At 41.5% G+C, this 72,089-nt stretch overlaps 5 protein-coding genes across 13 annotated transcripts in view; 1 reads left to right on the top strand and 4 right to left on the bottom strand.

The window, feature by feature from the left end:
• LOC133660679 (negative elongation factor D) overlaps positions 1-5,490 on the top strand; it is a 47,887-nt gene extending 42,397 nt beyond the window's left edge. For all 4 annotated transcript variants that reach the window (XM_062064273.1, XM_062064279.1, XM_062064259.1 and 1 more), the window contains 2 exons: positions 4,893-5,022; positions 5,092-5,490. In XM_062064273.1, the coding sequence (XP_061920257.1) occupies positions 4,893-5,022; positions 5,092-5,126 (165 nt within the window). In that variant the 3' untranslated portion in view covers positions 5,127-5,490. The remainder of the gene's footprint in view (positions 1-4,892; positions 5,023-5,091) is intronic.
• On the bottom strand, positions 5,289-16,408 carry LOC133660705 (cathepsin Z-like). 2 transcript variants are annotated; one of them, XM_062064289.1, is made up of 6 exons: positions 16,188-16,408; positions 15,912-16,075; positions 6,337-6,516; positions 6,120-6,270; positions 5,883-6,045; positions 5,289-5,838 (listed from the first exon to the last, which is right to left on the bottom strand). In XM_062064289.1, exons 1-6 carry the CDS (start codon positions 16,313-16,315, stop codon positions 5,716-5,718), a joined length of 909 nt encoding a protein of 302 aa, XP_061920273.1. In that variant the 5' UTR covers positions 16,316-16,408; the 3' UTR covers positions 5,289-5,715. The 2 variants fall into 2 exon arrangements, with proteins under 2 accessions (XP_061920273.1, XP_061920270.1); XM_062064286.1 differs by having other exon boundaries at positions 5,289-5,821.
• A 2,473-nt stretch (positions 16,409-18,881) lies between these two features.
• LOC133645864 (probable aminopeptidase NPEPL1) lies at positions 18,882-51,813 on the bottom strand. Its single transcript, XM_062040785.1, has 12 exons — positions 51,603-51,813; positions 46,298-46,483; positions 46,038-46,208; positions 40,979-41,068; positions 40,816-40,897; positions 39,529-39,671; positions 39,380-39,457; positions 39,222-39,322; positions 23,883-24,006; positions 23,613-23,789; positions 23,436-23,546; positions 18,882-19,106 (listed from the first exon to the last, which is right to left on the bottom strand). The coding sequence occupies exons 1-12, from the start codon at positions 51,750-51,752 to the stop codon at positions 18,948-18,950; spliced, it is 1,572 nt and encodes a 523-aa protein (XP_061896769.1). The 5' UTR covers positions 51,753-51,813; the 3' UTR covers positions 18,882-18,947.
• Positions 51,814-58,028: 6,215 nt separating this feature from the next.
• Positions 58,029-61,059, bottom strand: LOC133645835 (uncharacterized). Of its 5 annotated transcripts, none has more exons than XM_062040747.1 (12): positions 60,580-61,059; positions 60,360-60,480; positions 60,129-60,286; positions 59,725-60,042; positions 59,425-59,619; positions 59,167-59,326; positions 58,935-59,041; positions 58,771-58,842; positions 58,539-58,601; positions 58,375-58,449; positions 58,220-58,297; positions 58,029-58,114 (listed from the first exon to the last, which is right to left on the bottom strand). In XM_062040747.1, the coding sequence occupies exons 1-8, from the start codon at positions 60,922-60,924 to the stop codon at positions 58,825-58,827; spliced, it is 1,422 nt and encodes a 473-aa protein (XP_061896731.1). In that variant the 5' UTR covers positions 60,925-61,059; the 3' UTR covers positions 58,029-58,114; positions 58,220-58,297; positions 58,375-58,449; positions 58,539-58,601; positions 58,771-58,824. The 5 variants fall into 5 exon arrangements, with proteins under 5 accessions (XP_061896731.1, XP_061896723.1, XP_061896739.1 ...); XM_062040739.1 differs by having other exon boundaries at positions 58,387-58,449; XM_062040755.1 differs by having other exon boundaries at positions 58,387-58,449; positions 59,425-59,627; positions 60,129-60,266.
• Positions 61,060-64,497: 3,438 nt separating this feature from the next.
• Positions 64,498-72,089, bottom strand: part of LOC133660670 (serine/threonine-protein phosphatase 6 regulatory ankyrin repeat subunit C-like) — a 51,305-nt gene continuing 43,713 nt past the window's right edge. The window contains exon 28 of the mRNA XM_062064250.1: positions 64,498-68,194. Coding sequence (XP_061920234.1) covers positions 67,968-68,194 — 227 coding nt within the window. The 3' untranslated portion in view covers positions 64,498-67,967. The remainder of the gene's footprint in view (positions 68,195-72,089) is intronic.

Here is a 72,089-nt window from a genome sequence, read left to right as displayed (position 1 = left end):
TTTAGCTTTTTTCTCATCACATACCAATTTTTTTAGTCTTATTCCTTACATTTATATTGTTGTTTTTTCCCATGTAAGAATGAAATACAAATAATAATCATCATATGATTGTGTAACTGCATAACCTTGGGTGTCAAAAAAATCTGCCTGTAAGAAAATATTAATGTTATATTAATTTGTCCAATTAATTAATTCTTAAGTTGGTATTATTTTATTTGTAATTAATTAACAAACTAACTTTGTTTATATTTTAGGTATATTTAATTTTTATTTTGAGAACTTCCAATGTTTTAGATCAGGGGTGTCTAAACGTTTTCCACCAAGTCAAGTATGGGGGGCCATTTTGATAGCTTTGTGTTATAGGTGAATAAGTAGTAAGTAGAGATGTCGATAAATGCGTTAAAATGTAATATCAGAAATTATCGGTATCGTTTTTTTTATTATCGGTATGTTTTTTTTAATTAAATCAACATAAAAACACAAGATACAATTACAATTAGTGCACCAACCCAAAAAACCTCCCTCCCCCATTTACACTCATTCACACAAAAGGGTTGTTTCTTTCTGTTATTACCCGTATTTTCCGCACCATAAGCCGCACCTAAAAATCACAATTTTTCTCAAAAGCTGACAGTGCGGCTAATAACCCGGTGCGCCTTATATATGGATTAATATTAATATTTATTTTCATAAAGTTTAGGTCTCGCAACTACGGTAAACAGCCGCGATCTTTTTTCCCCGTAGAAGAGGAAGCGCTTCTTCTTCTACGGTAAGCAACCGCCCCCATAGAAGAGGAAGCGCTTCTTCTTCTACTGTCAATACAGTCTGCAGGGATACAGTCCGTAAGCACACATGATTGTGCGTGCTGCTGGTCCACTAATTGTACTAACCTTTAACAGTTAATTTTACAAATTTTCATTAATTACTAGTTTCTATGTAACTGTTTTTATATTGTTTTACTTTCTTTTTTATTCAAGAAAATGTTTTTAATTTATTTCTTATTTTATTTTATTATTATTTTTTAAAAGTACCTTATCTTCACCATACCTGGTTGTCCAAATTAGGCATAATAATGTGTTAATTCCACGACTGTATATATCCGTTGATATCGGTATCGGTAATTGAAGAGTTGGACAATATCGGAATATCGGATATCGGCAAAAAGCCATTATCGGACATCCCTAGTAGTAAGTATATTATAGTTAATTATTAGTTTAAAAAGTTCAGATAGTTTTTTAACCAGATATGTTATTATTTGAAAACACACAATTGTTTAAGTTTTAGCAGACACATTAGGTATATTTGCACAAAGTATCAGTTCGGTATTGCCGATACCAGCCTGAATTTGACTCTTTATCGGATCGGAAAGAAAATCAGTGTTGGGTGTGTAATCGACAAGTGTCTGTGTTCAAGGAAATTTAATATAATATTTGGCGTCACTCGTCAAGACATCCTCCAAGCACAACTAAAACTCTTCCTGTATTTCCTCTATAGTTCCAAATACCTTTGACTTAAAGTTGTATTAGTATTTGTGAAAACACCTGTTTTAAGAAATCTGAGGTTGTTCATGATAATTTTTGTAAATGGATATTTAGATAAATATGACAATTTTTTTATGTACTTGTGTTTCTGTGCATGAAAGCAAGGAACATGGATGTATTGTTATTTATAGTTCATTTATGTTATGATTGTAGAAGTCTGGCCCACTTGACATTTATTTAGGGATTATGTGGTCCCTCAACCAAAATAAGTTTGACACCCCTGCATTATATCTATTAATGTGACTGGTAGGTTTTTAAGCTTTTAGGTTAGAAAATAAAATGCGCAGTAAAACATAACTGTAACCCAGCTCCATAACTTTAAATTTAAATAATTTCTTACATAAAATACAGCATTTTGTTAAACTGTTTAGTAACACTTATAATACAACACAACACAAACTAGTAATAACTTCTGTAATTGTTTTTTTAAAACATTTGTTAAGTGAAGTTTTTGACACACAGTTAACAGAAATACAATACAATAGGAATTAAATCTTTTTTTCTAACTTCAGTAATTGTTAAAAGAAATGGTCACTACAGTATATCCAGGTAAAATGGCTTGAACATAATTCTAGAGTAGAATAACTGAATGGGATTATTGCACTGACATATTAATATAAGACTAATGCACTGAGAGTACGGCAATAGGACACAGGAAACAAGGAGTGAACAAACTACAATACCGAGGATCTGTACCAGACAACTTTATGAGCTGTTGTCAATCAGCAGACGGATTGTGGCGCTCTATGTACAAGTCCTGGTCATATATGTCAAGGCATGTAAAACATGTAACTACTGTAGTTACATAGAACATCATGATATCATGCACTGGAGTCATAACAATGTCAACATTTCAAATCTTGCTCAGTATCATGATTATCACAGAATTGTTGAAATGTGCTCAAAAAGTACTTATTTGGTATACGTACACTGAAATCGTTTAACCATTCCACAAATAGATGAATACAACAGACACAATGCCTTTCGTTGGCAGAAAAACATGAAATATTGTTCTGGCTTCTTAAGAGACATATTTTGATTTGAGTGTTTAAAAATTTTGATTTTATTTTGTTTTGGTTGTGCTTCACTTCCTGTTTATAACATCACGTGGGTTCACTTCCCGTTGTAGACACATTTGAGCTATTAGCTTCTTTGGCAAATGAGCAGTATCACCTTATTTAAACTTGGTAATCAATCTCAGTTTTACGATAATTATAATTTAAAATGTAAATAGTAACTGAATTGTATCATAGGTATTTGTTACATACTTAGATGCTGTGTGTGTAATTGTATAAATACAGTTGTGCTCATAGTTTACATACCCTGGGAGAATTTATCATTTATTGGCCATTCTTCAGAGAATATGAATGATAACACAAAAGCCTTTCTTCCACTCATGGTTAATGGTTGGGTGAAGCTATTTATTTATTGGCAAACAACTGTGTTTACTCTTTTTCAATCAAAATGACAAAATAAAGTACTCAAATGACCCTGATCAAAAGTTTACATAACCCAGTGACTTTGTGTCAACTTTTGTACATGTTATCGGGTCAAACAGGTTTGAATGGTTAATTAAGGTTCTCATCCTCACCTGTAACCTGTTTGTTAGTAGCTAGTGTGTGTATGAAAGGTCAGTGAGTTTCTGGGCTTCTGACAGACCGTTGCATCTTTCATCCAGTGCTGCACACACCTTTCTGGATTCTGAGTCATGGCGAAAGCAAAATAATTGTCATGGAATACAAGAAATGGGTACAAAAAAAATATCCAAGGAATTAAGAAGTGGAAAATGAAGGATTGTGTTGAAACCAAAACCACGGTCAGGTAGACCAGCAAAGATTTCAGCAACAACTGCCAGGAAAAATTTTTGAGATGCAAACAAAAATACACAAATAACTTCAGCTAAAATACAGGAATCTATGAAAAAGTGTGTTGTAGCTGTTTTAAGATGCACAATAAGGAGGCACCTGAAGAAAATGGGCTGCGTGGTCCAGTTGCTGGAAGAAGGCCATTTCTGGCTTGGCACTTGGTGGAGGCGGCCGTATTTTCCTCCCTCTCTGTCTCACCATGCTTGCTCTCTTTGTCTTGTCTTGCCTATACTTTTTAAGAGCCTCATTCTCTGCGCTGTCCTCTGAAATCTAAACACCTAACATGGAATTGATAAGCTGGACTCTCGACTCAATTAACAATTGACTCCTGGGAGAAAAATGGAGAATCATGTGCCTCTCAGTGCTTTGGAACCATGATCGCAGGGCATCTGCTGATTGGGCTGGGCATGGCTTTGGTGTATCCTCAAATTCGGAAGACGATGGCAGCCGTTCAAGCAGCCCAAAGGCTACCCGTCGCAATGGATGGCATGGGTCGAGCCTTGCAGCACTTTAGATAGCAGCAGCCTTCCACCGTAGCCCCCGCTCCCTCCCCTCTGTTGCAAGTTTTGTGGATTCTATGTAACATGTTTATTTGTGCTCATGGCTGAGTTTTTTTTTGTTGGCCTCAGTCTGGACCCCCTTTCCAGGAGCCCAGTCTGGGACAGAACCTTTTTTTTTTTTTTTACTCATCCCCCCCAAGCCTCAAAACGTCTGGAACAAAGTAATTTGGAGACCAAAATTTTACTTTTTGGCCCCAGCCATAAACGCTACATTTGGAGAGGTGGATCACTGATGTTTTGGGGATGTGTGAGCTAGAACAGCACAGGAAATTTGGCCAAAATTGTTGGCAAGACAATTGCAGCATGTTGTCAGAAAATACTGGAGAAAAATTAGCACTGATCAGCCCAGAAGCTATGCATGGGACGTTTTTGGACGTTCCAATATGACAATGATCTAAAACACGAGGCCAAGTCGACCTGTTATTGGCTACATCAGAACAAAGTGAAGGTTCTGGAGTGGCCATCTCAATCTCCTGACCTCAATATCATTGGGCCACTGGGGAGATCTCATACGTGCACTTCGTGCCAAGACAGCCCAAGAACTTGCAGGAACTGGAGGCTTTTTGCCAAGAAGAATGGGGCATCTTTGCCATCTGAGAAAATAAAGAACCTCACCTACGACAACCACAAAAGACTTCAAGCTGTCATTGACGTTAAAGGGGGGCAATACATGGTATTAAAAACTAGGGTATGTCAACTTTTGATCAGGGCCATTTGGGTACTTTTGATTTAAAAAGAGTAAACGCAGTTGTTTGCCAATAAATAGCTTCACCCAAACATTTACCATGGTTTGTGTTATTCATATTCTCTGCAAAAGGGCCACGATATCATAAATTCTCCCAGGTTATGTGAACTTATGAGCACATCTGTCATCTGTACGGGGCTCTTTTGAAAATGAAAATAACCAAAATTATGTTTTTGTGAAGGTGCTGGACGTGATCGCACCTCCCTACACATCAGACTTTGTTCAGCTCTTCCTGCCCATCTTGGAGAACGACAGCATTGCAGGAACAATCCGCACAGAAGGAGAACACGACCCTGTGGCCGAGTTCATCTGTAAGACCTTTTGTTGAATATGACTTGAATACATTTGTGCAACTTAACTCGTTTCTGTATTTTTTCTAGCTCATTGCAAGTCAAATTTCATCATGATTAATTAATTGCACCATGAAGAAGTGACCTCGGACTGGACTGACCAGTGTGATGACACAATGCGGGATTTTAGTGCTACGGACTGCAACTTGAAGGATCTGGTAGGACAGTGGACTACTTTTCCATTTTCTATCAAGTGAGTGATCAGAAGAAAAAAAGCCCCGACGGCATCACTTTAAAGACTTTATTGACACGTTATTGTCTGAATGTGTACATTACATTTGTGAAAAGACCAAAAAAGATCATGTTTTAGCATAAGGCACACTTTAATCAGCTGTGTAGCAGCCGTGGATATTTTAACACAGATCCAGCATGCGTGTCTAAATATGTTGTTGATTTCTGTTTGTGATTGAAGTTGGTTAATATTTTCAATTGAGTGTGTGATCATCTGTCCTATCTCCTGATTGGTTATCATTCAACACGTGTGACTGTTCAACAGCCTCTCAGAAACAAAACAAAACCTTATATCCAAGCGTCCACATTGGCACTGAAATTTAAAAACTTAAAACAAAATCTCACGTATTCCCTTTGCAATGAGGATTAAAAAAGACAGCAATGGACCCTGAGATTAAGACTAGACTCGGTAGTCTTTTGGGACTATAGGGTCTCCATATGCGCAGTCCTGCTCCAGTGCCAGGTTGTACGAACTTCCACTTCCTCCCTTGTAGGCGCTGGTAACGATCCTGAGCCAGCCCTTCTCCCCCTGACAACAACACAACCCTTTCACATGCTGCTGCTGCTTTGTAGTGTCACTGTGTACTTACCCAAGGCTCCCCCCAGGAGTTGCGTACAATCCAGTACTCCACACCATCCTCCACTCCCCACCCCGCGACCGACACGATGTGGTTGACGAAGGGTTCTTCTTTGTACTCGGAGTAGACGCCGCCTGCGTAGGCGTCTAGCTTGTCTGTGGCCATGATCCCGCAGCTACAACAAACAGCACTGATTGTTTACTAACTCTCCTTTGTAGACTTCTCCGTATTTGTCCTGCTGTCACAGACCTGATCGGTCCTCTGGCATAGATCTCTGCCATCATCTTCTCCCTCCCGCTGACCGGGCCGTAATCCTCCACCTTCCACAGAGTGTAGTTCTGGACAATGTTGCACACGCCGAAGGTGGTGCAGGTGCCACACTGGTTGAAGGGCTTGCATTCTTCAGAGGAGGACAGCAAACGTGAGCGCGACGAGCAGCGATTAGTGACTTTGCCGGGAGACTCACTCTGGTCCTTAGCCTGGTAGTTGTTGCAGGTCTCATCCGGGATGCCGTGTTGGTTTGCGTACTCCCAAACACTACCGTGATCCCCGCCGTGGCAACTACCTGCTTGGCCGCAGTCGATCACGTGCTGCACTGAGAGGTATGCAGACGGCCATGCCCCTTTGCGCTTTATATTGATGCGATCTAGAACGGAGCAGAAAAGTTAGCCAAAACCTTGTCTTGATACTGGGACCGTTTCAAAGTGCTTTTACTAAGTACACTCAGTTTTGTGTGTACTTACTTAGCTTTAATGCTAATGAGCTGTGTTTACCCTTTTTTCCACCATTGCCTGGCTTTATTTAAGATGTGCAGCAGAGCCTTTTTTTTATTTTTTTAAAACAAATTTGTCCTTCGTGACGTGGCTGGTGTGTACAAGGAGCAGACTAATCTAGCATAAAGAACAAGGATTTTCCTCAATGTCATTTGCAGGCATGTGAAATTTCAGTGAAAACGCAGAAATCCGCGTTTTTAAACATTAATTTTGGCGTCAAAATATCACTTGTCAGTACCTCAGTCGCAGGTACTCGCTGTTCGTCTTGCCTAACCGCTGCACTAAATTGCAGGATGGGGAGACAATCAAGAGCACAGAAACCAGCTAGCTAGTTAGCTAACCATCTAGCTAGCTTACTTGTTGTGGCCTGCGTTCGCTCTTCGAGCCACAACGTTGTCCACTTTGCTGCTAATCATATTTGGATGAATACAATCCCAACACTGTTAGTTCTCAACCAGTTGGTATTGTAGAGTATTTATTAGTAGCCAGACAGAAAATATAGTTTAGACGTAAACAGAGGTCACAATACAGGAAGTATATTACCAGAGGGGGCCTGGCTACAGAATAGAGTTGCCAAATGCGAAACGTTTTCTGAGTTCTTTGCATGCATGTTACAGGATTTGACATGACATTTTTAATGATGATAATCTTCTAATGAAACTAAACTTTGTGTAGTACACTAGATGGACATGTAAGTGTCCAAAAGAGGTTGGTAGATGAGAATGAATGTAAAGGTCAAATATAGTGTAGAAATGCACCCCATTGCAGGAAATGCAGTCTTGATTTTCAACATTTGTGTGGCAGCACTTTGTGCAGATTGAAAGATTTTCCCTTTTTTTCCCTAAAATTTCTAAAAATCTTTTTTTCTTTAAGGGTGCTCACATCCCGGCATTTACACCTGAAACTTCCACTTAACCAGGCATGTGATTTGAACTTAATAAAAAAGACTGAAAATGCCGCCCCCAGCCAGGTCTCTGGTCCCTGGTGGGCACAAATCCTAAAGAGTACAAACACTGTTAACTAACTTCCTTTATCTGAATAGCCATTTGTGATTTATAGCATGAAATAACAAATATATTGCAGTCATGTTGTTTATGTTTCAAAATGATTCAACTATTCAATGTCAAAATATAAAGAGTAGAAATAATGAACAAAATGTCAGCTACTGTCTTGTTGTAAAACACCAATGAAAATGAAAAGTAGCATTAAGACAGGCTATACTGTAGCAAACATGTCTGCCACAATCATGTGTTCTTAAATATGTATTCCACCTCTTCCATGTGGAGAGCAGTTTGGATTTGGACTTACGTGGTAAACAACTCACATGAATGTGTTTTATCCAGATGCATACATTTGTCCAAATGTGGCCAAGTAGACACATTGTGGGTTTCCTGGACATCGTCTACATCGTTAAAAGAAAAATCTAAGAAAGAGAATCCGTCTGCCATCTTCCACTAGTTTTTTTAAAATATATAAATCGCCCGCTTGAATATTCCCTCTTCTCTTCTCCGACGTGGGTTTGTTGTGATTTCACTTCCTGGTTCGATGACCCGCCCTATCTTGCCTCTGATTGGCCTGTCCCTAATGGTTTGCCCTAATCTTAAGCAATCGTGACTCATCATAGTAAACAACCAACCAATCATGGATGTTCTTATACGTAAACCAACCAATCATCATTGGGGCGGTATAGCTCGGTTGGTAGCGTGGCCGTGCAAGCAACTTGAGGGTTCCAGGTTCGATCCCCACTTCTGCCATCCTCGTCACTGCCGCTGTGTCCTTGGGCAAGACACTTTACCCACCTGCTCCCAGTGCCACCCACACTGGTTTAAAAATGTAACTTAGATATTGGGTTTTCACAATGTAAAGCACTTTGAGTCACTAGAAAAAAGCGCTATATAAATATAATTCACATCATTGATGTTTCCCGTATATGTTGTCCCCGTCCTGTGGAGTTGCTTCGCCACGTAGCTTCCATTTTTAAGTTAATAATTTTTAATGGAAAACTGTAGTTTATAACCACTGGATTATCAAAAACCGTAGTTGTTGGCGGGTATGGCAAAGAGACGGATCAAGATTTTAACACACATTGTAGGTCGGAAAAAAAGGAGGAAAAACTAAATATTTTTTTATAGTTTTACAGAGATAAGACGGATTTCCGACTGTAGCCGGAAAAATCACATGCCTGCTTAACTCTTTTCCACGTCTGGTAGTCAAACATGTTTTATGGACGTACTATAATAATAATAATAATATTAGGGATGTGAATCTTACGACAACTCAGGATGTGATTCAGTCTCTTAGCGTATATACGCAGCAAGTAAATGCGGAGATGGGCACAAAAAATGGCTTTTTAAAAATGTATCCTTAAAATTCTTAAATGATCAATTCTTGAACATTTTTAATCGATTTATAATCGAGATAAGTAATGAATCGTAATTAAGCTTTTTAGCACCCCTACAAAATACCGCTAACATAAAATAATAATTGCATAAAAGGGTACAGTTTAATTACGTGGTCCACTTACACAAATAGGATCTCTTGACGTCATTACCAAATAAGTGACAGCCATTACCAAGTGTATCATGATAGTTGTTGCTCTTTTATTGCTGTTCATTGGTTACAGACATGACCGCCATGTAATTGCCGCAAAGTAAAAATAGTTGATTATAGATAAACTGATTATAGGTGGTAGTTAAAGGCCTACTGAAACCCACTACTACTGACCACGCAGTCTGATAGTTTATATATCAATGATGAAATCTTAACATTGCAACACATGCCAATACGGCCGGGTTAACTTATAAAGTGACATTTAAAATTTCCCGGGAAATATCCGGCTGAAACGTCGCGGTATGATGACGTATGCGCGTGACGAAGTCAGTTTAACGGAAGTTATGGTACCCCGTAGAATCCTTAAGCTCTGTTTTCATTTCATAATTCCACAGTATTCTGGACATCTTTTGCAATTTGTTTAATGAACAATGAAGGCTGCAAAGAAGACAGTTGTAGGTGGGATCGGTGTATTAGCAGCGGACTACAGCAACACAACCAGGAGGACTTTGTTGGAGAGCAGACGCGCTAGCCGCCGACCTCACCTTGACTTCCTACGTCTCCGGGCCGCCAAACACATCGGGTGAAGTCCTTCGTCCTTCTGCCGATCGCTGGAACGCAGGTGAGCACGGGTGTTGATGAGCAGATGAGGGCTGGCTGGCGTAGGTGGAGAGCTAATGTTTTTAGCATAGCTCTGTGCGGTCCGGTTGCTAAGTTAGCTTCAATGGCGTCGTTAGCACAGCATTGTTAACCTTTGCCAGCCTGGAAAGCATTAACCGTGTATTTACATGTCCACGGTTTAATAGTATTGTTGATTTTCTATCTATCCTTCCAGTCAGGGGTTTATTTTTTTTGTTTCTGTATGCAGTTAAAGCACAATGCTATCACGTTAGCTCGTAGCTAATGCATTTCGCCGATGTATTGTCGTGGAGATAAAAGGCACTGAATGTCCATTTCGCGTTCTCGACTCTCATTTTCAAGAGGATATAGTATCCGAGGTGGTTTAAAATACAAATCCGTGATCCACAATAGAAAAAGGAGAGTGTGGAATCCAATGAGCCAGCTTGTACCTAAGTTACGGTCAGAGCGAAAAAAGATACGTCCATCACTGCCTCTCAAGTCCTTCACTGTAACGTTCCTCATCTACGAATCTTTCATCCTCGCTCAAATTAATGGGGTAATCGTCACTTTCTCGGTCCGAATCTCTCTCGCTCCATTGTAAACAATGGGGAATTGTGAGGAATACTAGCTCCTGTGACGTCACGCTACTTCCGGTACAGGCAAGGCTTTTTTTTATCAGCGAGCAAAAGTTGCGAACTTTATCGTCGATTTTCTCTACTAAATCCTTTCAGCAAAAATATGGCAATATCGCGAAATGATCAAGTATGACACATAGAATGGATCTGCTATTCCCGTTTAAATAAATAAAAAATCATTTCAGTAGGCCTTTAATAGAAAGAGACATACATTTAAAACATACCGCCATACCGGTATCTTTTGATCTGCCTTTGTTACAGTCGTTTGCTCTTTTCTGCACCTGACAGGCGAAACACAGGGCATCCTCTTGCGTGTTAGAGCATAAAACGTGTTTACAACCTTCTAAATACGTTTTTCAACATTACAAGAGCCCACTAGATATGTCTCTTTTACACTCTTAACCACGTTCTCTCTGGCTCTCATCGAAGGCGGACGCTTTCCCTTCCCTCTCCCGTTTGCTTCTTTGTCTTGTCTTAACTTTTTTGTTGCCTCTGTTTGCACCGCTCTCCAAAATCTAAACAATGGAATTGATCAACTGGGTTCCCTACCAAATTGACAAGATCTTTTCGACGAGAAGCTCGGGTTCGGGGGAACCTGCCTGTCCTGTCGGAACGGTTGTTGCTAGACACACGACGGACTCTTGGGAGGGGCGGAGTGCCGCATGCCTGGCGACCCTTTCAGTCGAGGACGTGGAAGACATCTACCTTTTCCGAATCATGATAGCAGGACATCTGCTGATTGGAGCAAGCGTTGCCTGGTGTATCGACAAATTGGAAGATGCTGGCAGCCGTTCAAGGTACCTTAGAGCTGTGGGCACTTAAGGTGAAATACTGTATGATGAATTTGAGGACCAGAAATAGACAATTAGAGTGAAAAGTTTAAGTGTTTTTGCTCGCACACAAACATTCTAATCTGGATTGCTTTCCCTGGCAGGGTCTTTGCTTTAAGATTGAGGTTTTTTCCTGGTCTCAAACTGAGCCCCTCTACCTTTCATCTGAGTTAAGTTTGTTTACCATTTTTCCTTCATTTTTTCAGTCTTCTCGTTCTGTCCGAGTGTTTTGAATGGATCTGTACTGAAAATGTAATTGTGTTGTACTTTTAAGTGCAATGACCATGAAGTTCCAGCTGTATCCATCCAATCCAATAGCCTAACGCTGCCTGAGCTAATCAGTGGCCACGATACTGAACACAGTTTTGTTGGCCAATACTAATGTAATATTTGATATTTTATATTACTTATCCATTTGTATGCTTAAAAATGCTTAATTTAGGATAAACAAATTGTAGAATATGCTTAAAAATATATTTTGAGCGCGATTACCATAACGTTCCAGTTGTATCCATCCAATCCAATAGCCTAACGCTGCCTGAGGCAGAGCCAATCAGTGGCCACGATACTGAACACTGTTTTGTTGGTCAATACTACTGTAATATTTGATATTACAAACCCCGTTTCCATATGAGTTGGGAAATTGTGTTAGATGTAAATATAAACGGAATACAATGATTTGCAAATCATTTTCAACCCATATTCAGTTGAATATGCTACAAAGACAACATATTTGATGTTCAAACTGATAAACATTTTTTTGGGGCAAATAATCATTAACTTTAGAATTTGATGCCAGCAACACGTGACAAAGAAGTTGGGAAAGGTGGCAATAAATACTGATAAAGTTGAGGAATGCTCATCAAACACTTATTTGGAACATCCCACAGGTGAACAGGCAAATTGGGAACAGGTGGGTGCCATGATTGGGTATAAAAGTAGATTCCATGAAATGCTCAGTCATTCACAAACAAGGATGGGGCGAGGGTCACCACTTTGTCAACAAATGCGTGAGCAAATTGTTGAACAGTTTAAGAAAAACCTTTCCCAACAAGCTATTGCAAGGAATTTAGGGATTTCACCATCTACGGTCCGTAATATCATCAAAGGGTTCAGAGAATCTGGAGAAATCACTGCACGTAAGCAGCTAAGCCCGTGACCTTCGATCCCTCAGGCTGTACTGCATCAACAAGCGACATCAGTGTGTAAAGGATATCACCACATGGGCTCAGGAACACTTCAGAAACCCACTGTCAGTAACTACAGTTGGTCGCTACATCTGTAAGTTCAACTTAAAACTCTCCTATGCAAGGCGAAAACCGTTTATCAAAAACACCCACAAACGCCGTCGGCTTCGCTGGGCCTGAGCTCATCTAAGATGGACTGATACAAAGTGCAAAAGTGTTCTGTGGTCGGACGAGTCCACATTTCAAATTGTTTTTGGAAACTGTGGACGTCGTGTCCTCCGGACCAAAGAGGAAAAGAACCATCCGGATTGTTATAGGCGCAAAGTTGAAAAGCCAGAATCTGTGATGGTATGGGGGTGTATTAGTGCCCAAGGCATGGGTAACTTACACATCTGTGAAGGCCCCATTAATGCTGAAAGGTACATACAGGTTTTGGAGCAACATATGTTGCCATTCAAGCAACGTTACCATGGACGCCCCTGCTTATTTCAGCAACACAATGCCAAGCCACGTGTTACATCAACGTGGCTTCATAGTAAAAGAGTGCGGGTACTAGACTGGCCTGCCTGTAGTCCAGACCTGTCTCCCATTGAAAATGTGTGACTGAAGCTCTACATAAAACAAGAATGGGAAAGAATTCCACTTTCAAAGCTTCAACAATTAGTTTCCTCCCAATCGTTTACTGAGTGTTGTTAAAAGGAAAGGCCATGTATCACAGTGGTGAACATGCCCTTTCCCAACTACTTTGGCACGTGTTGCAGCCATGAAATTCTAAGTTAATTATTATTTGCAAAAAATAAATAAAGTTTATGAGTTTGAACATCAAATATCTTGTCTTTGTAGTGCATTCAACTGAATTTGGGTTGAAAAGGATTTGCAAATCATTGTATTCCGTTTATATTTACATCTAACACAATTTCCCAACTCATATGGAAACGGGGTTTGTTCTTATCAATTGTTATGCTTAATTTAGGACTAAAACATTGTAGAATATGCTTTAAAAAATATTTTGAGCGCAATGACCATAAAGTTCCAGTTGTATCCATCCAATCCAATAGCCTAACGCTGCGTGAGGCTGAGCCAATCAGTGGCCACGACACTGAACACAGTTTCGTTGGCCAATACTAATGTAATATTTGATATTACTTGTCCATTTGTATGCTTAAAAATGCTTAATGTAGGAAAAAAAACATTGTAGAATATGCTTGAATAAATATTTTGAGCGCAATGACAATAAAGTTCATAGGTCCCTAAGATATATACCGGTAGATATCTAATGTTTATACATTGTTTATGTAGGATATACGCATGTATATATAACCTAATCATATTGTTTCTTGAATTGGCCACAGTTTTTTTGGCCAATACTAATGTAATATTTGATATTACTTATCCATTTGTATGTTTAAAAATGCTTAATTTAGGAAAAAAAACATTGTAGAATATGCTTAAATAAATATTTTGAGCGCAATGACAATAAAGTTCCAGTTGTATCCATCCAATCCAATAGCCTAACGCTGTCTGAGGCTGAGCCAATCAGTGGCCACGATACTGAACACCGTTTTGTTGGTAAATACTACTGCAATATTTGATATTACTTATCAATTGTTACGCTTACAAATGCTTAATTTAGGACTAAAACATTGTAGAATATGCTTTAAAAAAATATTTTGAGCGCAATATGGTGAGGGACTACTGTAATGGATCATGTTTATGATCATAGACATCTTATAAGTAGACGCAGCATTGGCTGCTGTGGCGCGAGAAATTGGGCCGCTTTTTTGAAGTGATGAGGAGCCGGCGAGCAGCCTAAACTGACAGTTGACAGGTAGAAAACAAAGATGCCAGGCTAGTGTTTAGCGTTTTCCTGCTCAAATGAGCGGACTGTTGAAAATAGGAATCGGGGGATTACTTTTCACAAGTAAGATTTAACATTAGCGTACTATTGGTTGTATTTTGTGAAAAGAATATTACCACAGAGTTGAGAAGGAGCAAAGATCTTCAATAGTACTGAAATCGTATCCGCTAGCAAACAAGAGTATTACCATAACAGAATTGCTTATTAATTAAATTTAAAAATGTCATACTTGAATAACAAAGTTGAAATAAATGATTGTGACACCTAAAACAAAATTCACCAGCCGCCACTGATTATGATGCATTCTCATTTTAGGCAAAGTATAAGACAATACTTTCTTAACAGTATAATTGTAACCAGGAATAAGTCTTCAAGTAACAATATTCAAATACTAACATTGTTGGGTAAGACAGAATTTGGTTTTATTCTGAATCCAGTGAAACAGATTGGTGGTTTTAGCTGATATAAAGACTTTCAGGTGTTTATATATGTTTATGTTTAAGTATTTGGCAGACGCTTTTATCCAAAGCGACATACATAAAAAATACATATAAAACTATCACTGTAAACATGATCATTTAAGGGAAGAATGCAATACAAAATATCAATACAAAGTGTCAAGACAGAATAAACTCTCAGCTGCTGCAGCAACAGAGATACAGTCAATAGGTCCATAAGATATATAGATATCTAATGTTTATACATTGTTTATGTAGGATATACGCATGTATATATAACGTAATCATATTGTTTCTTGAATTTAAAAATAGCTGACCGTTTTTTTCCCCTCCTTCTCTGGGATTATATTCCCAGTTTTGATCTCGGACGTCTGGTCACTTATAGCATATGATAAATGATAAATGGGTTATACTTGTATAGCGCTTTTCTACCTTCGAGGTACTCAAAGCGCTTTGACAATATTTCCACATTTACCCATTCACACACACATTCACACACTGATGGCGGGAGCTGCCATGCAAGGCGCTAACCAGCAGCCATCAGAGGCAAAGGGTGAAGTGTCTTGCCCAAGGACACAACGGACGTGACTAGGAAGGTAGAAGGTGGGAATTGAACCCCAGTAACCAGCAACACTCCGATTGCTGGCACAGCCACTCTACCAACTTCGCCACGCCATAATATTCTATTACTGCTAAGCAAACTATGAATAATAAAACACGCCAAAACATGTTTCCTTTATCGTAGCTACACGTATGACAAAAAAACGTGTGAAAATCAGTGGTATTCAGTGAGGTAAAATGAATTAAATGCGCTGACAGTTCATTGCTCCTGCCAAATGAATTGCACTGAGTGGAGCGGATCACCACTCCAAGATGGCGGCCCCGCGTCTCGTCAGCGCCAGTAGGCAGTAGCGCTCGATGCTGCGTCTACCTATAAGATGTCTATGTTTATGACGCCATGGGTACTGTAGTGCACCACTACAACCAGCAGAGGGGCTGATGAGTCTCAACTAGTTTGTGGTCGGAAGAAGGAACGTGACGTCACCTGTTGGTTGAAGTTGGAGCTTGAACTTGTCACATGTTTAAAGCGCAGAATGAAAGTTAGAATCCATGACGTGGGTGCAAGTACCTGCCATGGCGCTGGTGCTGCCGTGAGCCCAACACGAGCCACAATACTGAGGAATGTGCTGGTTGCGAGTTGTGCTGACAAAGTTGGTCCCGTTCACATTCCTCCAGTCCCACGACTTGGGCAGGTCGACAATACTCAAGTACTCGTGAGGACGAGGTGACGTCCTGAAAACAAACAATACATTTATATTTAATAACAACTGCACGTCACGTGGCAGTGATTTCATGAGGCGTTCAGGTTCCTCCTCGTCGTCAGTAAAGCGCACGACTCACTCACCGCAGTCCGAAGCCGTTTTTCCTCGGCGTCGCTCGGACATAACAAGGCTGCTGCTTGTTGAAATACAGTCCGGCGGACACAGCCGACAACAAGACCGAGAGTAGAACAACAACATTCGTTCGCGCCATCGGTTACCGGTCGACGTCTTTACCGACTCGTTTGTCTACCGCCTGACCTACTTCTTCACCTGTCAGCTGATTCATTTCCCCGCGCTGCACTCCGACACCATCGACCACAGCGCCACCTAGCGACCTGGACCACCTGTGTTGATGACGTCACACTGGTTTTTATTGAGGGCCACATGGCAGTTATCAGAGGGAATAATGTAGGAATTTGCCTCTGGATTTCATTATTAATTATATCAATTGTTTTAAGTAGACTGTCCATTTTACAGTAAAAACTTTACGTTTACAAAATGTTACAGTAAAATAATGTTTTTCATTGCCCAGGGTGTACCCCGCCTTCCGCCCGAATGCAGCTGAGATAGGCTCCAGCACCCCCCGCGACCCCGAACGGGACAAGTGGTAGAAAATAGATGGATGGAATATTTCTTACAACATTTTACGGTAAATATAAAAACAGTTCCACTTAGTGTTGTCCCGATACCAATATTTTGGTACCGGTACCAAAATGTATTTAGATACTTTTCTAAATAAAGGGGATCACAAAAAATGTCATTATTCTCTTTTATTTTAACAAAAAATCTTAGGGTACATTAAACATATGTTTATTATTGCAATTTAAATAAAATAGTGAACATACTAGACAACTTGTCTAAAGACTCCTAATAAGTCTGCTGACGTATGCAGTAACATATTGTGTCATTTATATTCTATTATTTTGTCAATATTATAAAGTACAAACTGTAAAAATTTATTATTAATCCACTTGTTCATTTACCGTTAATATCTGCTTATTTTCTGTTTCAAAATGTTCTTTCTACACTTCTGTTAAAATGTAATAATCACTTATTATTCTCCTGTTTGATACTTTACATTAGTTTTGGACGATACCACAAATTTAAGTATCAATGCGATACCAAGTAGTTACAGGGTCATACATTGGTCATATTCAAATATTCAATATATTACTTCATCTTTTCTTCCTATTTATATGAATTATTTTCCATTTTGACAGAACAATTGTACTGCATGAAATAGCGTATTTTCTAAACTTTATTAGTATACAATAATGCAACAAAATAGAAATACTTAAATATATAATTTACTTATGTTTTCAAGGCAAGTTATCCATGAAATTGTACACTATAACTAGGGTAACATCGTGTTAACTGAGCTGCCAGTTTTTGTTCCAAAAAAACAACAGTGCCTCATTTTTTTTACTGTAAAAAAAAACTGGCAGCTTAGTTACCAAAATATAAAAAAATGTCTACTTTTTACATTTCCTGAACATTAATTTTACAGTAACACTCTAGTGAGTTATCTTTTTTTTTTTACTGTAAAATCTAGATTTTGACATTGCACATACAAATATAATCAAATACTTATTAGTGTTCATTTATGACTAAAGATCTACAGTAGATTTATGATTAGTCATAATGTTTTACAGTAGATTTATTACTAAAGATCTACAGTAAATTGATTAGTCATAATGTTCTACAGTAGATTTATGACTAAAGATCTACAGTAGATTTATGACTGACCTACAGTAGATGTATGATTAGTCATATTTTACAGTGGATTTATTACTAAAGATCTACAGTAGATGTATGATTAGTCATAATATTTTACAGTAGATTTATTACTAAAGATCTACAGTAGATTGATTAGTCATGTTTTACAGTAGATTTATTACTAAAGATCTACAGTAGATGTATGATTAGTCATAATGTTTTACAGTAGATTTATGACTAAAGATCTACAGTAGATTTATGACTGACCTACAGTAGATGTATGATTAGTCATGTTTTACAGTAGATTTATGACTAAAGATGTACAGTAGATTTATGACTGACCTACAGTAGATGTATGATTAGTCATGTTTTACAGTAGATTTATTACTAAAGATCTACAGTAGATGTATGATTAGTCATGTTTTACAGTAGATTTATGACTAAAGATCTACAGTAGATTTATTACTGACCTACAGTAGATGTATGATTAGTCATGTTTTACAGTAGATTTATTACTAAAGATCTACAGTAGATGTATGATTAGTCATGGTTTACAGTAGATGTATTATTAAAGATCTACAGTAGATGTATGATTAGTCATAATGTTCTACAGTAGATTCATTACTAAAGATCTACAGGTAGTCATGTTTCTACAGTAGATTTATTACTAAAGATCTACAGTACATTGATTAGTCATGTTTTACAGTAGATTTATGACTAAAGATCTATAGTAGATTTATAATTAGTCATAATGATCTACAGTAGATTTGACTAAAGCTCTACAGTAGTTATAATTAGTCATAATGATCTACAGTAGATTTAGAACTAAAGATCTACAGTAGATTTATGATTAATGACCTACAGTAGATTTATGACTAAAGCTCTACAGTAGATTTATAATTAGTCATAATTATCTACAGTAGATTTAGAACTAAAGATCTACAGAAGATGTATAACTAATGATCTAGAGTAGATTTAGAACTAAAGATCTACAGTAGATTACGGTATGACTGAGTGGAATAGTTCTACTGTAATAATGACCAATTCACAAACATGCATTTGTATTTATTTTATTCCAGAAGGTTGATGCACTTTCTAATTGCTTCATGTGGTCCACAACTTGACTTCTACACCAATCTTCTCCTTTTGCAGTCCCTCTCCATTTGCTCTTCTGACGCACCGCTGGCAGCACCCAGAGGAGACACACCATTCAACATGGAGTCATCAGAGGCCTGACCAAACAAGGCCAGCAGCAAAGCCACACCGAAGCCTGTGGCTCGCTCGCCCTGCCAGGGAAAGAAGAGTCAGGCGACCACACGCCCATATCATATCCCACACGCCCATATTCTATCCCGCACGCCCATATTCTATCCCACACACCCATATCATATCCAACACGCTCATATCATATCCCACACGCCCATATTCATGAAGTTTGGTTCTTTTATGAATTTATTATGGGTCTACTGAAAATGTGAGCAAATCTGCAGACATCACATAGACCAGGGGTGTCAAAGTCAAATGGACGGAGGGCCAAATAAAAAATTTAGCTACAAGCCGAGGGCCGGACTGTTCGAATGTTCATTGAAAAATTTTTAAATGACGCATATAGTCTAGTGAACCTAATTGAACCTACTGAAAACCTAACAAATATATTCCAATATGATCAGATAAATAAAGCAATATTTTCTTATGGCTCTGTCAGTAATCTTTAATTTTCAACAGACACAAAAGACAAATTTCCTTTATATAAAAATCCCCATAACATGAACATTAAATGAAAGAAACCGGTATTCAAGGCACCATCAGTAGCCTATATTTTCTATTTTAGCAAAAGTGGGCTAAATTTACTTCAAAGAAAAAAACAATAGCAATTTTCTATCATCCACTCAACTGAAATATTTTTAAAATATAATTAAATTGAAATACAATAAAATAAAGTGCAAAAATCTATAAATCAAAAACAACACTTTGTTTAAGGAGAAGTAACATGCAGTGAAAACAAATATTAAACTTTAACTTTTAAACTTGAATTGAGTAAAAACTCTAAATATGTGATTGCACAGTAATGTTCACATTAAACCCCCCTCCTCCCTCCGTGGGAGGGAGGCGAGTTGGGTGCCCGAAACCCCCCGCTGGTTTCGGCCCGCCCCTTGGTGCGCGTGGCACGGCGGGCTCCGCGACCCGACGGCTGGCCCTCGTGGCTTGACGGCGGGCGCGTCCCGACGGGCCGCGCGTAGGGGTCAAACGCAGAAGTCTCAGGGCCTCGTGGTGAGGGGGTGGCCTGCGGGTTTCGGCCCGCTTGACCCCCCCGCTCCGCTTGGCGCGCGCGGGCACATGACGGGTTCCGCCACCGACGCTCGGGCTGCAGCCCGACGGTGGTGCGGGCCCGGCGGTGACGCGCGGTTTGGGGAAACAAAGCAGAAGTCTCAGGGCCTCGGGGCCGGGTTTCGGCCCGCCCCCTTGGCGCGCGTGGCACGGCGGGCTCCGCGACTGACGGCCGGGCTGCAGCCCTTCGGCCGGCAGGCGCGTCCCGGCGGGCCGCTCGCCCCCTTTCGGAACCTTGGACCGGCATCCGCTTGGTGCGTGTAAAAGATCTGCGGTCTGCGGGCCGGTTCTAATAATAAATCAAGATCATCCCAAGGGCCGTAAAAAACCTTCTCGCGGGCCGGATATGGCCCGCGGGCCTTGACTCTGACATATGTGACATAGACCTTCTGGAGGAAAGTTCTGTGGTCAGATGAAATAAAAATTGAGCTGTTTGGCCACAATACCCAGCAATATGTTTGGAGGAGAAAAGGTGAGGCCTTTAATCCCAGGAACACCAAACCTACCGTCAAGCATGGTGGTGGTAGTATTATGCTCTGGGCCTGTTTTGCTGCCAATGGAACTGGTGCTTTATAGAGAGTAAACGGGACAGTGAAAAAGGAGGATTACCTCCAAATTCTTCAGGACAACCTAAATTCATCAGCCCGGAGGTTGGGTCTTGGGCGCAGTTGGGTGTTCCAACAGGACAATGACCCCAAACACACGTCAAAAGTGGTAAATGAATGGCTAAATCAGGCTAGAATTAAGGTTTTAGAATGGCCTTCCCAAAGTCCTGACTTAAATGTGTGGACAATGCTGAAGAAACAAGTCCATGTCAGAAAACCAACAAATTTAGCGGAACTGCACCAATATTGTCAAGAGGAGTGGTCAAAAATTCAAGCAGAAGCTTGCCAGAAGCTTGTGGATGGCTACCAAAAGCGCCTTATTGCAGTGAAACTTGCCAAAGGACATGTAAGCAAATATTAACATTGCTGTATGTATACTTTTGACCCAGCAGATTTGCTCACATTTTCAGTAGACCCATAATAAATTCATAAAAGAACCAAACTTCATGAATGTTTTTTTGTGACCAACAAGTATGTGCTCCAATCACTATCACATAAAAAAAGAGTTGTAGAAAGTATTGGAAACTCAAGACAGCCATGACATTATGTTCTTTACAAGTGTATGTACACTTTTGGCCACAAATGTATCTGCGACCATCCATCCATCCATTTCTACCGCTTATTCCCTTCGGGGTCGCGGGGTGTGCTGGAGCCTATCTCAGTTACAATCGGGCGGAAGGCGGGGTACACCCTGGACAAGTCGCCACCTCATCGCAGGGCCAACACAGATAGACAGACAACATTCACACTCACATTCACACACTAGGGCCAATTTAGTGTTGCCAATCAACCTATCTCCAGGTGCATGTCTTTGGAGGTGGGAGGAAGCCGGAGTACCCGGAGGGAACCCACGCAGTCACGGGGAGGACATACAAACTCCACACAGAAAGATCCAGAGCCCGGGATTGAACTCACGACTACTCAGGACCTTCGTATTGTGAGGCAGACGCACTAACCCCTCTGCCACCGTGCTGCCCCGTATCTGCGACTAATATATGTAAAATTTTCTTCCAAATGTAGTGGGTGTGGCTTAAATACCGGTGTGCTCTGTAGGTTAGAATGTTAAAATATAGGAGAAATGTAATATGTGAAAGGGTATACTTGTACAAACCCCGTTTCCATATGAGTTGGGAAATTGTGTTAGATGTAAATATAAACGGAATACAATGAAAAACTTTATTTTTTTTTTGCAAATAATAATTAACTTAGAATTTCATGGCTGCAACACGTGCCAAAGTAGTTGGGAAAGGGCATGTTCACCACTGTGTTACATGGCCTTTCCTTTTAACAACACTCAGTAAACGTTTAGGAACTGAGGAGACACATTTTTTAAGCTTCTCAGGTGGAATTCTTTCCCATTCTTGCTTGATGTACAGCTTAAGTTGTTCAACAGTCCGGGGGTCTCCGTTGTGGTATTTTAGGCTTCATAATGCGCCACACATTTTCAATGGGAGACAGGTCTGGACTACAGGCAGGCCAGTCTAGTACCCGCACTCTTTTACTATGAAGGCACGTTGATGTAACACGTGGCTTGGCATTGTCTTGCTGAAATAAGCAGGGGCGTCCATGATAACGTTGCTTGGATGGCAACATATGTTGCTCCAAAACCTGTATGTACCTTTCAGCATTAATGGCGCCTTCACAGTTGTGTAAGTTACCCATGTCTTGGGCACTAATACACCCCCATACCATCACAGATGCTGGCTTTTCAACTTTGCGCCTATAACAATTCTTTTCCTCTTTGGTCCGGAGGACACAACGTCCACAGTTTCCAAAAACAATTTGAAATGTGGACTCGTCAGACCACAGAACACTTTTGCACTTTGTATCAGTCCATCTTAGATGAGCTCAGGCCCAGCGGAGCCGACGGCATTTCTGGGTGTTGTTGATAAACGGTTTTCGCCTTGCATAGGAGAGTTTTAACTTGCACTTACAGATGTAGCGACCAACTGTAGTTACTGACAGTGGGTTTCTGAAGTGTTCCTGAGCCCATGTGGTGATATCCTTTACACACTGATGTCGCTTGTTGATGCAGTACAGCCTGAGGGATGGAAGGTCACGGGCTTAGCTGCTTACGTGCAGTGATTTCTCCAGATTCTCTGAATCCTTTGATGATATTACGGAGCATAGATGGTGAAATCCCTAAATTCCTTGCAATAGCTGGTTGAGAAAGGTTTTTCTTAAACTGTTCAACAATTTGCTCACCCATTTGTTGACAAAGTGGTGACCCTCGCCCCATCCTTGTTTGTGAATGACTGAGCATTTTATGGAATCTACTTTTATACCCAATCATGGCACCCACCTGTTCCCAATTTGCCTGGTCACCTGTGGGATGTTCCAAATAAGTGTTTGATGAGCATTCCTCAACTTTATCAGTATTTATTGCCACCTTTCCCAACTTCTTTGTCACGTGTTGCTGGCATCAAATTCTAAAGTTAATGAATATTTGCAAAAAAATATATAGTTTATCAGTTTGAACATCAAATATGTTGTCTTTGTAGCATATTCAACTGAATATGGGTTGAAAATGATTTGCAAATCATTGTATTCCGTTTATATTTACATCTTACACAATTTCCCAACTCATATGGAAACGGGGTTTGTATGGAAACGGGGTTTGTATTATTATGACATCAGTGGTTAATTCAGGCCAGTACACAGGTGAGTGCTGCAGGTACTGACCACGTGGACTGGAGAGGCGATGTCAACATGGACCCAAACACCGGGCCAGTCGAAGCCCAAGTGGGAGACGATGAAAAGACCGGCGCAGGAACTTTGAGCGTTCTCTCGGTCCTGACCAGGAAACAGAAGCAGAATTCAGTCCAACATGGTGGAACCACCAAGTCAAACCTTCCTTACCGCCACGGAGTTCTTCATGTCGGCGATCGCGGAGGCGAACTCGCTGAAGTGCAGCTCGGGACAGTAGACCAGAGGGTGGGCCAGGTCGCCGCTGCTGCGCCCGGCACGCACACACGCCATCTCCCAGGGCTCGCTGTTGGTCATGACGGCTGCGTGGTGCTTTCCGGTGGAGATGCCCTGACCGACACAGCAGGTGGCACATCAACACATTTGGCTGAAGAAGAAGAAGAAGAAGAAGAAGAAGAAGAAGAAGAAGAAGAAGAAGGTTACCTGAGCACCAGTGAGAGTGGCCATGTCCACGATGATGTCAGCTGACAGGTCTTTGCTGGCGTACACCACACCATCAGCCAGCACGAGCCTTCCCTCCGCGTCCGTGTTGTTGATCTCCACCGTCCTGGTCGCACACGTCACAGCGTTTAACACACACACACTCGTCACTGTTCAACACACACACACACACGTGTCACCGTTCAACACACACACACACGTCACTGTTCAACACACGCACACACGTGTCACCGTTCAACACACACACACACCACTGTTCAACACACACACACACACGTGTCACCGTTCAACACACACACACACGTCACTGTTCAACACACGCACACACGTGTCACCGTTCAACACACACACACACCACTGTTCAACACACACACACGTGTCACCGTTCAACACACACACACACACACACACACACGTGTCACCGTTCAACACACACACACACACACACACACACACACACACCACTGTTTAACACACACACACGTGTCACCGTTCAACACACACACACACACACACACACACACACACACACACACGTGTCATCGTTCAACACACACACACACGTCACTGTTCAACACACGCACACACGTGTCACCGTTCAACACACACACACACACGTCACTGTTCAACACACGCACACACGTGTCACCGTTCAACACACACACACACCACTGTTCAACACACACACACACACGTGTCACCGTTCAACACACACGTCACTGTTCAACACACGCACACACGTGTCACCGTTCAACACACACACACACCACTGTTCAACACACACACACGTGTCACCGTTCAACACACACACACACGTCACTGTTCAACACACGCACACACGTGTCACCGTTCAACACACACACACACCACTGTTCAACACACACACACGTGTCATCGTTCAACACACACACACACGTCACTGTTCAACACACGCACACACGTGTCACCGTTCAACACACACACACACACGTCACTGTTCAACACACGCACACACGTGTCACCGTTCAACACACACACACACCACTGTTCAACACACACACACACACGTGTCACCATTCAACACACACACACACGTCACTGTTCAACACACGCACACACGTGTCACCGTTCAACACACACACACACCACTGTTCAACACACACACACGTGTCACCGTTCAACACACACACACACACGTGTCACCGTTCAACACACACACACACACACACACACACCACTGTTTAACACACACACACGTGTCACCGTTCAACACACACACACACACACACACACACACACACACACACGTGTCATCGTTCAACACACACACACACACACACACACGTGTCACCGATCAATGCACACACACACACGTCACTGTTCAACACACACGTGTCAGCGTTCAACACACACGTCACTGTTCAACACGCACACACACGTGTCACCGTTCAACACACACACACACGTGTCACCGTTCAACACACACGCACAAACACGTGTCACCGTTCAACACACACACGTCACCGTTCAACACACACACACACACAGACGCACACACTCACGTCACCGTTCAACACACACACACGTGTCACCGTTCAACACACACACACACGCACACACGTCACCGTTCAACACACAAACACGTGTCACCGTTCAACACACACACACACACACACACGTCACCGTTCAACACACACACACGTGTCACCGTTCAACACACACACACACAGACGCACACACACACGTCACCATTCAACACACACACACGTGTCACCGTTCAACACACAGACGCACACACACACGTCACCGTTCAACACACACACACGTGTCACCGTTCAACACACACACGTCACCGTTCAACACACACACACCTGTCACCGTTCAACTAACACACACAAGTCACCGTTCAACACACACACACGTGTCACTGTTCAACACACACACACACACACAAGTCACCGTTCAACACACACACACCTGTCACCGTTCAACTAACACACACACACACAAGTCACCGTTCAACACACACACACACAGACACACACACACGTGTCACCGTTCAACACACACGCACACACTTACAGTTACCGTTCAACACACACACACACACACACACTTATACACACACACACACACAACACGTGTCACCGTTCAACACACACACACACCATTCAACACACACACACGGTCACCGTTCAACACACACACACACACAGTCACCATTCAACACACACACACAGTCACCGTTCAACACACACACACACACAGTCACCATTCAACACACACACACAGTCACCGTTCAACACACACACACAGACGCACACACACACGTCACCGTTCAACACACACACACGTGTCACCGTTCAACACACACACACACACACACACACACGTGTCATCGTTCAACACACACACACACGTCACTGTTCAACACACGCACACACGTGTCACCGTTCAACACACACACACACACGTCACTGTTCAACACACGCACACACGTGTCACCGTTCAACACACACACACACCACTGTTCAACACACACACACACACGTGTCACCGTTCAACACACACGTCACTGTTCAACACACGCACACACGTGTCACCGTTCAACACACACACACACCACTGTTCAACACACACACACGTGTCACCGTTCAACACACACACACACGTCACTGTTCAACACACGCACACACGTGTCACCGTTCAACACACACACACACCACTGTTCAACACACACACACGTGTCATCGTTCAACACACACACACACGTCACTGTTCAACACACGCACACACGTGTCACCGTTCAACACACACACACACACGTCACTGTTCAACACACGCACACACGTGTCACCGTTCAACACACACACACACCACTGTTCAACACACACACACACACGTGTCACCATTCAACACACACACACACGTCACTGTTCAACACACGCACACACGTGTCACCGTTCAACACACACACACACCACTGTTCAACACACACACACGTGTCACCGTTCAACACACACACACACACGTGTCACCGTTCAACACACACACACACACACACACACCACTGTTTAACACACACACACGTGTCACCGTTCAACACACACACACACACACACACACACACACACACACACACACACACGTGTCATCGTTCAACACACACACACACACACACACACGTGTCACCGATCAATGCACACACACACACACACGTCACTGTTCAACACACACGTGTCAGCGTTCAACACACACGTCACTGTTCAACACGCACACACACGTGTCACCGTTCAACACACACACACACGTGTCACCGTTCAACACACACGCACAAACACGTGTCACCGTTCAACACACACACGTCACCGTTCAACACACACACACACACAGACGCACACACTCACGTCACCGTTCAACACACACACACGTGTCACCGTTCAACACACACACACACGCACACACGTCACCGTTCAACACACAAACACGTGTCACCGTTCAACACACACACACACACACACACGTCACCGTTCAACACACACACACGTGTCACCGTTCAACACACACACACACAGACGCACACACACACGTCACCATTCAACACACACACACGTGTCACCGTTCAACACACAGACGCACACACACACGTCACCGTTCAACACACACACACGTGTCACCGTTCAACACACACACGTCACCGTTCAACACACACACACCTGTCACCGTTCAACTAACACACACAAGTCACCGTTCAACACACACACACGTGTCACTGTTCAACACACACACACACACACAAGTCACCGTTCAACACACACACACCTGTCACCGTTCAACTAACACACACACACACAAGTCACCGTTCAACACACACACACACAGACACACACACACGTGTCACCGTTCAACACACACGCACACACTTACAGTTACCGTTCAACACACACACACACACACACACTTATACACACACACACACACAACACGTGTCACCGTTCAACACACACACACACCATTCAACACACACACACGGTCACCGTTCAACACACACACACACACAGTCACCATTCAACACACACACACAGTCACCGTTCAACACACACACACACACAGTCACCATTCAACACACACACACAGTCACCGTTCAACACACACACACAGACGCACACACACACGTCACCGTTCAACACACACACACGTGTCACCGTTCAACACACACACGTCACCGTTCAACACACACATACACATCACCGTTCAACACACACACACCTGTCACCGTTCAACTAACACACACAAGTCACCGTTCAACACACACACATGTCACCGTTCAACACACACACACACACAAGTCACCGTTCAACACACACACACAAGTCACCGTTCAACACACACACACACACACAGACACACACACGTGTCACCGTTCAACACACACACACACTTACAGTTACCGTTCAACACACACACGGTTACCGTTCAACACACACACACTTATACACACACACACAAACACGTGTCACCGTTCAACACACAGACGCACACACACACGTCACCGTTCAACACACACACACGTGTCACCGTTCAACACACACACATGTCACCGTTCAACACACACACACCTGTCACCGTTCAACTAACACACACAAGTCACCGTTCAACACACACACACGTGTCACTGTTCAACACACACACACACACACACAAGTCACCGTTCAACACACACACACCTGTCACCGTTCAACTAACACACACACACACAAGTCACCGTTCAACACACACACACACAGACACACACACACGTGTCACCGTTCAACACACACGCACACACTTACAGTTACCGTTCAACACACACACGGTTACCGTTCAACACACACACACACACACACACACACCATTCAACACACACACACGGTCACCGTTCAACACACACACACACAGTCACCATTCAACACACACACACACACAGTCACCATTCAACACACACACACAGTCACCGTTCAACACACACACAGTCACCATTCAACACACACACACAGTCACCGTTCAACACACACACGCACGCACACACACACGTCACCGTTCAACACACACACGCGTGTCACCGTTCAACACACACACGTCACCGTTCAACACACACATACACATCACCGTTCAACACACACACACCTGTCACCGTTCAACTAACACACACAAGTCACCGTTCAACACACACACACATGTCACCGTTCAACACACACACACACACAAGTCACGTTCAACACACACACACAAGTCACCGTTCAACACACACACACAAGTCACCGTTCAACACACACACACACACACAGACACACACACACACACGTGTCACCGTTCAACACACACACACACTTACAGTTACCGTTCAACACACACACACGTGTCACCGTTCAACACACACACGTCACCGTTCAACACACACACACCTGTCACCGTTCAACTAACACACACAAGTCACCGTTCAACACACACACACGTGTCACTGTTCAACACACACACACACACACAAGTCACCGTTCAACACACACACACCTGTCACCGTTCAACTAACACACACACACACAAGTCACCGTTCAACACACACACACACAGACACACACACACGTGTCACCGTTCAACACACACGCACACACTTACAGTTACCGTTCAACACACACACACACACACACTTATACACACACACACACACAACACGTGTCACCGTTCAACACACACACACACACACCATTCAACACACACACACGGTCACCGTTCAACACACACACACACACAGTCACCATTCAACACACACACACAGTCACCGTTCAACACACACACACACACAGTCACCATTCAACACACACACACAGTCACCGTTCAACACACACACACAGACGCACACACACACGTCACCGTTCAACACACACACACGTGTCACCGTTCAACACACACACGTCACCGTTCAACACACACATACACATCACCGTTCAACACACACACACCTGTCACCGTTCAACTAACACACACAAGTCACCGTTCAACACACACACATGTCACCGTTCAACACACACACACACACAAGTCACCGTTCAACACACACACACAAGTCACCGTTCAACACACACACACACACACAGACACACACACGTGTCACCGTTCAACACACACACACACTTACAGTTACCGTTCAACACACACACGGTTACCGTTCAACACACACACACTTATACACACACACACAAACACGTGTCACCGTTCAACACACAGACGCACACACACACGTCACCGTTCAACACACACACACGTGTCACCGTTCAACACACACACATGTCACCGTTCAACACACACACACCTGTCACCGTTCAACTAACACACACAAGTCACCGTTCAACACACACACACGTGTCACTGTTCAACACACACACACACACACACAAGTCACCGTTCAACACACACACACCTGTCACCGTTCAACTAACACACACACACACAAGTCACCGTTCAACACACACACACACAGACACACACACACGTGTCACCGTTCAACACACACGCACACACTTACAGTTACCGTTCAACACACACACGGTTACCGTTCAACACACACACAAACACGTGTCACCGTTCAACACACACACACACACACACCATTCAACACACACACACGGTCACCGTTCAACACACACACACACAGTCACCATTCAACACACACACACACACAGTCACCATTCAACACACACACACAGTCACCGTTCAACACACACACAGTCACCATTCAACACACACACACAGTCACCGTTCAACACACACACGCACGCACACACACACGTCACCGTTCAACACACACACACGTGTCACCGTTCAACACACACACGTCACCGTTCAACACACACATACACATCACCGTTCAACACACACACACCTGTCACCGTTCAACTAACACACACAAGTCACCGTTCAACACACACACATGTCACCGTTCAACACACACACACACACAAGTCACGTTCAACACACACACACAAGTCACCGTTCAACACACACACACAAGTCACCGTTCAACACACACACACACACACAGACACACACACACACACGTGTCACCGTTCAACACACACACACACTTACAGTTACCGTTCAACACACACACGGTTACCGTTCAACACACACACACTTATACACACACACACAAACACGTGTCACCGTTCAACACACACACACACACACACACACACACACACACACACACACACACACACACACACGTGTCACCGTTCAACACACACACACACACACACACCATTCAACACACACACACGGTCACCGTTCAACACACACAGTCACCATTCAACACACACACACAGTCACCATTCAACACACACACACGGTCACCGTTCAACACACACACACACACACACACACACACACACACACACGTGTCAGCGTTCAACACACACACACACACACACACAAACACGTGTCACCGTTCAACACACACACACACGGTCACCGTTCAACACACACACACACACACACACAGTCACCATTCAACATACACACACACGGTCACCGTTCAACACACACACACACACACACACAGTCACCATTCAACATACACACACACGGTCACCGTTCAACACACACACACACACACACGCGGTCACCGTTCAACACACACACACACACACACACGTGTCAGCGTTCAACACACACACACACACACACACACACACGTGTCAGCGTTCAACACACACACACACACACACACAAACACGTGTCACCGTTCAACACACACACACACACACACACAAACACGTGTCAGCGTTCAACACACACACACACACGTGTCAGCGTTCAACACACACACACACACACAAACACGTGTCACCGTTCAACACACACACACACACACACACACAAACACGTGTCACCGTTCAACACACACACACACACACACACACACACACACACACACACACACACACACACACACACACACACCCCATTCAACACACACACACGGTCACCGTTCAACACACACACACACACACACTGTCACCATTCAACACACACGGTCACCGTTCAACACACACATACACACACACACACACGTGTCAGTGTTCAACACACTTCTCCGTTTGTGTCCACTCAAAAATGGCAAATGAACCCAAGGTGATCACAGTGGTCCAACCCAAGGCACCAGAGGAGTTCTAATACAGCGGACCTCCATTTACCAACTTAATTGGTTCTTAAACAGGATTCGTAAACCAAAAGGTTTGTATAGTGAAGCAGAGTTCCTCATGAGAATCAATGGAAACATGAATAATTGGTTCCAGCCTCGACTAAAGTCCCTATTTTAGTAGAAAAAACTGCACACTTTGAAGACACTCTATATATACGTATATAAACCGGTACCAAAATGTATTTTGATACTTTTCTAAATAAAGGGGACCACAAAAAATGTTATTAATGGCTTTATTTGAACAAAAAATGTTAGGGTACATTAAAGGCCTACTGAAATGAATTTTTTTTATTTAAACGGGAATAGCAGATCCATTCTATGTGTCATACTTGATCATTTCGCGATATTGCCATATTTTTTCTGAAAGGATTTAGTAGAGAAAATCGACGATAAAGTTCGCAACTTTTGCTCGCTGATAAAAAAAAGCCTTGCCTGTACCGGAAGTAGCGTGACGTCACAGGAGGTAATATTCCTCACAATTTTCCTTTGTTTACAATGGAGCGAGAGAGATTCGGACCGAGAAAGCGACGATTACCCCATTAATTTGAGCGAGGATGAAAGATTCGTAGATGAGGAACGTTACAGTGAAGGACTTGAGAGGCAGTGATGGACGTATCTTTTTTCGCTCTGACCGTAACTTAGGTACATGCTGGCTCATTGGATTCCACACTCTCTCCTTTTTCTATTGTGGATCACGGATTTGTATTTTAAACCACCTCGGATACTATATCCTCTTGAAAATGAGAGTCGAGCACGCGAAATGGACATTCACAGTGACTTTTATCTCCACGACTATACATCGGTGACATGAATTTTTACGTTCTACGTTAGCTACTGAGCTAACGTGATAGCATCGTTCTCAAATGCAGATAGAAACAAAAGAAATAAACCCCTGACTGGAAGGATAGACAGAAGACCAACAATACTATTAAACCATGTACATGTAACTACACGGTTAAAAATTCTCAGCCTGGTAAGGCTTAACAATGCTGTTGCTAACGACGCTAAGGCTAATTTAGCAACTTAGCAACCGGACCTCACAGAACTATGATAAAAACATTAGCGCTTCACCTACGCCAGCCAGCCCTCATCTTCCCATCAACAGCCGTGCTCACCTGCATTCCAGCGATCGACGGCGCGACGAAGGACTTCATCCGTGGGTTTGGCGGCTAGCATCGGCTAGGCGTCTGCTAGTCCTTGTTGTGTTGCTGTAAGTATTGTACTTAGCCGCTAATACACCGATCGATCCCACCTACAACGTTCTTCTTTGCAGCCTCCATTGTTCATTAAACAAATTGCAAAAGATTCACCAACACAGATGTCCAGAATACTGTGGAATTTTGTCGAAGAAAACAAGAGGTTTTTGTATCGGGTTCCACGGGGTCCAACCACTTCCGTGGATTTTGTGACGTCACGCGCATAAATCATATCCAAAGGAGTTTTTCAACCGGAAGTGTGGCGGGAATTTTAAAATTGCACTTTATAAGTTAAGCCGGCCGTATTGGCATGTGTTGCAATGTTAAGATTTCATCATTGATATATAAACTATCAGACTGCGTGGTCGGTAGTAGTGGCTTTCAGTAGGCCTTTAAACATATGTTTATTATTGCAATTTAGTCCTTAAATAAAATAGTGAACATACTAGACAACTTGTCTTTTAAAAGTAAGTAAACAAAGACTCCTAATTAGTCTGCTGACGTATGCAGTAACATATTGTGTCATTTATATTCTATTATTTTGTCAACATTATAAGGGACAAACTGTAAAAATGTATTATTATTCCACTTGTTCATTTACTGTTAATATCTGCTTATTTTCTGTTTCAACATGTTCTATCTACACTTCTGTTAAAATGTAATAATCACTTATTCTTCTCTTGTTTGATACTTTACATTAGTTTTGGATGATACCACACATTTAGGTTTCGATCCGATACCAAGTAGTTACAGGATCATACAAACCCTGTTTCCATATGAGTTGGGAAATTGTGTTAGATGTAAATATAAACGGAATACAATGATTTGCAAATCATTTTCAACCCATATTCAGTTGAATATGCTACAAAGACAATATATTTGATGTTCAAACTGATAAACATTTTTTTTTGTGCAAATAATCATTAACTTTAGAATTTGATGCCAGCAACACGTGACAAAGAAGTTGGGAAAGGTGGCAATAAATACTGATAAAGTTGAGGAATGCTCATCAAACACTTATTTGGAACATCCCACAGGTGAATAGGCAAATTGGGAACAGGTGGGTGCCATGATTGGGTATAAAAGTAGATTCCATGAAATGCTCAGTCATTCACAAACAAGGATGGGGCGAGGGTCACCACTTTGTCAACAAATGCATGAGCAAATTGTTGAACAGTTTAAGAAAAACCTTTCTCAACCAGCTATTGCAAGGAATTTCGGAATTTCACCAACTACGGTCCGTAATATCATCAAAGGGTTCAGAGAATCTGGAGAAATCACTGCACGTAAGCAGCTTAGCCCGTGACCTTCGATCCCTCAGGTTGTACTGCATCAACAAGCGACATCAGTGTGTAAAGGATATCACCACATGGGCTCAGGAACACTTCAGAAACCCACTGTCAGTAACTACAGTTGGTCGCTACATCTGTAAGTGCAAGTTAAAACTCTCCTATGCAAGGCGAAAACCGTTTATCAACAACACCCAGAAACGCCGTCGGCTTCGCTGGGCCTGAGCTCATCTAAGATGGACTGATACAAAGTGCAAAAGTGTTCTGTGGTCGGACGAGTCCACATTTGAAATGGTTTTTGGAAACTGTGGACGTCGTGTCCTCCGGACCAAAGAGGAAAAGAACCATCCGGATTGTTATAGGCGCAAAGTTGAAAAGCCAGCATCTGTGATGGTATGGGGGTGTATTAGTGCCCAAGACATGGGTAACTTACACATCTGTGAAGATGCCATTAATGCTGAAACCTACATACAGGTTTTGGAGCAACATATGTTGCCATCCAAGCAACGTTATCATGGACGCCCCTGCTTATTTCAGCAAGACAATGCCAAGCTTTTCATCCAAAGAACCACAACATTACAGCAAGTTTACATGTCAACACAAGTCTTACTGGTGCGTTCTAAAACGTTAACCACCATGTTGCTACAAGAAAAAACAAAAAAAGGAAAATCATGTTACCTTGTGTATGCAAATATTTGTGGTATTGTTGAACACTCTGGGAGTTTCAGAGTGATAAACAAGCAGTGACTTGACATAGTTGCCGCTAGCGTTAGCACAAACTAGCAGTGTGAGGTGATCCTTCATGGACATGTTTCCCGGTAGTGCATTCTCCTTCGCTGTAATAAAGGTCTGCGGTGGCATCTTTTTCGGTCTCATCACAATTAAAGACATGCTAAGGAACAAATCCCCCTTTTGCTGATAAAATCCTCAAACTGAAAGTGCTGCAAGTCGACGGCTAACTAGCTAAAACGCTACCTAAAGTGGTTTTTCTAGCAACCAGAAGCTACACAGCGAGACTGTGAGAGTTTGGACACATATAGAGTGTTTCCGATCACACAAAGTGATCTTTAAGACGGACTGACTCAGCTCTGACCGACGCAAGGTGCGACAATTGTGGAAATAAACACGTCGAAGGAACTGGCTGCAAGCGGCAAGCAAAATTAATAAATAGGGGCATAAGTATCAAAATCTCACGGTACGATATCACAGTACGAAATTGTTGTGGTATATGTAAAAAAATTTTTTTAAAAAGACTTAAAAATGTTGTATTGAAGTGTGAGGAATGTTTAGAATAAACACACGTACTGTAAGTGAACACAAACAGTCGGTTATGTGTTGGAACGCTCCAGACCAACGTGACGTTTTCCTAACGCCGCCACAGAGGTTGTGTTTTGACCAGGGTTTGTTGGTCTCTTAGCAACATCACTCAAAAAGTTATGAATAGATTTAGAAAAAAAACTCCTTATTTCCTCAGAACACACTTCACTTCCTGCTTCCTCTTTCGCTTCACGCCCTGACATGGCGGACCGACTCTGCGCAGAGGATACTGGGAGATGTAGTTTGTTTTCAGAGCCGCCAAAGTAAAAGACAGAAAAAGAATGACACATCTAGTTTTGGTGTGATACCGTCATGGCATCATTGAGAAGAGTTTGAAACCGTAATACCGCAGTATCTGCAAAACCGTCACAACCCTATGAATGAATGAATATTTGGCACGACATAAAGGTGGCAAACAGGCCTTGGTAAAAAGGAGGTTCCACTGTGCTGGTGATAGAAGATCAGTTAGGAGCCCAACATAATCAAGTGAAAGGTTACCAAGTAGAGCAGTTGTTCAACCTTTTTTGAGCCAAGGCACATTTTTTGCATTGAAAAAATGCGGAGGCACACCACCAGAAGAAAGCATTAAAAAATGAAACTCAGTTGACAGTAAAAATTGTTGAATACGACTTTAAACCATAACCAACCATGCATCAATATAGCTCTTGTCTCAAAGTAGGTGTACTGTCACCACCTGTCACATCACACCGTGACTTATTTGGAGTTTCTTGCTGTGTAGTGTTTTAGTTCTTGTCTTGCGCTCCTATTTTGGTTTGATTGATTGATTGATTGATTGAGACTTTTATTAGTAGGTTGCACAGTGAAGTACATATTCCGTACAATTGACCACTAAATGGTAACACCCGAATAAGTTTTTCAACTTGTTTAAGTCGGGGTCCACTTAAATTGATTCATGATACAGATATATACTATCATATATACTATCATCATAATACAGTCATCACACAAGATAATCACATTGAATTATTTACATTATTTACAATCAGGGGTGTGGAGGGGGGGGTAGGATATGGACATCAAGTAGTGGACAGAGAGAGAGAGAGAGATCAGAAGGCATAAGAAAAGTATCTGCATTTGATTGTTTACATTTGATTATTAGCAATCCGGGGAGGGTGTTAGTTTAGGGTTGTAGCTGCCTGGAGGTGAACTTTTATTGCGGTTTTGAAGGAGGATAGAGATGCCCTTTCTTTTATACCTGTTGGGAGCGCATTCCACATTGATGTGGCATAGAAAGAGAATGAGTTAAGACCTTTGTTAGTTCGGAATCTGGGTTTAACGTGGTTAGTGGAGCTCCCCCTGGTGTTGTGGTTATGGCGGTCATTTACGTTAAGGAAGTAGTTTGACATGTACTTCGGTATCAGGGAGGTGTAGCGGATTTTATAGACTAGGCTCAGTGCAAGTTGTTTAACTCTGTCCTCCACCTTGAGCCAGCCCACTTTAGAGAAGTGGGTAGGAGTGAGGTGGGATCTGGGGTGGAGGTCTAGAAGTAACCTGACTAGCTTGTTCTGAGATGTTTGGAGTTTAGATTTGAGGGTTTTGGAGGTGCTAGAGTACCAGGAGGTGCACGCGTAATCGAAAAAGGGTTGAACGAGAGTTCCCGCCAGAATCCTCAAGGTGCTTTTGTTGACCAGAGAGGAAATTCTGTAGAGAAATCTCGTTCGTTGGTTAACCTTTTTGATTACCTGGGTTGCCATTTTATCACAGGAAAGGTTAGCCTCTAGAATGGAACCTAGGTAGGTGACCTCATCTTTCCTGGTGATAACAATGTCACCTACTTTTATGGTGAAGTCATTGACTTTCTTAAGGTTGATGTGGGACCCAAACAGGATGGATTCTGTTTTACCCAAGTGTATGGATAGCTTGTTGTCAGCGAGCCAGGTGCAAGTTCTACACAGCTCAGCACTGAGGATTTTCTCCACCTGTGACTTGTCCTTGCCGGATACCAGCAGGGCAGAGTCATCCGCAAACAAAAACAATTCACAGTCGCATGCCGATGACATGTCGTTTATGTATATTAGGAACAGTAAAGGTCCCAATATTCTGCCTTGGGGGACTCCACAGCTCACAGAGAGGGGGGGGGGACACGGTGCCGTTCACCTCTACCACCTGCTCCCTCCCCTCCATGTAAGATTGCATCCAGCTCCATGAGGTTTTGTTAAATCCGATTGCTCTGAGCTTATCCAACAGTATAGCGTGGTTAACGGTGTCAAAGGCCTTCTGAAGGTCCAGCATGACCATGCCGCAGTATTTGCCCGCGTCCACCTCATGTTTGATGTGGTCGGTCAGATAGAGAAGGCATGTGTCAGTGGAGTGGTTAGTTCTGAAGCCGGATTGGAATTTGTACATGAGTTTATTAGTGGCAAGGTAACTATCGACCTGTTCATAAACTATTTTCTCCATTACTTTCGAAATGGAACTGAGAATAGAAACAGGTCGGTAGTTGCCAGGTTCCAATTTGCTTCCTTTTTTAAAGAGGGGAGTTACTCTTGCTATCTTAAAATCTTTTGGTACTTGGCCTTGTGTAATTGATAGGTTTATTATGTGCATGATGATCGGGGCAATGATGGAGGCAGAGTCCCTGAGGAATCTGGAGGGAATATTATCAAGGCCGGTGGCCTTGTTAGGGTGGAGCGCGCTCAATTTTTTAAACACCTCATCAGCTGTGACCATTTCTAATTTGGTGGCTTTTTCTCTCTTTTTTTGGTATTTTCCTGTAGCAGTTTCATGTCTTCCTTTGAGCGATATTTACCGCATCTACTTTGTTTGAGCAATCAAGAATATTTCAGTTGTTTTTATCCTTCTTTGTGGGGACATTGTTGATTGTCATGTCATGTTCGGATGTACATTGTGGACGCTGTCTTTGCTCCACAGTAAGTCTTTGCTGTCGTCCAGCATTCTGTTTTTGTTTACTTTGTAGCCAGTTCAGTTTTAGTTTTGTTTTGCATAGCCTTCCCTAAGCTTCAATGCTTTTTCTTAGGGGCACTCACCTTTTGTTTATTTTTGGTTTAAGCATTAGATACTTTTTGACCTGCACGTTGCCTCCTGCTGTTCCCGTCATTTACAAAGCAATTAGCCACCTACTGATATGGATGGGTATTACACGGTTATTCTGCCGAGCTCTGACAGCACCAAGCACTCAATAACAACACATAATTTGCAGACTATAATTACTGGTTTGCAAAAAATATATTTCGCCCAAATAGGTGAAACTAGATAATCTCCCATGGCACACTAGTGTGCTGCGGCACAGTGGTTGAAAAACACTGGAGTAGTGACTCACTTTCCAGAGTAGAGTGTGTGGATGTCATCGGGCCGTGTGGCCGCAGGTCCCACTGCGTTCTCTGCCAGGCAGAAGACGGCGTGCAGGTTGTCCTTGAAGCCCTGAGGCGGGAGAGCAAGGGTTCACCTCCAAACACTCGCTTGGCGCCAGGAGCTCACCTGTTTGACGGTGGCTTGAAAGGCTCCCAAGATGGCGGCCGCCCCGCCGCAGTCCCTCTTCATGCCTGGCATTGTGGTCTGGAGCAGAAACGATGGCTGGATGAGAACACATTTGTGCTTCTAGGCGTGTGCCAGGAGAAGAAACCCACCTTTCCCTTGATGCTGAGTCCTCCAGTGTCGTACACAATACCTTTGCCCACCCATGCGATGGTTTGGGTGGCGCCCTCTGGTGTGTGGCTCAAGATGGCTAATGCAGGAGGATGCTCAGCCGCCTTGCCAACCCCGTAAATACCTAAATTGCACATACACAAATATTACACTTAGGGCCTGATCTACGAAGATCCAAATACCAGGCGCTAAACAGCCTGTGCAATAGGGATCGACCGATATATATATATATATATATATAACAACTACAACAGAAATACATCAGCATATGCAACATATACACATGATACCAGTATTTAATATTTTAAAAAAACTGATAAGTAGAGTAGGTTAGTAGTAATAACCAGTGATCCTTTCTGCTAAGCTGTGTTACTCACATGCCCCCACGCCCTCAAAATTATACACAGAATACCCCAAACTAACAATGTGAAAGTGTTTTTAAAAACATTTTTACACATTCATTAAAATTAATATTATATTAGTATTATAATATTACTATAACGTACTATACTTTATAAGTATTATAAAAGTACTATATTTTAGTCTGTCCTTTGGCTGTATTTTTCAGCTTTTTGTGTGTTCACTTGTTTGTGGTGTAGAGCCCTTTGTTTTTCAACTGTGGTTGTTTTTAAGGGGCTTTATAAATAAAGTTGGTATGGTAAACAATCACACGTACATAAGTATTCAAAGCCTTTGTTCACTACTTAGTTGATGCACCTTTGGCAGCAATTCCAGCCTCAAGTCTTTTTGAATACGATGCCACAAACTTGGCACACCTATCTTTGGGCACTTTCAACCATTCCTTTTTGCAGCACCTCTCCAGCTCCATTAGGTTGGATGGGAAGCGTTGCTTTTCATTTAGGATGTCTTTGTACATTGCTGCATTCATCTTTCCCTCTATCCTGACTAGTCTCCCAGTTCCTGCCGCTGAAAAGCACCCCCACAGCATGATGCTGCCACCACCATGCTTCACTGTAGGGATGGTATTGGCCAGGTGATGAGCGGTGCCTGGTTTCCTCCAAACATTCACGCCAAAGACTTCAATCTTTGTCTCATCAGACCAGAGATTTTAGTTTCTCGTGGTCAGAGTCTTTCAGGTGCAAATGTTTGACTAAGAAATGGCTTCCGTCTGGTCGCTCTACCATACAGGCCTGATTGGTGAAATGCTGCAGAGATGGTTGTCCTGTCATTATGGGGTATTGTGTGTAGAATTTTGAGTACAAAAATGAATTTATGCCATTTTTGAATAATTTCCGGATGCATTGTACCTCCAAAGCCTTTTTCTTTCAGTTCCTCTCCCTGAATGATGACGGGTGCTATTCCGAGTTGACTTCCCACTGCTTTGATTTCCTGAAACACAAGTGGAGAGTCCATTGTTGTCATACACGGCAACACAGACATCATTGTGCGGATTTATTGTCAAACGCTCACATTTAGGAAGTGGTCCGTGTTCATCTCGTTACACGGCGTGTCTACGATACGAGCGGCCAGTCGCACTCCGTCTGCAGCGTTGGAGAGACACTGAAGACAGGAATAGATTCACTCCCTGTCCTGGTTCATATCAATGATGTATTTGTGCTAATGAAAGCTACGTACAACACAATGGCTAACGCACACCAACTAAATACAAGCAAAGACTAATATTGCTACCAATAAATCATTTGGGTTTTGCCCTCAAAATGACAAAAATGTAAATATTGATCTAATCTATATGTACTAATGCTACTAAATATCCGTACTAGGGGCGGCATGGCGTAGTGGGTAGAACGGCCGTGCCAGAAACCTGAGGGTTGCAGGTTCGCTCCCCGTCTCTTACCATCCAAGTCTGCTGCCGTTGTGTCCTTGGGCAGGACACTTCACCCTTGCCCCCAGTGCCGCTCACACTGGTGAATGAATGATGAATGATAGGTGGTGGTCGGAGGGGCCGTACGCTTCTGTCAGTCTACCCCAGGGCAGCTGTGGCTACAAAAGTAGCTTACCACCACCAGGTGTGAATGAATGATGGCTTCTCACTTCTCTGTGAAGCGCTTTGAGTGTCTCGAAAAGCGCTATATAAATCTAATCTATTATTATTATTATTACTAGGGCTGGGACGGTATATGGAAAAGATTGACTTTATCCTCAATAGATGTTTGGTACTGACTAGAGGTGGGGGATTTTTAGATTCAGACATGGACGACTGTAAACCTGATTCGTAGACGTCAATAATCAATGTATTTAAAATAAATAAAGCAGACTAGGGCTGGGCAATATGGCCTTTTATTAGTATCTCAATATTTTTAGGCCATGTCACGATACACGATATATATCTCGATATTTTGCCTTAGCCTTGAATGAACACTTGATGCATATAATCACAGCAGTATGATGATTCTATGTGTCTACATTAAAACATTCTTGTTCATACTGCATTAATATATGCTCATTTTAAACTTTCATGCAGAGAGGTAAATCACAACTAAGTCAATTTAGCAAAACTGTATTTATTAAACAGTTATTAAGCAGTGGCACAAACATTCATGTCATTTCCAAAACAGAAAGTGCAAGATTGTCAGAGACATTTTAAAACAAGCTATTAGTGCACTTTTGTGCATGTCACTAAGATGACATATCAAAACAACACTAAATTAAAGTGCACTTTTTGTACAGAACGCCACTACAATAGTTTAAAACACATAAAGTGCACTTTTGTGCATAATGTCACACAACATATTTCAATAACTGTCAAATAAAAATGAGCTGCATAATATGAAATCAAATAGTGTATGTCCTTCGCTATGTGGTAGGTTACTGCGGACGTTATCTCCTTCTGTTGTTGACTATCTTTTTCATACGGTGTTGATCTGGAAATGGTTGCTTCAGCATTTTGTGGGTGTGGCACCGAACGGAGATGTTGACATGCAGAGTTTCAAGCACTCTTCATTCTCTAGCGGGTGACTTTTCAAATGATGCTACAAATTAGCAGTATTGCTACTTTTTGTAGCAACGCTTTTGCAGCATACTTGACATATTACGGTTGTCTGTTCAACATCTTCCCGCTTGAAGCCAAACCACCGCCAGACGATGGACCCCGTGTTGTTTTTCCTGGGAATTAATTATTCGTACTCCATTTGTTACCAGCTTTGCATCTTTCTTTCTCTCGTTTTACCACTCACACCGCTAGCATCACAGCTAACTTTACCCGTGCCGCTACCTCTCTGCTTGGCGAGAGCGTGTGACGTTGCACGTGCGACAGTATGTGACGTATGTAAGAAGGTGCGCTTGTTTTATGTCTCTGTGAGAAGGAGAGGAAAGAAAGAGTGAGAAACGCCTGTAGTGTAATGCCCGCAGCTAAAAGCAACTGTGTGAGAACATATACTCAACTATCACGATATAGTCCTTTTCAAACCCGCGATATATCGAGTATATTCCATATATCGCCCAGCTCTAATGCTGACAGTTCTAAAACTTAGCTGACTGCAGCGAGCCACCTCACTGAGAGATCCCACCAGCTCCTTCATTTTAGGGCAGTGTTGATAAATAGTTGGGAATTTCTTCTGACAAATGCACTGCTTTTAAAAGTTGCAAGTCATAAATTTACAAAACCCAAAAGCAGTGAAGTTGGCACGTTGTGTAAATGGTAAATAAAAACAGAATACAATGATTTGCAAATCCTTTTCAACTTATATTCAATTTAATAGACTGCAAAGACATAAGACTTAATGTTTGAACTGCTAAACTGTTATTTTTTGCAAATAATCATTAACTTAGAATTTAATGGCAGCATTTTTACCACTGTGTTACATGGCCTTCCCTTTTAACAAAACTCAGTAAACATTTGGGAACTGAGGAGACACATTTCTGAAGCTTTTCAGGTGGAATTATTTCCCATTCTTGCTTGATGTACAGCTTAAGTTGTTCAACAGTCCGGGGGTCTCCGTTGTGGTATTTTAGGCTTCATATTGCGCCACACATTTTCAATGGGAGACAGGTCTGGACTACAGGCAGGCCAGTCTAGTACCCGCACTCTTTTACTATGAAGCCACGCTGTTGTAACATGTGGCTTGGCATTGTCTTGCTGAAATAAGCAGGGGCGTCCGTGATAACATTGCTTGGATGGCAACATATGTTGTTTCAAAACCTGTATGTACCTTTCAGAAATTAATGGTGTCTTCACAGATGTGGAAGTTACCCATGTCTTGGGTACTAATACACACCCATACCATCACAGATGCTGGCTTTTGAACTTTAAGCCTATAACAGTCCATATGGTTCTTTTCCTCTTTGGTCCACAGTTTCAAAAAACAATTTAAAATGTGGACTCGTCAGACCACAGAACACTTTTCCACTTTGCATCAGTCCATCTTAGATGAGCTTGGGTCAAGCGAAGTGTTTCTGGGTGTTGTTGATAAATGGCTTTGCATAGTAGAGTTTTAACTTGCAGTTACAGATGTAGCAACACACTGTAGTTACTGACAGTGGTTTTCTGAAGTGTTCCTGAGCCCATGTGGTGATATCCTTTACACACTGAAGTCACTTTTTGATGCAGTACCGCCTGAGGGATCGAAGGTTACGGGCATTCAATGTGGGTTTCGGCCTTGCCGCTTACGTGCAGAGATTTCTCCAGATTCTCTGACCGTAGATGGTGAAATCCCTAAAGTCCTTGCAATAGCTGGTTGAGAAATGTTGTTCTTAAACTGTTGGACAATTTGCTCACGCATTTGTTGACAAAGTGGTGACCCTCACCCCATCCTTGTTTGTGAATGACGGAGCATTTCATGGAAGCTGCTCTTATACCCAATCATGGCACCCACCTGTTCCCAATTAGCCTGTTCACCTGTGGGATGTTCCAAATAAGTGTTTGATGAGCATTCCTCAACTTTATCAGTCTTTCTTGCCACTGGTGCCATCTTTTTTGAAACATGTTGCAGGCATCAAATTCCAAAGGAGTTAATATTTACAAAAAATAACAAAGTTTACCAGTTTGAACGTTAAGTATCTTGTCTTTGCAGTCTATTCAATTGAATATAAGTTGAAAATAATTTGCAATTCATTGTATTCTGTATTTATCTACCATTTACACAATGTGCCAACTTCACTGGTTTTGTAGATTTGGTGAAACAAAGAAATGCAAAACTGCATCTCTCTCTCTCTATATATATATGTATTAGGGCTGGGCGATATATCGATATACGCGATATATCGCGGGTTTGTCTCTGTGCGATATAGAAAATTACTATATCGTGATATTCGAGTATACGTTCTCACGCAGTTGCTTTTAGCTGCGGACATTACACTACAGGCTCTTCCCACTCTTTCTTGTCTGTCCTTCTCACAGACAGCGAGCGCACCTTCTTACATACGTACGTCACATACTGTCACGTCATACGTCAAATACGTATACGCCCTCGCGCAGCAGAGAGGTAGCAGCATGGTTGAAGTTAGCTGTGGTGCGAGTGGTAATACGAGAGAAAGAAGGTGCAAATCTGGTAACAAATGAAGGAATAATTAATTCCCAAGAAAAACAGCAGGAGGTCCATCGTCTGGCGGTGGTTCGGCTTCAAGTGGGAATATGTCGAACAGACTTGTCAAGTGTGGGGAAAAAGCATTGCTACAAAAAGTAGCATTACTGCTAATATGTAGCATCATTTGAAAAGTCACCTGCTAGAGAATGTAGAGTGCCAACATCTCTGTTCGGTGCCACACGCCCACACCATCAAAATGCCGAGGCAAACATTTCCAGATCAACACCGTATGAAAAAAATAGTCAACAACAAAAGAGATAACGCCTGCAGGAACCTACCACATAGTGAAAGACATACACTATTTGATTTCCTAATATGCAGCTCATTTTTATTTGACAGTTATTGAAATATCTTGTGTGACATCATGTACAAAAGTGCACTTTATTTGTTTTAAACTATTACAGTGGCGTTCTGTACAAAAAGTGCACTTTAATTTAGTGTTGTTTTAATTTGTCATCTTAGTGACATCATGGACAAAAGTGCACTAATAGCTTGTTTTAAAATTACTCACAATTTTGCACTTTCTGTTTTGGAAATTACATGAATGTTTGTGCCACTGCTTAATAACTGTTTAATAAATACAGTGTTGGTCAATTGACTTAGTTGTGATTTCCCTCTCTGCATGGAAGTTTCAAATGAGCATATATTAATGCAGTATGAACAAGAATGTTTTAATGTAGACACATAGAATCATCATACTGCTGTGATTATATGTATCAAGTGTTCATTCAAGGCTAAGGCAAAATATCGAGATATATATCGTGTATCGCGATATGGCCTAAAAATATTGAGATATTAAAAAAAGGCCATATCGCCCAGCCCTAATATATATATATATATATATACATATAAATTATACATGCATCAAAAATTGTTTATTAATTGAATGGTGAGGTGCCCACAGACTGCAACCTACTGACAGTAAATAAATGAATGGCCCAGGAAGTCCAGTCAGTGTAAAAAGAACAGCGTGGGTCAGTCGGTACCTCAAGCTCGGCTTCATCTAGAGGGTTGCTGTCCTGGCCGACAATCACAAACTCCACGACAACGTGCTTCTTCTCTGCCTTGCGGGAAGATGTGGAACGACGAGAGAAGATGGGGAACGCTCGGGAAATGGCGCAGGCTGACGCAAACACGTCTGAGCGTTCACACACCATCTAAACAAGAAAAAGTCAGTCGTGTTGTTTCACACACGCTCCTTCAACTGGACAAGTCATATTTGCGAGATAGTGGGGCGGGCACTGACCAGGATGCAGCGGTTGTTGCCTCCAGGCAGGCAGGAGCGCACCAGGCGGGAGATGAAGTTGGCAGAAGATGGGCTGTTGTGCCGGCTGACCCGAGAAGGAAGCGCAGCCACCGCCGCATAGTTGAGGTACAGAGGGCAGTTGTCTGTGGGTTTGGGGCTCAAAGTGTTGAGAGCCGCCTGCCAGATCTGAAAGAACACACCGTTTGTGGATTACCAGCACATTGCTGATCACGTGATTAGGAATGTATATCGTTAAGAGCTTATCGGTACAATACCGGCATTTCTCGGTACGATATGTGGAAATAAAGATGTGAAAAAATGTATTTTAATTAGCATTCACAGTGGGATTCTGGGATTTTTTGATCATTTTGACCCCACGGGGTGAGCTCTTGCTTGGAGCCCCAGATGGAAGGAGATTATCAGTGGTCTTGTATGTCTCCCATTTACTAATAATTGCTCCCACAGTTAATTGTCTTGCTGAAATAAGCAGGGGCGTCCATGAAAAAGACGTTGCTTGGATGGCAACATATGTTGCTCCAAAACCTGTATGTACCTTTCAGCATTAATGGTGCCTTCACAGATGTGTAAGTTACCCATGCCTTGGGCACTAATACACCCCCATACCATCACAGATGCTGGCTTTTGAACTTTAGGCCTATAACAGTCCATATGGTTCTTTTCCTCTTTTATACTGATAAGGAGGCCAAACAGGTGCCATTAATACAGACAACGAGTGGAGGACAGAGGAGTCTCTTCAAGAAGAAGTTACAGGTCAGTGAAAGCCAGAAATCTTGCTTGTTTGTAGGTGACCAAATACTTATTTTACAGAGGAATTTACCTATTAATTCATAAAAAATCCTATAATGTGAATTCCTGTATTATTTCCCCCCCATTCTGTCTCTCATAGTTGAAGTGTACCTATGATGAAAATTACATATTTTTAAGTGGGAGAACTTGCACAATTGGTGGCTGACTAAATACTTTTTTGCCCCCACTGTAAATTAGCACAAGAGGGTGAAAACCTCCAAAATGATGGAGAGCAGGGAAGTCTTTAATCCACAGCGGTTTTTAAGTCTTAAACAAGTCAACTATGTGTGGAGTACAAGGTGAAATGCAGTTATGTCATCATCTTGTAAAGACCACAAAGATCCATCACTGTGTTTCTATTCATTACAATTACTCTGCTGAAAATCGTTATATATGTGCATGTGCAGACCACAGACCTTTTACATGATATATCAAAAATATACATCAATACTATCAATTACCATGTTATGTGGGTGTGCATTTTGTAACAGTAGGAAATGTTTTGTGTTTATGTTGCAAACAGACGTACTTGAATGACGGACCGGAAACCATATTGACAGCTACTGAAGTATGTGTGTGTGTATTATAAAAATAAAAAGACTCAGTGAGCAAATGTAATGCCCAATCGTCTAGTTTGTAGTCAAGAGACAGAAGGAACTGAAACATATTTAAGCAAGGTGTTTTAGAGACACAAAAACACGGCGCCATGGAGTGACGTCAGACAGCAACCATGGCCCATCAGTCACAGCACATGCTATATCGCTTCAACGCCAATTTATGGATAATTTGAGGAACCTTCCATCACCTACTCAGTGGCCTAGTGGTTAGAGTGTCCGCCCTGAGATCGGTAGGTTGTGAGTTCAAACCCCGGCCGAGTCATACCAAAGACTATAAAAATGGGACCCATTACCTCCCTGCTTGGCACTCAGCATCAAGGGTTGAAATTGGGAGTTAAATCACCAAAAATGATTCCCGGGCGCGGCACCGCTGTTCACTCGTTTTAGCTGCAGAAGTGTGTGCTGGACCACATCTGCAGAGATTCTACAGCTTTAGCAGGGTTCGAACCAAAACAGTCAATTATTGTGTCATCAGTGTAAAAATGCATGTTGGCATCAGACACATTTTGTCCAAATTCCTTAATATACTTGATGAACAGAGGGGGTCCTAATATTGAACTCCGTGGCACCCCCTTGTGGACATTAAAATATAAAATAATAAAATAAAATATTATACACTTATTATCCATCCATCCATTTTAATATTGGCCTGTGGATTAATGGATTATGAGGTTAACGGTTTATAAAACGCAGGCAAGGCTAGCCATGAGTGAAGTGCGTTCATGACTTTAAAGAAACTTTTGAAGAGGAAATATTGTTGTGGTACAAACTTTTGTGTGGTGTTGCTTCCTTATTTGTCATTATTCAAAGCTGATTTTAATGTGTAGCAGCGACAGCTGAACTCATTGTGACAGCTTGTCATAATTACGTTGGTCAGCTGGAACAAAAAATACTATAAATAAATGTAGCGTTAGTCCAGAATCTTGAACCCTGTGGCCACCCCCTTGTGGACATTCAAAAATGATCATATTATTGTATACTTACTATCCATCCATCCATTTTCTACCGCTTTTTCCCTTTTGGGGTGGCTATCCCAGCTGCATTCGGACTATAATATTCCTAAATGTTTCACTTTTTTGAGTGTATTAAAATTGGCCTGTGTATTAATGGATCGCTAGGATGACGGTTGATAAAACGCAGTCAGAACTCGCCGTGAGTAAAGTGCGTTCACTTACCGACACAGCGTGCATGACTTTAAAGAAACTTTTGAGGAGGAAATATTGTTGTGGTACAAACTTTTGTGTGGTGTTGCTTCCATATTTGTCAGGATTCAAAGCTGATTTTAATTTGTAGCAGTGACAGCTGAACTCATTGTGACAGCATGTCATAATAATGTCGGTCAGCTGGAACAAAAAATACCGAAAGCTGTATCGTTAGTCCAGAATCTTCAAGGTCCTCATGGACTGGTGGACCTCATGGAACCGGTACCAAATAATACCGGTAGTCAGTATACATCACTACACATGATTATACAAAATTACAAGCAAACCTTAGTTACTTTTAAGCTAGAGATATATATGGTATCATGCTTTCAACGATTTAGTGATAGAACCACAGTGGTACCTCAATTTAAGTGTTTTGAGACACGGCTAATTGTTGACGTACAAACTTTTCACGGCAAAATTAAGATGTATCAAGAGTGAGCTTAACGTGGAAATGTGCAGTGGTTAACGACATCTTCATGGCTGGCGTGGCACAGTTCTACATGCTGTGGACACTTGGGCGACACACAGAGGTGATACTGGGTAACTGTTTGAATAAAGAAATAGACAATTACTCCTCAGACTGATGAGCACATCAGAGACAAAAGAACCCATTATGGCTGCAAAATTAATAACATTTTAATCACAATAATGGTTTTGGCTGTGAGAGTAAGTAAAGGTTATCGTCTGCAATGTCAACATTTAAAAAGCAGGCTGCGCTGCATATCAAATCAAGCACTTTCACAACCACGGCGGCAAGGAACAGCCCCGTGAAGCGCACGCCCCTCCACTCCAGAAGCCATTCTTGTATGTGGAAATAACTCATCACCATGCCGAAATGGAACATTAGCATTATTAGTAGTATTCTGTAAAACCATGAGTAAGAACCGTTGCCACAACTCGTTATAACATTTTGCCTTTTGTTTACTGGGATGGTTACTTGTGCCATTATTGAACTTTGTCAGTGTTCCAATAACATTGAACACAGGCTGCAATGTGACAGCACGCCGAGTTGCCAGTGAGGCACAAAGCTTGTGTCTTAGATGTCAGGGGTATCACTCCTATTTATTTTTGTTGGCAAAATCGTTGCACTAAACCACGTGTTGTTGGAGAAGAACCGAGCTCGTAGACTTCATCTTATTTGGCCAAATTGTTTTGTGAAGTGAATTACATTTATATAGCGCTTTTCTCAAGTGACTCAAAGCGCTTTACATTGTGAAACCCAATATCTACGTTACATTTAAACCAGTGTGGGTGGCACTGGGAGCAGGTGGGTAGAGTGTCTTGCCCAAGGACACAACGGACTAGGGTGGCAGAAGCGGGGATCGAACCTGCAACCCTGCCCTGTGTTTAAAAGGGGAACGTCATGGTTTTTTTCATTGTTTATCCATGAAAATATGAATATATATATACATATATATATATATATATATATATATATATATATATATATATATATATATATATATATATATATATATATGGGCAGCACGGTGTTACAGGGGTTAGTGCATGTGCCTCACAATACGAAGGTCCTGAGTTCAATCCCGAGCTCGTGAGCTTTCTGTGTAGCACTTGTACAGGGTGTACACCACCTTCCGCCCGGATGCAGCTGAGATAGGGTCAAGCACCCCCCACGACCCCGAAAGGGACAAGCGGTAGAAAATGGATGGATCCATGAAAATATAGAAAAGCTGCAGATTATGTGTTTGACGGAGAAGCAGCTGGAAGTAGGTATCGTTTAAGTCCACCTTCCAAGGAAAATTATGTTCATTATTATTACATTACTTTATACAATTATTTTGTAGAGTTTTCATACAAAAAGTGGATTTTTCTTTATAAAAGGCATGTTACAAAAGTGTGCTGTGTTGGAAAGGTTGATCACCAATTAAATTGATTTTAATTCATTTTAATGGGAGACGTTGATTTGAGATACAAGTGTTTTGAGATAAGAGCTCCATCCCAGAACCGATTAAGATCGTAAATTGAGGTACCACTGTATACGGAAATTGGAAGACGTGCAGAAGTAAGATTAGGAATTACATCTTGAAGCAACAGGAGCCAGGTGGGGTGGTTCGGGCATCTGGTCAGGATGCCACCCGAACGCCTCCCTAGGGAGGTTTTTAAGGCACGTCCGACCGGTAGGAGGCCACGGGGAAGACCCAGGACACGTTGGGAAGACTATCTCTCCCGGCTGGCCTGGGAACGCCTCGGGATCCCCCGGAAGGAGCTGGACGAAGTGGCTGGGGAGAGGGTAGTCTGGGCTTCCCTGCTTAGGCTGCTGCCCCCGCGACCCAACCTCAAATAAGCGGAAGAAGATGGATGGATGGACGGATCTTGAAGAAACCAGATGACTAATCCAGATTAAGATTTTGTTTGAACTCTTAAGTAATGAAAGAAAGCCTGTGTGTGTACTTTGAGGCGAAGATAAAAAATGGTGTAATGATTACAACTCTTTGATCACACTTTGTTACACAAGCATCCAAACGACTCACACATTTTCCTATTTCGAAAAAAAAACGCCTTTATTTTGCAATATTTAATATATGTTATGATTTTAATAAAAAAAATGACGTCTAATTAATTAATAAATAAAATCATGTATATGGGCTGTCACAGTCATCTTGCTAGCGGCGGTGCTAGCTAGAACCGATACGCTTTACAGCACGTGATCTTTACCTCTTTACTGACAACCGGCTTGAGTTTTCCTTTTACTTGGCCCCAGTCCACTTGCTGCAGGTTCGAATGCTGTCCGACAATCAGAATCGGGCGCGTCTGGGGGTCAGAGTCGCCGGCTGACGCCTTGTACTCCAAAACCACGTTCGCCATCTTTGGAAGTTGCTAACACGGCGGCTAACTGGTTAGCTGACGCTTCGACCGCGGAAGCAATGCCGGCGACGGAAGCCGAGAATGATGTCAAATTAAACCAGGAAGTAAACGTTGACAACCGTAGACATCTTATAAGTAGACGCAGCATTGGCTGCCGTGACGCGAGAAATTGGGCCGCCATCTTGAAGTGGTGATGAGGAGCCGGCGAGCAGCCTAAACTGACAGTTGACAGGTTAGAAAACAAAGATGCCGTTGTTCAATGTTTTCAAGTTCCTTTAACCACAGACTAATATATTTACACAGATTGTGTATGCTTTTAAAACGCTGTATTTATTAATTAAAACAAGTGCATTGAAATTGCAGGAAAAAAAAATAGTGCTGACATTGCACTTCATAATAGCACTATTAACCAGTCATTTTAAACATTTAACAAATTTTACAGAACTAACTTTTACTAACTTTACAGAATAAACACATTGAAAAAACAAGTGCAACGTACTGTACTTATTTGCACAAAGGTGTTAACATAGGCTGACCATATTATGAAATCCCAAAAAGAGGACACATATATGCGTGCCAAGGCGGGCAGCACGCCAAGGCCGGGACTAGGTGAACATTTGCCAATGATACTCGAACTTGCTTTATAAATAATATATTTTTTTTTAATAAAGCGTTTTTTCTCCTCTGTTGACAGCAGTGTTGGCGCTAGGAATTTTCAAAATGGGGTCCAGAGACCCATCAAGTCATAAAAATGGGGTCCCACAGTACATTTTTGGGGTCCCACTTTTTTGTAAGCGTTTTGAAAACAAATGACAAATGTGTGCATTATCCTGTTATATCTCACATTCTATATTGTGTTTTGGAAAAAGGTTGTCATAAACGTTACTTAATTCATTAAAAAAGATAATACAAAAGAAAACAAATGTTTATACATATGTAAATGTATTCAGTTATAAACATTCATTCACTTTCTTCTTTCCTTCATGGATCTAAACTTGACCACTGCTGCTAGTTTTTTCTATGTTTTTATTTAATAAGTTGTAGGTGTATTTATTTCAGTATAAAAGTGTAAAAAGTGTTTTGCTTGGGTCATGAAATGATGATAATGGTGTGCCAGGGCATACATACATTACATTTTATATTTAACGCTTAAATCTCTGGAGTCTACATCAACTTCGGATCTATTCCTCATTTCAAAATGTTTTAGTTTTTTTTATGTTTTTTTTTTTTGTTTGTTTGTTTTCTGCCCTTTTTTGTCAAACAAAACTATGTTTTTTATGGCAAACACACAAAATATGCAAAATCTTCCACCAAAAATATTTTTCAAAGTGGAATATTTTATGTGAAGTAATCGGAACCTTTGATAGGTCAATAATTCCTAATAACATTGATTTTGATTCAATATTATGTTTTGAGCAATGACCGTTTGAAAGAAAAAAAACATCTTTGTTTTATTAGTCAACATTGCAACTTTTTCTAAATTACATTTCACCTTTAAGCTTTTTTATTTCACTTTTGTTATGTTTTTGTTAATTTTAATAGTATTTTTAGAATGTGTCGTGGGCCTTTAAACATTAGCTGTGGGCAACAAATGGTAAAAAAAAAAAAATAATAATAATAATAATCTGCGTCCTTTCTGATTTCAATGCGTTAAAAAGACACAAAAAGTGCATTAACGCCAACACTGGTTGACAGTATAACAAATAAATCACACTTATATTCTGTAACATTCACAGTTTTGGAAAAAAAAGTGCAGAGGTAGAAATATTCAAAATAACCTCTTGTATATAATGTAAACATAAATAATGCCTCAAAACAAGTTAATTAAATTTAAACAAAAAACAGCAGACGAGCTATTGCCCTGCACAGCTGTTTTGTGCTTTGTAGTGTCAATATGAGCTTGTAGATCGTTGGCCCCTTTATTTGCCACAGATACATACGTTCCTGCTTTGCACACAGTGCATTCTGCTTCCCATGTGTCACGGCCAGGACGAAAACACGAATACTTTTCCCGCAAATCATCCGTGAAGTTGCATTTACGTTTAGGCATTTCTTGTTCTCATGTCTCTCTCCACTCACTAGCTCTCTCGCTCTGTGTCTCTGCCCCTCCCTCACGAATGTTGCTACGTGCGCGCACCTTCAGTTTTTTTTTTTAACCCCTTCTTAACTTAACCCTGAACGTACATTGAAAATACACGCAACCCTAATTCAAAATACCGGACATTTGAGGCATTTAAGGAACCCCGCTTGGACACCCCGGACACCCCCGCAAAAGAGGACATGTCCGGGGAAAAGAGGACGTATGGTCAGCCTATAAGTTAACATTGTATTTCCATGGCATATTGCATTGTAACTAGTTCCACAGCAGTTTCTATCCTGTTCTTACCTTATCTCATTGATCTCATCTCATATTGTATGTGTGTTTATGTGCGCGTACACATGAAAAACATAACAAATACATGAACATAACAATCAACAGAGTTGTACTTTTTAGATGTCAGGGCCCTATGCAATATGTACACATGTTCTTAATATAGTATACATTTTAACTGACCTTTATTTGACTATGTTTGTCTTTTTGTAGGTGGCTAAAATATGCGGTGTTGCTGACCGCCGTCTAACGTTACGTTACTGTGTGTGATACATTGACTAACGTAACGTTATGTATAGGTACCTCATGCAACCCTGCTTAAAAAAAATCCATTGACAAAAAGTATGAATAAGGTAGCGAACTGCAGTGGACGCAACAGATTGCCGTGTTTGCAATGACGTTATAACTATAGACATCTTATAAGTAGACGCACCATTGGCTGCTGTGACGCGAGAAATTGGGCCGCCATCTTGAAGTGGTGATGAGGAGCCGGCGAGCAGCCTAAACTGACCAGTGACGTGCAGTCAGGGGACCCAGGTGAGGCGGGGCCTCACGTGTCATCATGGAAAGAAAAAAAATGTAAAAAGAATAAAAATGTATTGAATTGTTATATGTATCCAGTGATTATACTATACAGTTATTTTCCATTTAACTTCACCAGTTTTAGATTATTTTTATTCAAAATCGCTGAATTTTCACATTTGCCGTTCAAATACTGAGAAGAGACTTGCGGTGAGTCGCCAGCCAGTTGAGCCTCGCCATGGATTGCGCAATGACTCGGCTAACTGCTGGCCTGCTGTGCAGTGAGACCATATTGCTATATGAATTATATTATAAATTTCAGTGACGTGGGGTGAGGTTCATGGCTGGTGAGGCACTGACTTCATCACACATATATATAATGTATATAATGTACAGTGTATTTTATCAACAACTGTATGTGTGTAACGTATTTCTTGTGCTGAGCAATCATAAAACGGCTGTGAAGACGCACTGGGTGAGGCTCGCAGTAATCCCACCTCCTGGTGGTAGAGGGTGGTAGTGAGCCCAGATATCATTCTTGCGACTACTCGGCTGCAGAAGAAGTGACAACAAGCAGCAACAGTTAGTAGCGATCGTTTATTTTTTCCTCTCGCCTGAACTTTTAACATGGAGGATTACATATCTAAAATAAAACAGTTTTCTAAACTGGACTTTCAATCGAAGCAGGAGGTAATAATTAAAGGATCATCTCCATTGAGACAGAGAGACTTTTAAAACTGAAGAAAGATAAGGAAGACTTCTATAAACAAGTTATCTATGCTTTTGTTCAAAAGGAGCGGCGCATGGACTTCATTTATAAGTAAAGGTAAGACCGTAATAACGTTTTTTTTTATTAAATGTGCTTTTTTGTGTGCTACAGTTTGTATGTGTAAAGTTAAAGTTAAGTTAAAGTACCAATGATTGTCACACACACACTAGGTGTGGTGAAATTTGTCTTCTGCATTTGACTCATCCCCTTGCTCACCCCCTGGGAGGTGAGGGGAGCAGTGGGCAGCAGCGGCGCCGCGCCCGGGAATCATTTTTGGTGATTTAACCCCCAATTCCAACCCTTGATGCTGAGTGAAAAGCAGGGAAGAATGCTGGTATGAGCTTTTGAACATAACCTGTTAACTGCTGCCAATCAAATGGTGAATAAGATACTCTTTAGGGTTCATATGTTTGTAAATCTGACTGTGATGAAGTCAGTGCCTCACCAGCCATGAACCTCACCGCACGTCACTGAAACTGACAGTTGACAGGTAGAAAACAAAGATGCCGGGCTGGTGTTCAGCGTTTTCCTGCTCAAATGAGCTGACTGTTGAAAATAGGAATCGGGGGATTACTTTTCACAAATAAGATTTAACATTATTATTATTATTATTACTATTGGTTGTATTTTGTGAAAAGTGCATATTGTATATAGTTCTCTGCAAACCTATGGTGGCATCATGCCTTCAGTGTGCATATTGTATATAGTTCTCTGCAAACCTATGAAATGTTCTATATTGTCTTCATTATTTTGTCAGAATGCACCAGAATGCTTCATTTGTATGTGAAAATCACAAATAAATCTTCTGGGGGAGGATGACCCCCATACAGGGGTTTGGTTTACAAACTTTCAGCTCCACCTAAAACAAAATTCACCCGCCGCCATGATTATGATGCATTCTCATTTTAGGCAAAGTATAAGACAATACTTTCTTTAACAGTATAATTGTAACCAGGAATAAGTCTTCAAGTAACAACATTCAAATACTAACATTGTTAGGAAGACAGAATTTGGTTTTATTCTGAATCCAGTGAAACAGATTGGTGATTTTAGCTGGTCTCTGCTTTTTGCTGATGATGTGGTCCTGATGGCTTCATCTGGCCAGGATCTTCAGCTCTCACTGGATCGGTTCGCAGCCGAGTGTGAAGCGACTGGGATGAGAATCAGCACCTACAAGTCCGAGTCCATGGTTCTCGTCCGGAAAAGGGTGGCGTGCCATCTCCGGGTTGGGGAGGAGACCCTGCCCCAAGTGGAGGAGTTCAAGTACCTCGGAGTCTTGTTCACGAGTGAGGGAAGAGTGGATCGTGAGATCGACAGGTGGATCGGTGCGGCGTACTTCAGTAATGCAGACGCTGTATCGATACGTTGTGGTGAAGAAGGAGCTGAGCCGGAAGACAAGCTCTCAATTTACCTACGTTCCCATCCTCACCTATGGTCTTGAGCTTTGGGTTATGACCGAAAGGACAAGATCACGGGTACAAGCGGCCAAAATGAGTTTCCTCCGCCGGGTGGCGGGGATCTCCCTTAGAGATAGGGTGAGAAGCTCTGCCATCAGGGAGGAGCTCAAAGTATAGGCGCTACTCCTCCACATCGAGAGGAGCCAGATGAGGTGGTTTGGGCATCTGGTCAGGATGCCACCCGAACGCCTCCCTAGGGAGGTGTTTAGGGCACGTCCGACCGGTAAGAGGCCACGGGGAAGACCCAGGACACGTTGGGAAGACTATGTCTTCCGGCTGGCCTTGGAAAGCTTAGGGATCCCTCGGGAAGAGCTGGACGATGTGGCTGGGGAGAGGGAAGTCTGGGCTTCCCTGCTTAGGCTGCTGCCCCCGCAACCCGACCTTGGATAAGCGGAAGAAGATGGATGGATGGATGGATGGATGTTGGGTAAGACAGAATTTGGTTTTATTCTGAATCCAGTTAAACAGATTGGTGGTTTTAGCTGATAATAAAGACTTTCAGGTGTTTATATATGTTTATGTTTAAGTATTTGGCAGACGCTTTTATCCAAAGCGACATACATAAAAAATACATATAAAACAATCACTGTAAACATTATAATTTAAGGGAAGAATGTAATACAAAATATCAATACAAAGTGTCAAGACAGAATAAACTCTCTGCTGCTGCAGCAACAGAGATATAGTCAATAGGTCCCTAAGATATATAGATATCTAATGTATTCATACATTGTTTATGTAGGATATACGCATGTATATATAACCTAATCATATTGTTTCTTGAACTTAAAAATAGCTGACCGTTTTTGTCCCCCTTCTCTGAGATTATATTCCCAGTTTTGATCTCGGACGTCTGGTCACTTCCCAGGTAACAAGTGAACGTTATGTGAACGTTAGGAGAACGTAGTGGCATTGTTCTGGGAACGTTAGTTTATAACGTTCAAAGAACGTGAGGTTGTGGAGTTCTAGCTTGGTTAGCAGAACGTTAGCCAAGAACGTTTGGCTAGAACGTTTAGGGAACTGTTTAGGAACATGCTATTTACATCTGTTTTTATGCTATATTGTCAGGAATAACACTCAAACAGAAATTTCAACAGAATTAATTATTTATTAGTGATAGTGATTAGTGATTTCAACAGAATTAATTCTTTATTAGTGATAATTATAATACAATACAAATGGAATGCAGTGGTCTTGGTCGTGCGCGTCAGTGTACTCCTGCCCCTTCTTGTTGGTTCTCTTCCTGGAAGTAAATAATTATAGATATTCACAAATACAACAAAGATAGCACTGGAATGTAGATTAATTGAATTCAATTAAAACATGGCATAATTTACTCCTTGTTTACCTGCTCAATGCTCACTGGTCTCACTATAGTCCGTTTGCTTGGTTCTTTTCTCTTTCCCTGTTTTCTTCTTCGCTCTTCCTGCAAGTAGTTATAATCGCAAATTCAACAAAGAACTGGGATCTTCATGAAATGAATTAAAAAATTGGCATAGTTACTTTATCATTTACCTAGCCACTCTCACTGTCCCTTTCCTTTGTACACTTCCCTTTGCCCTTCTTTGCCGTCGCTTCCTGCAAGTATTTATAATTGCAAATTCAACACAGAACTGGGATCTTCATGAATTGAATTAAAAAATTGACATAGTTACTTTATCATTTACCTGGCCACTCTCACTGTCCCTTTCCTTTGTACACTTCCCTTTGCCCTTCTTCGCCGTCGCTTCCTGCAAAAAGCCAAGAAAACGGACAGTGAGATGTCACTGTCCGTTTTCTTGGCTTTATCCTTGTTCTTCGCCGTCGCTTCCTGCAAGTATTTTTAATTGCAAATTCAACACAGAACTGGGATCTTCATGAATTGAATTAAAACATTGGCATAATTACTTTATCATTTACCTGGTCACTCATCTCACTCTGTTCTTGTTTCTTTTTCCTTTTTTGTCCTCCTTCTTAATTCCTCCTCTTCTCCTGCAAGTAATTATAATTGCAAATTCAAAAGACATGCAGTGGAACTTCAATAAATTGGAATTCAAAATTGGGATATCTTATCTTCTCCGTACCTCAAATTTTGAACCTCCCTTTCGAAAAGTGGCCAGTTTCAGGACCTCTCCAAGCTCACAATCCACTTCAGCTGTGGTCGTCTGCTTGTAAACACCCCTGCATGCCTCTGCAATCACCAGCACAATTTAGAATTCCCTTTAGAATAAATACTGTAATAATAACAGCTAGATCGACCTTGTGAGCATACATGCAACATATGTTCAAAGTTGCAAACCTATTATTAACACTTACTATTTATTATTCTGTAAAGGGGCAAGTCCTCAAACGCCACTTTTCCTGTCTTTCCACGGAGGCCAAGCTGCTCCAGGACTTTGTTTGTGGCAATTTTCCTCAGCATTGTCCTCACCGTGTCTGCCAAATTCTGCCCACCAAGAGCAGTAAGAGCTTTCACCTATACAAATAAAATAACAACAATATTGTACTTGATTAGAACATGTTTTTTGATAACTGAGCAAGATCATTTTGCAGTGGGGAATTAAAAATAATTACCAGCTGCTTTCTGAGCAGAAGATCAGTGTCGAGCCGTTCACAGAAGGCCTTCAGCTGCTCAAGAGTCTCGAAAGGCTTCTCAATGAGATCTTGAACATCCACAGCTTCGGGCCCCACAGACTGTGCTGCCAGCCCTCTCAGCATGCGCATAATTTCTCCCTGGTTCTCAAGTATATTTTGAACTTTCATGTTCAACTGTAGAACTGCAAAGACAACAAAAGTCAAAGAGGTAATTCGTATTACTGCCCGTTGCAACAGCCTGTTTAACACCACCTATCAACAGTTAAATAGCCAACTAACGTTCACTGTCAAGGGCATTCCTGCTGCTTCTTGGAGCGGTCTGGTACTGACTCGTACTGGCTGGAGTGGTCTGGTACTGGCTTGAGCTGGATGCATTCCTGTCTGGACTGAGCCTGGAAGTGCTGCTTCTCGCTGGGCTGTGAGGTCGGCCTGGATGCCTTGGAGTGGTCTGGTATTGGCTGGTACTGGCTGAAGTGGTCTGGTACTCGCTGGAGATTGGAAAGTTAAATGGTGGGAGCTCTGGCAGTGGGGGTGCCTGGACGAGGATCTGTGGTTTCTCTTTTCTGCACTTCTTTTTCGGCCGAATTTCCTCTTCGTCTAAACCAACGAAGACAATAAAATTTATGCACCACTAAGTAGTGTTTGAGTATTGCAAGTAAACAGTCTTTGAAAAGTGACTATACCGTCAGCATCAAACACATCTTCCTCATCGTTTCTATAACGTTCAGGGGTGATGTGGCTCCGTTTGGTTGACACTTCTTCTTCCGGGCTCGAAAACATTTCAGCTTGTTTTTCGTATTGAAGGGCCTTGTCAAAGTCTTCTGCAAAATTTCAAAGTATGCTGATGACTCAAGATTAATCTAACTTATGTTGTTTAAAATATACATGATATGACTTTGACAATATTCCCTTACCAGTCAATGTTTTCCTGAAAACCCGAATTGGCAGCCTATCCCAGACTTCTTTGTCAGGAATCTCAGATTTCCGGATTCTGGAGTGGGTAGGATTTGGCCTTGGCCAATAGCAGAAGCTATTCTGAAGATAAAATAATCCAGTCATGATGAATGACATAATAATTAATAATAAGCTACAATATTATGCCTATGCACAGTACTTTTAAGAAAAAGTAATAACCTTTCCATCATCTTCTGTCCATATGGTTGGGACAACAGCGACTGAACGTTCACCAAGGAACTCAACGACCACAAAAGAAGGAGCCATCTGGAAAACTTTCTTGAGTAGCTTCAAAAGGCTGTCCAATGCATTATGTTTGACATGATATTCGGTTGCCAACAAACTCAAATGATCTTCAAAGCAGTCACTATCACTCTCATTTTCTGAATCAGATGACAAGGTGACATGATGGTCGATTAGTCTCCAATCAGCATCATTTTCATCAGGCTCATCACTATCAGGGCCACTGTAGGGGGCATTGTCAGCACCCGCGGCAGTGCAGGAAGCAGTCTCCGCAGCATCCATGTACTGAAGGGTTGTCACTGTTTCTGGAGTTGATAAGATTGTCGTGTCATTCTCTTGCTCGCTATCATCACTCTCTAATTCTAAAGTTGACTGTCGGCATTGCTTCTTCAAATGCCTAGTTGTGGCAGCTCATCTACGCTTATAAGCCCTCTGTTGAAACTTCTTCATTGTGTTTATTCTATAAAAAAACCCCAAGGAAAATGGATTGCCCTATTATCGCCCACACGGAACTATAACGTTCACGGAACGTTCAGGCAGCATTCGCGCCATATGGACCTCAAACCATGACACTGACGGGGCAAATTATTACCATTATAGGCTACAGATAGATCCACCCTTCTTCAGAAGTCATTCGTTGGTCTTTGGTCAGTTTGGAAACTTTATAACAGCCAACCTGCACGAGAAATGTATGCTAGTTAGCGCCGGCCGTTGAGCATGGCGCGCATTTGACACAACGCTAAAACCGTAAAATGGTCTGAAATTAATCATGTAGGTTGGAAATTGTTATACAAAAACGTGCTTCGTATTTCACTCTATCTACTTACATGTGATAAATGGATGGCGCACCCAATTGCCTGAATATCGGGATCCTGGAATTTGCAGCTTAGCCTTCGTCCTTCTTTGTCTCACCGAACAGCTTCAACGCACATGCGTGCAGCCTTCTTCTTCTTCTTCTTTTGATTTTTTATGGCGGTTGGCAAGCAACCTTGTGGTGTGCATTACCGCCACCTACTGTGCGTGCAGCCTTGACTCAGCCGACGTCAGATTGTTCACAAAACACAACACGTTCGCAGAACGTTAGGGAAACGTTACAACATACTGTATAAAAAGTAAATTTGCGAAAAAAACACTTCTAAAAGCCTAACAGTCGCTGTTTCCATTGCAGGCAAATTATATTTGGTAGTGTGTGTCAGATAGTTTTTGATATGTTCTAAGAATGTTCTTAGAACGTTCTCATCTTGCATAACCAAAAGAGAACCATACAGTAACGTTACGTTAACGTTAGGTGTTACCTGGGTTATAGCATATAAGAATATTCTATTACTGTTAAGCAAACTATGAATAATAAAACACGCCAAAACATGTGTCCTTTATCATAGCTACACGTATGACAAAAAAACCGCGTGAAAATCAGTGGTATTCAGTGAGGTAAGATGAATTAAATGCGCTGACAGTTCATTGCTCCTGCCAAATGAATTGCACTGAGTGGAGCGGATCACCACTCCAAGATGGCGGTCCCGCGTCTCGTCAGCGCCAGTAGGCAGTAGCGCTCGATGCTGTGTCTACTTATAAGATGTCTATGGTGTACACTATTTTATTAAATTGCAAGGTACATTTTTCCTACACAAAAGTCGCTTTCTTGGCTTTGTGGTTGCAAATATAAATTAAAATCTTGGAAAATGGTTAAAAGTACAAAAGCCCTTAAAATGGATATATGCATTGAAAACATGTAAAGGGATTTAAATGAGCCCTTTTTTGTCTTTTATTATATTGTTTATTTGTAATATTTATATTAGCTTGTATTGTCTTTCCTTGACATGTATTGTTAAAGTCATAATGTGCTCAACCTGATGGATGTGTAAAATTGTTTCATATGTTAAAAAAAAAAAAATGTCTAAGGAAAAAAAAAAAAATAAAAGTCGCTTTTTTAAAGTGAAAACCAAATTCTCACATTGGTTTGTTTTCAAGTTATTAATGCAATATTGGAAATTGTTAAAAAGTAGAGAAACCCCTTAAATTTTCTTTATAGATTCATTTAGTTTAATGTGGTTTGTATTGTCTCCTTTATTTAGTTTTACTTTAACTGGTGTTATTTGTAAGAGGATTGTATTTAATTTTATATTGCTGTGTAAATTGCTCAACCTGGTGTTGAATATTGAAAACAATATTGAATCGTATTGTATTGAAAGTGCCTAAATGTTTTTTTTACATTGTATATATATGCTTAATTTTTAAACAAAAAATAAATGAATAATGTGTACTATTTGTTTAATTTAATCGTCTTACATATTCATTACATACATATAATGCTACCGTAAAGAATAAGTGACGTATTTTTAAGTTGAACCGTTTTACAAATTCATTACATACACAATACTAAACTGTAAAGAATAAATCACATAAGTTATTCCACTGTTGTTTCACGTTTGCATGTCCACTATACTGCCAAAAGTATTTGGCCACCCATTCAAATGATGAGAATCAGTTGTCCTAATCACTTGGCCTGACCACAGGTGTATAAAATCAAGCACTTAGGCTTGGAGACAAAGAATGGGCTGCTCTCAGGAGCTCAGTGATTTCCAGCGTGGAACTGTCATAGGATGCAACCTGTGCAACAAATCCAGTCGTGGAATTTCCTCGCTCCTAAATACTCCAAAGTCAACTGTCGGCTTTATTATAAGAAAATGGAAGAGTTTGGGAACAACAGCAACTCAGTCACCAAGTGGTAGGCCACATAAACTGACAGACAGGGGTCAGCGGATGCTGAAGCGCATAGTGCAAAGACTTTCTGCACAGTCAGTTGCTAATGTGCTCCAAACTTCATGTGACCTTCTAATTAGCCCATGTACAGTACGCAGAGAGCTTCATGGAATGGGTTTCCATGGCCGAGCAGCTGCATCTAAGCCAAGTCCAATGCAAAGCGGGGGATGCAGTGGTGTAAATCATGTCGCCACTGGACTCTAGAGCAGTGGAGACGCGTTCTCTGGAGTGATGAATCACGCTTTTCCATCTGGCAATCTGATGGACGAGTCTGGGTTTGGAGGTTGCCAGAGAACGGTACAATTCGGACTGCATTGTGCCGAGTGTGAAATTTGGTGGAGGAGGAATTATGGAGTGAGGTTGTTTTTCAGGAGTTGGGCTTGGCCCCTTAGTTCCAGTGAAAGGAACTTTGAATGCTCCAGGATACCAAAACATTTTGGACAACTCCATGCTCCCATCCTTGTGGGAGCAGTTTGGAGCGGGCCCCTTCCTCTTCCAACATGACTGTGCACCAGTGCACAAAGCAGGGTCCACAAAGACATGGATGACAGAGTCTGGTGTGGATTAACTTGACTGGCCTGCACAGAGTCCTGACCTGAACCCAAGAGAACACATTTGGGATGAATTAGAACGGAGACTGAGAGCCAGGCCTTCTCGACCAACATCAGTGTGACCTCACCAATGCGCTTTTGGAAGAATGGTGGAAAATTCCTATAAACACACTCCGCAACCTTGTGGACAGCCTTCCCAGAAGAGTTGAAACTGTAACAGCTGCAAAAGGTGGACCCACATCATTTTGAACCCTATGGGTTAGGAATGGGATGGCACTTCAAGTTCATATGTGAGTCAGGGCAGGCGGCCAAATACTTTTGGCAATATAGTGTATTTTTAATGCTCAAGAGATTACATCATTTATCTAAATGAACCCGAGAGTCTATTCTTATTTTAAAATATCAGCAATATAATGATGTAGCTTTAATACATTTAATAGTAATTAAAAGGTACTTGAAAAAACCCAAAATAGCTCAGTAAACCAGTAAATTAATACCTCTGTATGAATGCTAAACAAATACAAGAAAGACACATCCCAAAGTAGTGCTTTTAATTTTTCTCAAGTTAATTCCCACATTATTCAAGTTGTTACCCTGAAATGTTAAAGAGCTGTATGGAAGACACACTTGTTCACACTTGATATATTCCAATTATTATTTTTGTTGCCCAAATAAGACACGTTGGAGATTGCTCAAAACGGGATGATATCAGTAATATGTAGAAGGGATTTCTACAACTGAATGGTTGCAGGGTACTGTAAACGAGCATGTTAAGGAGTGCAATTAGGCCAAAACCATTTTGAAGACATTAATGTTTGAAAGTGCAGCGGTCACATAATAGGTCATCTTACGACCTTCAAACCATGAAATAATACATTTGGCACAACTCATACCAAATGCTTCTTTATCTACTCTGCGCTCATTTACCTGAAAGATGAATGTAAGTCAATTATATTCACTTTAGCTTTGAAATGTTCAATCTTTGGTGGTGAACTTGTTTAAAGGCCAACTACAAATACAGTATGTTAAACATAAAATGCATACTTGAACATGGAAGAGAGCATAATCAACATCATTTTCCAGTTCAACACAATATTCAATATTGCTGTTGACTTTGGGAAAAGCTGCTTTGTCTGGGTTTATAATTAAAAACTAAACACGCTAACATGATTTGAAGATGTGGCAAAGAGTAAAACAGGCATCCAAGGTCCTTGTGCATAACAACAGTTCATCTTGACATGTACAATTGAACATAAATAGATTTCTATATTTTCTACATAACCTTTGTTCTGTTCTCTGGCTTATTTACTGTAATAATATGAACTCATCATGCCATCCTCAAAATGTGCTCGTCATTCCTTCATTTAGAATAAACATGCTAAATAAAATACAGCCATGGGGATCCTGACATGACGGCAATAAGCATGTTTTAGTTTAGAGCTTGCTACACCCGGCAAAGGGTATCTTAATTGTATAACGGTTATAAAAGCACTAAAAAGTAGATTAAGAAACATAATACTCTGCAGCAGAGACACACATGCACACAAGTTGGCTAATAGCAGCAGAGGACAGTAATGGGGGTGCAGGCCACATGAAGAGCTATAGAAATGATCTGCAATCATGACTCAAAAGGACAGGCTTGTATGGTGTGTTCACACGTACAAAGTATTCACAGCGCTTCACTTTTGCCTCACCCAAAAAATGGAATACATTGATTTTTGTCCTCAAAATTCTACACACAATACCCCATAATGACAATGTGTAAAGTGTTTTCGTTTTTAAATTTTGCAAATTTACTAAAAAAAAAAGTCATGTACATAAGTATTGACAACCTCTGTTCAATACTTAGTTATGCACCTTTAGCAGCCATTAAAGCCTCAAGTCCTTTTGAATACAATACCACAAGCTTGGCAGACCTATCTTTGAGCACTTTCTCCCATTCCTCTTTGCAGCACCTCTTTAAGCTCCATCCGGTTGGATGGGGAGCGTTGCTTTTCATCCAAGACGTCTCTGTACATTGCTGCATTCATCTTTCCTTCTATCCTGACTCGTCTCCCAGTTCCTGATTAAAAACCATCCCCACAGCATGATGCTGCCACCAACATGCTTCACTGTAGGGGTGGTATTGGCCTGGTTTCCTCCAAACAAAGACTTCTATCTTTGTCTCATCAGACCAGATAATTTAGTGTCTCATGGTCTGAGAGTCTTTCAGGTGCATTTTGGCAAACTTTTGACTAAGAAATTGCTTCCGTCTGGCCACTCTACCATACAGGCCTGATTGGTGGATTGCCCTTCTGGAAGGTTCTCCTCTCTCCACAGAGGAATGCTGTAGCTCTGAAAGAGTGACCATGGTCTTGGTCACCTCACTGACTAGACTAAGATGAATGCAGCAATGTACAGAGACATCGTGGATGAAAACCAACACTTCCCATCCAACCTGATGGAGCTTGAGAGGTGCTGCAAAGACGAATGGTTGAAAGTGTCTAAAGATGGGTGTGCCAACATTTTGGCATTGTGTTCAAAAAGACTGGAATTGCTGCCAAAGGTGCATGGACAAAGTATTGAGCAAATGCTCTAAATACTTATGAACATGTATTTTTTGTAACAGATCTGTCTCAACAGATCTGTTACTGGATTAAGGACTTTCTAACGAACCACCCTCAGAGAGTGAAGGTCGGACACCATCTTTCCTCAACCCTCAGCGTCAGCACCGGTGCCCCATAGGGCTGTGTTTTGAGCCCCTTGCTTTTTAGTCTTTACACCCATGACTGTATTCCCATCCATCCTAGCAATTCCATCATCACATTTGTGGATGATACTACAGTGGTGGGGCTCATCACAGAAGGGGACGAGACTGACTATAGAGAAGAGGTGAAGGCACTGTCAGACCACTACGCAAAAGACAACCTCATTCTCAATCCCACAAAGACCAAGGAGCTGATTGTTGATTTCAGGAAAAAAATCACTGAGCCCATCCAGCCCATTTACATCATGGGAGAAGAGGTGGAATCTCAGAGTGCAAGTTCCTGGGCATGAACATCTCAAGCAACATGACCTGGAAAAGCAACACCACTGCACTCCAGAAAAAAGGTCAGCAAATACTGTATTTTCGGAGAAGGCTGAGGAAAATAGATCTGGCTGATAACCTGCTCCTGTCCTTCTATCGCTGTTCCGTTGAGTCAATACTGACCTACGGCATCTCCGTGTGGTTTTCTAGCTGCACGGTGGCAGAGAGAAAGAGATTACAGGGGGTCATAAACGCGGCCCAGAGGATCACTGCATGTCCTCTTACATCTCTAGAGGAGCTGTATAAGAAACACTGCAACAGGAGAGCAAACAGCATCCTCAAGGACTCATCCCACCCAGGTCACCACTGGCTTGAACTCTTTCCCTCAGGGAGGCGCTATAAGACCATCGAAGCAAGGACAAATAGATTGAAAAACAGTTTCTATCCTACAGCTGTTATTGCCCTAAACTCTGCACGTACCTGAACACTCACCACTTTATTAACTTGCTTACCTCTGATAGAGATGTACTGTGCAATATGTTTTTAACATTTTATTATGTTTTTAAATTGTTGTATTATTGTTTGTTGTCTTAAGACTATTTTATGTAAGTTGTTTTAAAAGCACTGAGCTGGATTGCTGTCCAATTTTGTTGTTTCCATACAATGACAATAAAGGTATTCTGATTCTGATTTTTTTAGTTTAATGAATTTGCAAAAATGTTTAAAAAAAACAACATTTTCACATTGTTATTATGGGGTATGTGTGTAGAATTTTGAGGACAAACATGTATGTATTCCATTTTGAAACAAGGCTGTGACGTAAAATGTGGAAAAAGTGAAGCGCTGTGAAGACTTTCCGCATGAACAGGAAGTATACCCCCTCGTTCATTCAACTGAAACAAAGGTGCTAAGAGGTGTAATAAGACTTTAGAGAAGCAGTTAATAAAGTTGACGGAGCGAAGAATGGACGATGCGGCTGGATAAGAAATGCTATACTCTTCCTCTCAGTCAGTGAGACAGCCGTGCAGACCGATGGTGCTGGTGCGGCCCTTGGCGTAGGCGTGACACAGGCTTCCATTGGAGGTGGCAGCGATGCCACAGTTCTTCAGAGTGGGGTTGAAGCAGGAAGCAGTGGCGTCTCGCAGAGGAAAAGGCTTCATGGTGGAAAGGATCAAGGATAAGCAGTCTGCCACTCTCTTGTTGGGGGCACAGGCCAGCGCTGGGGTGTGACCTGCAGAGTAAGGAATATGATGATATGAGTTTGTTATTTTATTATGTGGAACAATTTTACTATTATATTTCTCACAACAGACAACAAATAGTCCGCTTATGACACCACAACTCTAGTTTGAGCTAGTTAGGCCTTGCAACCTAAAATATTGAATCAAAAATAATGAAATTCCACGACATAGTGAATTTGCAAACAGCTAAAATTATACACAAAGCAAACTATAACCTGCTACCCAATAATGTACAACAATTCTTCTAAAAAAAAGAGGAGAAATATAATCTTAGAGAAAAATGTAATTTAAAACATTTGTATGCACGTACAACACTTAAGACCTTCAGTATATCTGTATGTGGAATCAAATTATGGAATGGATTAAGCAAAGCAATCAAACAATGTACTAATATCACGTCAAGAAACTCTTCAAACTTAAAGTGTTTACAAAGTACAAAGAAGAAGGACCATGATAAACATTCTGAATTTATTTCATCCATCCATTCATTTTCAAACTAATGTTACTCATCTCACCATATGAAATGTAACTTACTTCAACGAGTATTATTTATTTATTTATTTTTATTGTGATTACTTATGGAGTGTATTGTGAATAAATTGAGAACAGGAAGTGAACAAAAGTTTTAGCAACTGTTATGTAAAAGAAAAGGGGTAGGATAAAATAAGCTCTGCTTCTTTCTACTCCTTTTCGAACATGTTGAAAAGAGAAACTGGAAATTGTGATGTATCATGTTGTACGCTTGCATGTTCGAAATAAACAAAAACTTAAACCTAAACAGTTTATTTCTAGAAGGTGAATCAATCATTTGTGCTGCAAAGCCAAATAAAAGTGATTTAATGTGTCATTCCCACCTACTATGTTATGTGCACTATCCCACAAAAGGGAGGACAGCCTCACATTTCGGCAACCATTGCATTAGGTCAGCGGTGCTTATTAAGTCGATGGCGGAGGGTGTGTCAGTCGATCGCCAGCCAGGCATTAAAAAAATAGACCTAAAAATTTGCAACGTCACTTGATTGACATTCACGGCACCCGAGGGTCTTGTGAGATGACGCTGGCTGCTGCCAGATCATTATCAAGAAAAAATGACGGCCAGGAAGGCGAGAAACACTTTTTAAAGTTAAAGTACCAATGATTGTCACACACACACTTATGTGGTGAAAATTTGTCTTCTGCATTTGACCCATCACCCTTGATCACCCCCTGGGAGGTGAGGGGAGCAGTGGGCTGCAGCGATGTGCCGCGCCCAGGAATCATTTTGGTGATTTAACCCCCAGTTCCAACCCTTGATGCTGAGTGCCAAGCAGGGAGGTATGGGCAATGTTCCCTCTAATTTTTCATGTGTGTGAGCAAACGCAAAAACTTATTATTTTATTTGATTTTGTGCGTGGCATAGATTTTCCGTGCGCAGAGGACACTTGAGCAGTGCGCAATTGCACAGGCGCGCACCTTAGAGGGAACGTTGGTAATGGGTCCCATTTTTATAGTCTTCGGTATGGCTCGGCCGGGGTTTGAACTCACAACCTACTGATCTCAGGGCGGACACTCTAACCACTAGGCCACTGAGTAGGTAGTTATTTCAACAGACTCTCGCGCCGTACCTGCCGTCAAAACTCTAAAGACCGACTGCACAGTTCCTGTCTTCACAATAAAAGCCCTGCTTCATCCCGCCTGCGCTAACAAAATAAAAGTCTCAGAAAGCTAGCGTGCACAAGCTAGCAAGCTACGGAGTTTGCCGCCAATGTATTTCTTGTAAAGTGTATAAAAAGGAGTACGGGAGCTGGACAAATAAGATGGAAAAAAGCAACCACTTTCATGTGGTATTGGACAGAAAGGAGGACTTTTTTTCACCTGCATTTGAAAATGTGGACGTTATCGTCACTGCTGTCTGATTCCAATCAATGCAAGTCTTCAGAATCAGGTAATACACCAACTTATATTCTTGTCTTCATGAAAGAAAGGAATCTATGTGTTAAACATGCTTGTATTATCATTAAACACCTTTAACTTGTTAACAAAAATGTATCTTTCATAAATAAATAAATATAAATTATATATATGAATGAGGTAGATACCTGAAAAGTAACTCGCCTGCAGAAAAAAGGTGTGCATGGTGCACCCCTGCATTAGGTTATCAGAGCTACAGAGATGTGTTTGGGTGATGTTAGAAAACTGCAGGGGATCACAAAATGTGTTAAAATGCATGCATCCCTCAATCAACCACATCTCCTCAATGCTGGCATCACTCATGCAGCCCCAAACTATGACACTACCACCACCAAAATAATTTTATTTTTTTTATCCAGTGACAGTGGTACCTCAACTTACCAGTGTTTTGAGATCAGAGCAGTCTCTCGGCTAATTGTTATGCTTTAAGTTGCAAGCAAAAAAATTGAGTTTAGTTGGTGCGGCAAATGTCACAAAGAACCCGTAGGAAACGACCAAAACATCCGGTCTTACTCATTTGCGTTAGCTCATAGCTAGAGATGGCCATAACTTTGTTTTCCAAGCATGGGAAATATGAAGTGAGCGTGAAGGTCAGTGCTTTAGAGGAAGGAGTAGATAATATTCATTGAATTCAAGAAATAAATCATCAATAACATGACCGAGCGTGTCACCGACTTGGTGAAGCAATTTGAGCGTATCACTGCTAGTCTGCAGTACACCCGGTACTTAAGCAGAGTGAGTCCAACGCCAGCCAATTATGTGAAAATAATTGTAAAAACGGATGCTTCTCAGACGGTGACATAACTCCTGGAAATTAGCGTCTTAAAATGGCCAAAGGTATAGATGTGTGTGTCCAAGTTAAAAGGAAACGGCAGGCTGTCTTCTTCTGCATAAAACAAGTCTTTCTGTGGCAGCGTCGGAGAAAATTGTACAAGTAAATAAACTGTAGCGTCACAGTCCACATAACTACGGTGAGTTCAAGGACCGCCGAAATTAGTAGGGCAAAACGGCGCTCGCCAAATACTCTCATCAATGAAGCATAAAGACAAAACATATTAAACAGTAAACTTTCTAACATTTAGGAATGTTTGTGTCATATTTGTCCTCCAACAGAAACATTATTCAAACACAAAATATACTCTTCCCCCCCATCTTTTTCCATCATCATACATTTTTGAAAAAGCTCCAGGGATCCACCGCGGCTTGCCAACCCCTGCACTAAATGCTGGAGCCAAGGGGGAGGGTCAAGTAGAAGTGGGGTGGGGGAGGATGGATAATTCCAATTGAGCCCAAGTCTATAGTGCCATCAAGTTTCATTGCTGTAGTACTGTTCCTTAAGAAGGTATGGTATTTGGTTGTTGACATTCTGAGATACTGTACACAGTAGGGTTGTATTTCGATACCTTTCGATAATTTTCTAAATAAAGGGCACCACAAAAAATTGAATTATTGGCTTTATTTTAATACAAAATCTTAGTGTACATTAAACATGTTTATTAATGCAATTTTGTCCTTAAATAAAATAGTGAACATACTAGACAACTTGTCTTTTAGTAGTAAGTAAACAAACAAAGGCTCCTAATTAGTTTGCTGAAGTATGCAGTAACATATTGTGTAATTTCTATTCTATTATTTTGTCAACATTACGAGGGACAAGCGGTACAAAATGTATTATTGATCTGGTTGTTCATTTACTGTTAATATCTGCTTAGTTTCTGTTTTAATGTTCTATATACACTTCTGTTAAAATGTAATAATCACTAATTCTTCTTGTTTGGATGCTTTACATTAGTTTTGGATGATACCAGAAATGTAGGTATCGATCCGATACCAAGTAGTTACAGGATCATACATTGGTCATATTCAAAGTCCTGATGTGTCCAGGGACATATTTCCTGAGTTTATAAACATAATATGAATTTTTTTTAAACGAAA

The sequence above is a fragment of the Entelurus aequoreus genome, linkage group LG01 (assembly GCF_033978785.1).
Source record: "Entelurus aequoreus isolate RoL-2023_Sb linkage group LG01, RoL_Eaeq_v1.1, whole genome shotgun sequence".
Lineage (NCBI taxonomy): Eukaryota > Metazoa > Chordata > Actinopteri > Syngnathiformes > Syngnathidae > Entelurus > Entelurus aequoreus.
Note: the sequence above shows the minus strand (reverse complement) of the source record. Positions and strands in the feature narration are given on the sequence as shown.

Excerpts from the sequence above, each read along its gene's own strand:
- LOC133660705 (XM_062064286.1), bottom strand. The coding sequence starts at position 16,315 with ATGGCGCGAACGAATGTTGTTGTTCTACTCTCGGTCTTGTTGTCGGCT. Across the intron at positions 6,271-6,336 it reads CTACCAGGCTAAGGACCAGA|AATGCAAGCCCTTCAACCAG; the intron begins GTGAGTCTCCCG and ends CCTCCTCTGAAG. Across the intron at positions 5,822-5,882 it reads ACTCCTGGGGGGAGCCTTGG|GGGGAGAAGGGCTGGCTCAG; the intron begins GTAAGTACACAG and ends TGTTGTTGTCAG.
- LOC133645864 (XM_062040785.1), bottom strand. The coding sequence starts at position 51,752 with ATGGCGAACGTGGTTTTGGAGTACAAGGCGTCAGCCGGCGACTCTGAC. Across the intron at positions 40,898-40,978 it reads ACACGGACCACTTCCTAAAT|GAAATCAAAGCAGTGGGAAG; the intron begins GTGAGCGTTTGA and ends CTTGTGTTTCAG. Across the intron at positions 23,790-23,882 it reads CCACTCTCACTGGTGCTCAG|GGCATCTCCACCGGAAAGCA; the intron begins GTAACCTTCTTC and ends TGTGTCGGTCAG.
- LOC133645835 (XM_062040747.1), bottom strand. The coding sequence starts at position 60,924 with ATGGATGCTGCGGAGACTGCTTCCTGCACTGCCGCGGGTGCTGACAAT. Across the intron at positions 59,327-59,424 it reads TTCTGCTCAGAAAGCAGCTG|GTGAAAGCTCTTACTGCTCT; the intron begins GTAATTATTTTT and ends TTATTTGTATAG. Across the intron at positions 59,042-59,166 it reads CCTTTACAGAATAATAAATA|AGGCATGCAGGGGTGTTTAC; the intron begins GTAAGTGTTAAT and ends TGGTGATTGCAG.